At 47.2% G+C, this 72089-nt stretch overlaps 1 protein-coding gene across 1 annotated transcript; it reads left to right on the top strand.

Moving 5' to 3' along the window:
- Window positions 1-39435: 39435 nt before the first annotated feature.
- On the top strand, window positions 39436-66785 carry GET3 (guided entry of tail-anchored proteins factor 3, ATPase; the record flags this gene model as incomplete). Its single annotated transcript, XM_086950638.1, has 2 exons — window positions 39436-39722; window positions 66638-66785. Coding segments are annotated over exons 1-2 (291 nt in total), but the record flags the coding sequence as incomplete, so codon positions are not given.
- Between the last annotated feature and the right edge of the window lie 5304 nt (window positions 66786-72089).

Here is a 72089-nt window from a genome sequence, read left to right as displayed (position 1 = left end):
AATATAGCCGTGCGGAGCGGCCAAGGGGAGGCCAGATCTGCCTCAACTGCAAGATGTGGCTGAAAGGGTGTTGGGTGTAGCCAGAAGTGTAGGGAGCTGGCCTGAGCGCAGTAGGCATATAGTTTGAGATTAGGGGCCCCCAGTCCGCCGTGCGAGAAGAGTAATGTCAGAGTATCGTAAGCTATTCAGGGCTGCCGACCTGCCCAAGTGAGCGTAATCAATTTGAGTGTAGCCTCTTGAAAAATTGGATTGTGAGGGGGAGCTGGATGTTTAAAAACAAATATAAAAATGTTGTCAGAACTATTATTTTGGCTATTGTGATACGCCCCCTATGTAAAGGGAGAGTTTATTCCAAATCTGTATTTTAGTTTCCAGCCACTCTATTGCCCGCCCGTAATTTGCTTTCCAGATTTCGTCCGTATCCCTGCTAAGCCATATCCCCAGGTATATGGTTGGCTCAGTCTCCCATTTCAGTGGGTATTCTGTCGGAAAGGGAAGAGTTGCATCAGTAAGGGGGAATAGGATGGACTTACTCCAGTTAATGTGTACATCCGAGTATCCGCCAAAGCGTATGACCTCTCTGGCCATGGGTGCTAGATTTATGTGTGACTCACGAATATATAGAGCAAAGTCATCTGCATACATAAAGGTCATTAAACCGCGGGCAGAGAAACCAATGCTGCACTTTGTATGGTGTTGGCGGAGTCATGCAACAAGCGGTTCCATAGTGATAGCAAAGAATAGGGGCGAAAACAGGCATCCCTGTCATGTGCCTATGGTGATTGCTATAGGTTTGGTTATCTGACTTTAATTTTGATGTGTGCCGTGGGTACGGCATAGAGAAGCTTAATATAAAGTCCAGACCAAGGCCCAATCGAGCTAGGAGTGAGAAAAGAAATGTCCACTCTAGGGAGTCAAATGCCTTAGTGGCATCCAGCAGCGAAGGGTTAATTTTATGCATTACGGAAAAAATTATCCTGAGATTGTGTGATGTGGAGCATCCTGGTATAAAGCCAGATTGGTCTGGGCGTATTATTAAAGACATGAGCGGGAGGTGTTGGTTTGCTAATATTTTCGTGTATATTTTATTGTCAGTATTTATTAACGAGAGGGGGCGGTATGAGTCGCAAGATGTTGGTGGCTTGTCAGGCTTTAATATAAGTGTAATGAGCGCCTCGCACAGGGATGGGGGAGATGACCGACAGTAATAGATTCATTGTACATGTCTACAAGATGGGGGATTAAAATAGGGGCATATTCTTTGAAAAAAGCTGGGGTGAGGCTGTCTTTTCCCGGAGCCTTATCATCCGAAAGGCTAGAAATGACTTGTGTGATTTCCTCTGTCGTGAATGGGGCGTCAAGGTATTCACGTTGTCCGGGGTCAAGCCATATGAGCTCGATAGAGTCAAAATACTGTTGTAGAGAATCAGGATCGTGTTCTGTCCCCGCCGTGTAGAGTTGGGAGTAAAAGGAGGGTATAATCGCAAATATTGCATCGGGGGAGATGACCCTGTCACCAGCATCATTCAGCATTTCCGTCATATACGAGGATGCATGAGGTTTCCTTAGCAGATATCCTAATGTTTTACCGGGCCAATCTACCGCTCCATATCTACGGGCCTGCGACTCCCGGCTGAGGTAACTTACTTCTCACTCAGCTTCTGTATGGTAATCAGAAAGTTTGGCCCTGATGTCAGCTAACATGGCGGGGGTGGGGTTGATGCTGTATGTCTGATCTAGGGTTTTGATTTCGGCTTCTAGACGTTCGAGTGTGCCAAGTATAGACCAAAGCACTCCCAATTGCTTGGCAATACACAGCCTCAGAATGACAACCTTAAAGGTTTCCCAAAGGGCTGAGGGGGATTCTACAGAGCCAGTGTTTATTTAAAAAAACCTCAGTAATAGAATCACGCAGTTCTTCTTTGAATGCAGTTTTGCATAGCGCATAGGGGGTAGGCGCCACGAGAACATGTGTTGTCGAGTTTGCAGAAGCTGCAGGGTCAGGCGTAAAGGGCAGGCCATTTTTAGCAGAATAGCAATGACTCATGCGTAATTAGAGAAGACCAAGGAGCAGGATTCACCCCAATGGCACGCACGTAGTCTGGCTGTGTCAGTGGTAGAGAGGTGTGTCTCCTATAAGGAAGCTGTGAGGGGTTGCCGAACATGCTGTGCCAGATGTCGGGACCTACGCGCACATGTTGGCACAAAGGCTTACCTGTCAGGATGGCTGCAACGCAGTTCCAACGCGGAAGGACGCTGTTATCCACAATAACTCCTCCCCCATGCCATCTGCCCGTACAGTGTCAGGACCCCTACACCGCCAAAGAGGAAGGAGCCGGGGCTAACCCAGGAAGCAGTCCCTTGCAGGAACTGAAACCGACAAGGGGCTCGAAGGAGCCGGAAGGAAGGTCTAACGCCGAGTGGACCGGGAACGGGAAGGAGAAGTCACTGAAGAACGGGAAGAAGAGGACGATAAGTGGTGCGAGGACTGGTGGGCCCCACAGGAGGTGGCTGAAGAGCGGCCGCAACTCAGGAGAGTTGCGGCCGAGCCGGTGAGTGTTCGGAACCAGGGGAAAAAGGTAGCAGGGTAGCGGGATTAGTGAGGGTGTATAGGAGGGTGGTGGGAGGTTCCTGATAAAAGGAGGGGTTCTTTTTCCATTGTATATTTTCTTGTATGATTGGTGCCCAGTGTTTTCCCCCTTTTACTGTTGTGTCTTTTGGAGAACGAGATCTAGACATGTTTATAAGAGGGTGACCCATCTGAGGGCTAGAGACCCCAATACTGAGACTATACTGTACCGTTTTCGTTCATACCCTTTTTATTTCCCCTATTTTCATGTGCACTGTACAAACCCAGATAGGCCTTTCACTACCTTCCCTCACAAGACCCGACCCCCTTTATTCATAAACACCAACCAGGTGTGGTGACGGTGTCAATATTGTCTGAAAAGGGGAAACCTAGAAATAACTGACCGCTCCCTGTTCTTCTTTTCTCTTCTGACCCTCCCGGGGTAGGACCATCCAGCTCGTAGACGTCCCACTTGATACCAGAGGAAATTTGGAACCACCAGAGAAGAGAACCCAGACCAGTAGTCGTGGAACCCTGAGACAAAAACAGCCCAACTGGCACGCTATATACAGCCTCCTCGTCTGTTTGTCCGGCCTGCACTCCCACAAGTGGTGTCAGAAGTGGGATTTGCCGGAGACATGGAGGCTGCACTAGCACGAATGGCTGAGAACCAGGAGAGCCTAGGGAAAGCCATGGAGAAATTCCTCAAAGTCATAGAGGAGGACCAGGGAACGTTGTAACAGTTAATCACGGAACAAGGCCAGTCCCACGATACCGCAATGGGAAAACTTGTAGATGCCATGGGACACCAAAGAGGCCCCCGTACCTTACCCTCAGTGATCTTACACAAATATGTAGAGGGGGAAGATCCTGAGAATTTTTCTAACAATTTCGAAAGATTGGCACGAGCTGCAGCATGGCAAGTTGACAAATGGGGCCAATACCTGGGACCTTTGTTGTCCAGAGAACTGCAGGCATCATACCAGGCTGCCAACATCCTTGGTGTAACTCCCTACGCCGACATAAAACAATGCATAATGGAACGCTAGGAGTCGACGATGAAACCTATAGGATGCGACTTAGACAGATTAAGGAGGGACCCCAAGAAACCCCCAGACCTTTATATTTCAGAGTGAAAGACATGGCGGATCGGTGGCTAAAACCCACCACCGCCACAAAGGAAGACATAATGGCCAAAGTGTACTTAGAACAGTATTTGTCATCGCGCCATCCACCTATTCAGAAGTGGGTTAGACAACATGCACATCTCACGCTAGAGACAGCCGTGGAAATGGCTAGCGCCTATAGCAGAGCACAAGAAATACATAAGGGATGCGAAGAAACCCCGGGAAAAATGAGTATGAGCGGGAGACAACACCCGTCTCGGCCGCTGCCATTGAGAAAACCTGACCAGTCGACAGTCGTCCCTGGACCCACAGTGTTCAGAGCACTCAGACCAACAGTGTCAAGAACCCCTACCCCTGGACCACAATGTTATAGCTGTGGGGGTATGGGACACATTGCCCGTTTCTGATCCCAAAAAGAGGAACAAATGGAGATAGGTCTTACAAGGAACTATTGTTGTCTCACCCAGTCTACACGACAACCTGCTTATTGCTGTGACGTGTCGATAAATGGCCATCCCATGGCCGCTCTAGCTGACACAGGCTGCAAGCAAAGTGTGATGAGACCCCAGGACTTGGGACCTGAACATGGCACCATTGACGGTTCCATGAATATCTGATGTGCCCAAGGGGATACAAAAACGTACCCCACCACTCATGTTTGCATACAACATGCCACGGATCCAAGGTCTGAGTTAAAGGTTGGCCTCATTCCCCGATTACCTGAACAAGTCATCTTAGTGAGTGATTACTCTCATTTGCCGAAACTGCTTATGGAAACAACCCCAAGGGAGGAGGAATGGCGGGGCAGTGCTCCCTTTGCTCAAGAGGAGGACCCGGAATGGCCCCCCTCTAAGCCAAGAAAAGCAAAAACCCAAAGACGGAAAGAAAAAGGACAAACCCCAGGTGTTTACCCTGCTGTACCTGTAGAAAATTCTTGGGAGAGCGACAGACACTTCCATACAGCCCAGAGGGAGGACCCGGTTCTAAAGGAAGCCTGGAATCAAGCCCTAAGCCAAGAAGATCCATTACACGTATGTCCCTATTTTTTTATCAAGAGCGGGATATTGTACAGAAAATCTGAGCACAATAACCCCCCTCAGTTGTTGGTTCCTGCCCCGTTTCAGGACAAAGTACTATATTTGCCCCATAGTCACTTGTTAGGTGGACATTTTGGGGAGGAAAAGACAGAGCAACTCATAACAAAGCAGTTCTATTGGCCTGGTATTCATAGACGGATAAGGACATATTGTCGTGAGTGTCCCATTTACCAAAGAAACAGTAGGTACAAACCCCCTAGAGTCCCCTTACATCCGCTTCCCATCATTGAGGAGCCATTTTGTCGGATCGGGGTGGATATCATAGGCCCCCTATTGCATTCACGTAGTGGGTGCCAGTAAGTGTTGGTCCTTGTGGATTACGCTACTTGTTTTCCAGAAGCAATTGCTTTGTGCCATCCCGATGCGTCTAGCATTGCTAATGCTATGATAGCGGTGTTTTCCCGGGTGGGATTTCCAAAAGAGATCCTAACGGATCAGGGGACCCCATTCATATCAAAACTGATGAAACAAGTGTGCTCACAGCTAGGTATCAAACAGATATGAACGGAAGCCTATCATCCCCAAACTGATGGTCTTGTCGCTACAATGCGACTTTAAAGTTTACCTTAAAAAAACTTCTGGCCCTTGAGTCGAAACGATGGGAAGACATGTTACCCTTAGTGTTATATGCAATCAGATGTCAGACCCAGAAGAGTACAGGGTACTACTTTTGAATTGCTTTATGGCCACCAACCTCCTTCCCTGCTGGACATGCTCTGTGAGACCTGGGAAACTGCACCCCATAGTACTACACCATTGATAGAGTACGTCAGCAACTTAAAAACCCATCTGGGACAGATACGGACAATAGTCAGGAATAACTTGGAAAAAGCACAGGAGTGACAGAAAGCTCAATATGATAAAAATGCCAAAGACAGGTCCTTCTCAGTAGGAGACGCTGTACTTTTGATGATGGCATCATCAGACCATAAGTTACTGGGGCAATGGCAGGGTCCTTACATTGTGCTGGAAAAGGTGAGGCCTGTCACATATAGATTAGAGCTTGATAAAAAGCGAGGCAGTTCCCAAATCTATCACATCAATCTTTTAAAGAAATGGGAGGGACCACTCCCCTCTTTAGTTGGGAATGTCAGGAGCCACCAACCCTTATACTGTCAATGTAGCGATAGCGATTACCCTCCCATTCGAAAGACAATCTAGTTGATATCCTACTACCTTTGCAAGACGTGTTTACCCTGACTCCGGGAAAAACCACGTTGGTAGAGCATTCCAATTAAACCATCCCAGGGAAAAAAGGTACGTCTTCGACCATATTGTGTACCAGTAGCTCTCAGAACAAACATCCGAGAGGAAGTCCAAAAGATGTTACAAATGGGGATTATAGAACCCTCTAGAGTGAATGGAATTCACCCAAGTTCTCGTACCAAAGCCATATGTCTCGGTACGTTTTTGCATTGACTTCCGGGAGGTCAATAAAGTATCAGAGTTTGACACATATCCCCTTCCCCGGGTGGACGAAATGATAGAGAGGATTGGGAGGGCTAAGTATATCAGTACCCTTGACTTATGTAAAGGGTACTGGCAGATTCCCCTGAGAATACAGGACAGAGAGAAAACAGCGTTTTCTACCCCTGACGGTCTATTTCAGTTTGTAATGTTGCCCTTCGGGTTACATGGCTTGCGCGCCACATTTCAAAGGGCCAGTTAGAAAATGCAGGAAGGAATACAACCTAGCAAGATGCCAACGGAAGTAGGAAATTAAAGATCAAGCATGGCAAAACCTATTAAGGGCCTCACAGTGTAGAGATTCCAAATCATTCTGGCAGGCAGTAAGTGCACCCCTTTTCACTGAAAAGGATGCTGCAAGAATCGAAATAGCCATAGAAGAAAAAACTTGGATAAATTTCTTCTCTAATGTGTACAAGAACACACGAGGGCTTATTACGAATGAGAACGAGGAAAAAGGGCACTCCCCAATAGAGCGTGACCATCTCCTGATAGATATGGAGATTTCCCTTGAGGAAGTACAACTAGCAATAAATGACAGTAAAAATAACAAAGCCCTGGGACCCGACGGGATCCCTAATGACATATATAAAATGAATGTTGACCTTTGGGCGCCACTTTGCACGCGGGTCCTCGAAGCCTGCTGTGCAAAAGGTTTCATAAATATATGGTCCGAATCGGTCATAATACTGATATACAAAAAAGGGGATAGGGAGAGGCCATCTAACTATAGACCTATATCTCTACTAGACTCCCTCATGAAAATCGCTGGTAGAGTGATTCTAAACAAAATGCAAACTTGGGCTGAGGAGCAAGGCATATTAAGCCCTGTACAGTACGGGTTTCGAGAAGGGATGGGCACCGTGGAACAGGTCCTAAACTTTGTAATGCTACAAGGGAAATACACCCAGGCCAAGGATGGATGTCTCTACGCAATCTTTGTCGACCTTTCGGCCGCCTTTGATTGCGTGGAACATGCAAAGCTGTGGCAAATACTGGAGGAAATGAAAGTTGAGCCCGCCATCGTGCTTTTTCTCCGGCAGCTCTATTCAGGGGCAACAGCCAAAGTGAGACACGGCCTGAGGGGGGAGTGTACGGGGTCTTTCTGCATAGAGTAGGGTGTAAGACAAGGTTGCGTGCTGGCCCCCTTCCTTTTCCCCCTATATACGAACAACCTGGAGACGGAACTGGGGGCCAGCACAATTGACTCCCCGAGGTATGGTAACAAACAGATTGTCTCCCTTCTTTATGCGGACGACGCAGTACTGATGGCCAGAACGAAGGTTGGTGCCCAGAAGGCCCTTATGAAGTATATAGAATTTATGGAAGCTAGGGGCCTTAAAATCAATGCTAAAAAATCATTTGTGATGCTTTGTGGCAAAGGTCGCGCTTCTTGCAAACACCGTAAAGTGGCAGGTCTAAAAATCGAACATACCAAAACCTTGCAATACCTGGGGGTACTAATTGATGGCTCGGGCACATGGGGACCTGAGGTTAAGAACAGGACCCTATCTTTTAAACGATCCATAGCGGCGCTGATTAATTTTTCTACCAAACTAGGCAAAAGATCGCCCGAAATTTTGCAAAAGATTTATGTGGCCAAATGCAGAAGTATTGCACTGTACGGGGCAGGGATTTGGGGGTACCAGGATACATCTTCCTTGCAAATTGTAGAAAATAACTTCTTCAGATATTTGTTAGCTCTCCTGCAGGGCACGTCTGTCTTTAACAGTCACGCAGAACTAGGCATGGACCATATAACAAACCTGATCAGACTGCAACCGATCTTGCTCTGGCGGAGAGTATGGGCCACTAAAGCACTTGGCTTAAACCAGGGTATCATTAGGGACGTAATGAGCCTGGATAATGCGAAGCGCATTGCCTTGCTCGAGTATGTCAGGTAAACGCTAACTGACCTACAAAGGCCAGAGCTATTTAGTAACCCGGATCTGATCTGTGGGGTACCAAAGAAAGTACTAAAAAAGCTATGCATGAACCATTTTGACCTATTAAGATGCTCAGGGGAGATTACAAAGAAAACAGTAATTCAACACCAACTGTCTTTGATCTGTTATACAATACAACCTTACCTAACTTTAAGCACAATGGGCTTTGACCATTTCATTTTGACCAGGTTTAGGTTTAACTTATTTCACCGGCTGGTCACATTTCCAACTAAAAATGACTGGACCATGCCCATGCGATAATATGTCGTTGCAATCTACCTTTCACGTGGTGCTGTTCTGCAAACTGTATGAGGGGGACCATAGTATATGGATCAAACAATACCTGAGACAGGGAGCCTGACGGCAATGCAGGCCCGCGTACCTTAGTCTGCAAAAGCTGGGAAACGTTAAATGTACCATGGTTATGACAGGTTTTTTAAAAAGTGTTTTAAGGAAACGTAATTTAATGATTAGTAAATTTTGATATATGACAGATTATGTATACCACTGATTTAATACCTTTTTAAACCTAAATGTTATTTATTAATACATGAAATGTTAAGATGTATATATATATATATATGTACTGCTGCTTTTATGATTTTATGCTATGAAAATCGAATAAAGTTAATCTGAATCTGAATCTACTACCTTTGCAAGACGTGTTTACCCTGACTCCGGGAAAAACCACGTTGGTAGAGCATTCCATTAAAACCATCCCAGGGAAAAAAGGTACGTCTTCGACCATATTGTGTACCAGTAGCTCGCAGAAGAAACATCCGAGAGGAAGTCCAAAAGATGTTACAAATGGGGATAATAGAACCCTCTAGAGTGAATGGAATTCACCCATTGTTCTCGTACCAAAGCCAGATGTCTCGGTACGTTTTTGCATTGACTTCTGGGAGGTCAATAAAGTATCAGAGTTTAACACATATCCCCTTCCCCGGGTGGACGAAATGATAGAGAGGATTGGGAGGGCTAAGTATATCAGTACCCTTGACTTATGTAAAGGGTACTGGCAGATTCCCCTGAGAATACAGGACAGAGAGAAAACAGCGTTTTCTACCCCTGGTGGTCTATTTCAGTTTGTAATGTTGCCCTTCTGGTTACATGGCGTGCGCGCCACATTTCAAAGGGCCATGAATATCATACTACGACCCCATGAGAGATACGCAGGGGCGTATATAGACAACTTAGTCATTTACAGTGAGTCTTGGGATCAACATCTGATCCACCTGTCTAAGGTGATTCAGGATTTGGGTAATCATGGTCTCAAGATAAACCCAACTAAGAGCCTCTTAGCTGCCCAAAACGTGAAATATCTCGGGTACCTGTTGGGAGAGGGGGTGATACGTCCCCAAAGCAACAAACTGACCACTATATCACAAATACCCTTTCCCCTGGCAGCCAAAGCTCTCCGAGCATTTTTGGGGTTGCTCGGATATCACAGAAGATTTATACCTCAGTTTTCACAACTCGCAGCCCCTCTCACAAATCTCTTACAAAAAAGTGTAAAACTGAGGCTAGATTGAGGGACCCTAGCCCTGAAGTCATCCAAGCATTTGAAACACTGAAGGCCTCCCTAACATTTGACACCGTATTAGCCAGCCTTGATTACACCCTACCCTTCATCTTACAAACGGACGCCTCCGATCAGGGGTTGGAGGCTGTCCTGTCCCAGAGAAACCAACAAGGCGAGGAAAGACCCATACTGTATATAAGTCGGAAACTGTTCCCAAGAGAACGAAACTATGCAGTAATTGAAAAAGAAGTCCTGGCCATAAAATGGGCCATTGACTCTTTGAAATATTATCTGGAGGGTCGGGAATTCACACTCTACACCGACCATGCCCCCCTAGAATGGCTAGCGTGCAACAAAGGAAACAACAAAAGGGTGTTACGTTGGTTTCTATCATTGCAACCATATAGATTCCATACCAGACATCGTAAAGGGACAGAACAGGTGAATTCAGATTTCCTTTCTAGATATAACTGTGAACCCCCCCCCCTACGGGAAGGACAGCAAGGGAAAGGGGATGTGAGGGGTTGCCGAACATGCCGTGCCGGATGTCGGGACCTACGCGCACATGTTGGCACAAAGGCTTATGTGTCAGGATGGCTGCAACGCAGTTCAAACACAGAAGGACACTGTTATCCACAATAACTCCTCCGCCATGTCATCTGCCCGTACAGTGACAGAACCCCTACACCGTCGAAGAGGAAGAAGGCGGAGCTAACCCAGGAAGCAGTCCCTTGCAGGAACTGAAAAGGGCTGGAGAAACCAACAAGGGGCGCGAAGGAGCTGGAAGGAAGGTGGAACGCCGAGTGGACCGGGATCGGGAAGGAAAAGTCACGGAAGGACGGGAAGAAGAGGATGAGACGTGGTGCGAGGACTGGTGGTCCCCACAGGAGGAGGCTGACTAGCGGCTGCAACTCAGAAGAGTTGCAGCAGAGCCGGTGAGTGTTCGTAACCAGGGGAAAAAGGTAGCTGGGTAGCGGGAGGAGTCAGGGTGTATAGGAGGGTGGTGGAAGGGTTCCTGAAAAAAGGAGGGGTTCTTTTTCCATTGTATATTTTCTTGTATGATTGGTGCCCAGTGTTTTCCCCCTTTTACTGTTGTGTCTTTTGTAGAACGAGATCTTGACAGGTTTATAAGAGGGTGACCCATCTGAGGGTAGAGACCCTAATCCTGAGACTATCCTGTACCGTTTTCGTTCATACCCTTTTTATGTCCCATGTTTTCCTGTGCACAGTACAAACCCAGATAGGTCTTTCACTACCTTCCCACACAAGACCCGACCCCCTATATTCAAAAACACCAACCGGGTGTGGTGACGGTGTCAATATTGTCTGAAAAGGGGAAACCTAGATACAACTGGCGGCTCCCTCTTCTTCTTTTCTCTTCTGAGCCTCCTGGGGAAGGACCATCCAGCTCGTAGACATCCCACTTGAAACCGGAGGAAATTTGGAACCACTAGAGCAGAGAACCCATACCAGTAGTCGTGGAACCCCGAGACAATATCCAAATAATCATTAACTTTAAGGTGTTAAATAAAAACAGTCCAACTGGCATGCTAAATACAGCCTCCTCGTCTGTTTGCCCGGCCCGCACTCCCACAGAAGCATACGTCAGTTATGTGCTTGGCCAGGTAGGTATGTATGAGTCGTGATTTGCTGTGGTCATTTATGCCTCTGACGTTCCAGGTTACGAACGTTACCTCAGTCATGGTTACAGTCTATGGGGTGTACAATGTCTGATATTGTCATGCTGGGACTGGAGCTAGCACTGATTGTGTTGTTGATTGTTGTGTAGCAGCTGTTTGATGTAATAAGCGTTGTGTGCAAGAGCATGCATTTATACAGATTAAACCAAACCCACGGGTGTGGGACTAGTTCCTGGCATCCATTTGTAACTTTACCTCCCGCCTCCAACTTAGAATCAACCCCCCCACGTTACCCCAAAATGGAGTGAAAAGGAGACACATGGGAATCATCCCATTAGGGAGCGTGGGCTAAGCTGGACACACCCCCTGCCATAAGGCAGGGCGACCGAAAGGAAGTGTACATGATAGAAAGTAAGGCCTGATAGTTATGTTGGTGACAGCCTGTCCTGGAAAGTTGAATGCTACTCCAAGACTCAAGTGCAGCCAAGTGAACGGTGCAATGCACAACTGACAGGGTTTGACGGCAAAGGAATTTAGTCATTGACACTTATTCGGCCGTTCTCGGCCTCAGCAGGTGAGCCTTGCGATTGGGAATTGTGCAGTTGTTCCTCATATGCCTTAGCCACTTTAGACCTCGTAAAAAAGTGAGGATTTCCATCTTATTAATCCGCAATTTAGCAGGGTATCAAAGAGCACATGAAATGTTCAAATGTTGAAGCATCAGCTTAGCAGGTAGGAAGTCTCTTCTGGCAGTCTGGACCGCCATGATAAAGTCTGGATAAAATGAGAGGGCGTTACCTTGGTGCCTGATTTCACTAATTTCTCTGGCTTTCCGCAAGATAGTATTGAGGTCACAGTAGTTAAGATGCGTGCTATGATTGGTCGCGCCGGGTCCACAGGAGGTGGTCGCGGCCCCAAGGATCGATGTGCGCGTTCCACGATGAAGAATTCGGAAAGGTCTATTCCGAATAGCTCACGCAGTAGTAATTCCAGGTAGTCCCCCATTTTGCTGTGGATCCGTGACCCCGTGATGCGGAGGTTATTCCTGCGAGAGCGTAATTCAAAGTCTGCATTCTTGGCACAGATGAGCTCCAGGATCTTATCCATTTTTAGCAGGCATTGTTGATTCTCTGCAATGGTGTAATCTGTGTCTGATACTCTGGCCTCCAGGTGGGTAATCCGGTTATTGTGTGAATCCATGCGTTGTTTGACCTTGTTCAACCGCACGCAAGATGTTCTATTTTGCAGTTGATTGTTTTCAAACTGGATTTAACTTCAAGGAGTAATGTCCAAATGTCTTCATCTTGCACCACAGGTGACTCGGTTTGCGTGGCCTGGTCTCCTGTGTCTTGCTGTGTGTCACCACATCTACTGGTGTGGTGGCCCTCGAAAGTCAGCTTGGGCTGTTTGTTGTTGGTTTTGCTCATTTCAGCTGAGGTATAGGTGCCAGCAGTGAGAATATTGGTTTTGGTTGAATCAGTTATAGCGCCGTGTGTTGGTGTGATGAGTCGGTCAGCTCAGCTGTGGTTGGTGTTGTGCTTTCACATCGCAGGCCGCCGGATACATGTGGGATGACAAGTTCAGCTCACAGCGGTCAATAGCACCCAAAGATTGCACCTGTGCGTAGGGTGAGATCCAGAGGATTATTGCCTCAGCTCCCTAGCAATGAGGCCGCAGCGGCAAGGTCTGTAGATAACAGATGGGCACCAAGCACATGCTCTGCCCGGGTGCACAGTGCTGCTGCTGAGCCCGCCTTAGTGCACCATGTCAGCCGGCAGGAATGCGTGAATGATAAGGGCCTGGGCCGTCGCTGATCTCTGCGCCGCCCAGGTCTTAGGTGGCTACTGGTCGCAAAAAGTCTGGAATGCAGGCACAGCCTGGTCTGGCCCGGTGCAGGCTCTAATGTCTGGTTGATGGGTATTAAGCGGAGCACAATCCAACAAGGCACTCCAACTGCACCCCCCAAAGAGCGGACCAATGCAATAGGTAGCAATTTATCATTAAGAGTCGTCTGATGGAAACAAGCATTCTATTGGAGGGGGCATTGTCGTGGTCGCTGCGGGGTGAGGGCATACAGTTTTCCGTCCGCCGCGTTCTGCCGACCCACGCCTCTCAGTTCGGCTGTGATCTCTCACACTGCCTCGCCACTCTCCCGGTGCAGTCAGAAAGTTATGGCACACTTGTCCCTCCGGCGCCCAAGCCTACGCTGATCGGCTATGCTGCTGTCTGGGATATTTAGCACTTCAGGCTTGAAGTTTGTGGATTGTGATGGTTTATTCGCTCGGTCTGCAGAGCTCACTCAGGGAGTGGCCATCTTGCCACCTGTGAGACCATGCCCCCTCCCGCTCCATCTGGGTTAGCCTTAACTTGTGGTACAAAAGGAGGTGGTGATGGACGGAGCATCTGAATCAATCAAACACTCACACCCAGTCCAAAGATCTGGGTTTAATCAATCACCGTTCTTTAGCCCACTCTGCCACCCCAGTTCAAACATTGCTATATGCAAATCAGTCTGACCCTGTGCCTCATGGGAACAGTCCAGCCCGAACTGCCAAGCCATGCCTTCCCTGGACAGGAAACAAGCTTCCGAGGACCGGTTTCTGGCATTCCAGCCGTCTTCAGCCCGGCTTGCTTGAATCCAGTGGCAAAGTGAGCAAGGGACTCACGTCTGAGCATACCCTGCCACACTTATGGCGGCCAAAAGCGGTACAAAAGGGGGTGGTGATGGTGGTACCGGTCCTCGGAAGCTTGTTTCCGGTCCAGGGAAGACATGGCTTGCCACTTCGAGCTGGACTGTTCCCATGAGGCACAGGGTCAGACTGATTTGCATATAGCCATGTCTGAACTGGGGTGGCAGAGTGGGCTAAAGAACGGTGATGGATTAAACCCAGATCCTTTGACTGGGTGTGAGTGTTTGATTGATTCAGATGCTCCGTCCATCACCACCCCCTTTAGCCTTAACTTGTGACTTTCATTGTTACTTGCACAACCAGATAATCCTGAGTGGTGATTTGTGTTTTTAGGCACTATACTTACCTTAAATCTTTGAAATTGCATATCTTCAGTTCAGCTGATTGGATTTGTGTTGTATTGGTGTCAAATAACATTAAATTCTACTCTATTGTTCTAAATTGGTATGTGATTTTTCTTGTGTTGTTTTTAGGTCTCGCCTGTCGATGCGCATGCGCATCGAGCAAGCGAGACTATGGGGGCTTATCCACTCTTTATCCACTGCAAGGAATCGTGGCGATTCCTTGCAGTGCCCGTGACTTTTAAGCTCAATGCGCATGCGCATTGAGCTTAAAAGCGCGTGCACGTCCGTCTTGTTTTACCCGCTCCGCCCCTCCCCTTCCCGCCGTGTCGCATTTCTCCTCCCCCTCCCCTCTCTTCCCTCCGTCTTGTTTATTTTACCCGCTCCGCCCCCTCCCCTTCCCGCCGTGTCGCATTTCTCCTCCCCCCTCCCCTCTCTTCCCTCCGTCTTGTTTATTTTACCCGCTCCGCCCCCTCCCCTTCCCGCCGTGTCGCATTTCTCCTCCCCCCTCCCCTCTCTTCCCTCCGTCTACACGTTTATTCAGCATATGAGGAGGAGCGCAAGTAACAGGTCATCACTTCAAGGAGTTCACTTTCGACTGTCACTACATACTTGCATAGTGGAACTAGGACTATATCCCAGTCAGAGTCCATGACTTTGTTACTAGGTATCTCCAAACACCCCCACCCCACCACCACAGTTTTATATAAAGCAAACTCAACCCGAAAGTATTGGAGGGCTGTAAATGACCACATTACACAATGGCACGTTCATGTATAGGTCCGGGGAATTTAAGATATTTGCGCAGCACCAGGGTGTTCAGCCGAGACTCGAACTTGAGTTCCCCTTCCCCGCTCTCCATTTCTTATCCTGGACGACGAGCAGCATCTTTCTAACCAGCCAGACACTAAACAGGTAGTCGCCGCCCGGGCCCATGATGATAACTCACCTCAGGCTAGAGACGAGACTCCGACCGACTAACTAAACATCGTTCCCTATCAGATGGGCGTTACTCTGTGAGACAGTAAGAGGCTGAAACGAACAAACGCAATTCTCCAAAGCCAATCAGCACTTCCGAATTTGAAAGCCGCACTAGGATTGGTTAAAGTATCTCCAATAAACCAATCCCATTTCAACTCAAATGTTATACCGCGCACTCCCGGGCTATGTTAAACCGTCCGATTAGACGTTTTGCGACCCGGAAGTACTACAAGTACGCACAAATTAAACCAGTTAAAAGATCAACTGCAGACGATGGACACAAGACTAGAGTCACCGGCAGTCCGCGTAAGTAGCGGGCAGGTGTTTACCATACCATCTCTTTCGATTGGAGAGCACTTACCACATTACCGCCCTCCCCCAACTGGTCTCCTTATCTCTTTTCGTTAGGGACTGTCATAACCATTCTGGTCCCGCCATCATTACTGATAAGGCACCATATATACTACGTTCCTTCTATACCTTCTAAGTTTTCAGACTGCTCATTTGCGGCATTTGAATGCTTTCATCGTACGTATGTGTGCACTTGATAGAGAAATTTGTCTAGAGCCCATGCTCTAGAATCGGCAAGAAAAACCGACTGATAACTTTGTAGTACCTGCGTGGGGGTGAAATACACACATACCCTTCAAATGTCATATATTCACTTACTTAAACTACTGGAAATGAGGCATCATGTTACAAGGGTACATACATTTTTTGGTAGGGGGAGATTAAATGATTTGCCCAGAATCACAGGCTGTTAAGCCAACACTTAACACCAAGACTGGAACTTGGTTCCCTATGGCCAAAGTGGGTAGCTCTGACTGTTATACCACATCCTCCTTTTGAAATGACTTGTAGCTTAGGCGCAAGAGCTGTCTACTTGGGAATGGGAAAGGCTCAAATTGTCAAGCTTGCAGGCTCTGAACCCTCTCACCCTCACACCCCCTCACCCTCACACACCCTCACCCTCACTCACCCTCAACCTCACCCTCACTCACCCTCACTCACCCTCAACCCCTCACCCACCCTCACCCTCACTCACCCTGACCATCACTCACCCTCAACCCCTCACTCACCCTCAACCCCTCATTCACCCTCACTCTCACTCATCCTCACTCACCCTCAACCCCTCACCCTCACTCACCCTCAACCCCTCACCCTCACTCACCCTCACCCTCACCCCCTCACCCTCAACCCCTCACCCTCAACCCCTCACTCACCCTCAACCCCTCACCCTCACTCACCCTCACCCTCACTCACCCTCAACCCCTCACCCTCACTCACTCACCCTCAACCCCTCACCATCAACCCCTCACTCACCCTCACTCTCACTCACCCTCACTCAGCCTCAACTACTCCCCCTCACCCTCACTCACCCAAAACCCCTCACCCTCACTCACCCTCACCCTCACTCACCCTCAACACCTCACTCACCCTCACCCTCACTCACCTTCACTCACCCTCAACACCTCACCCTCAACCTCAACCCCTCACCCTCACTCACCCTCAACACCTCACCCTCACTCACCCTCACCCTCACTCACCCTCACCCTCACACAGTGCAATAGTTCTCAGACCATTTCAGTTAGAGCTTTTAGAAATGTTTATGGCTTTTTTTATTTGTAATACTTTAGCATTGGCTACAGGAAACAAAAATGCTAAACATTTACAAAAAAAACCCATAAACAATTCTAAAAGCACTAACTCTAATGGTGCGAGACCTATTGCATTTCCAATGCTTGTTTCACGTTATTACTATTTGTGCTGCATAAAAACTTAACACGCTGCCTCTAAGTTAAAAGTGATTGTTTTTAGTCAAAGCTACCAGCGGGTTAAGCATAGAGTAATTTAGTGGCTTTTTGTAGTTCACCCTGACAGGGATTGTAGCTGTTGGTTGAGAAGGGTGCACAGCCTCCTCAACCAACAACACTATTCCTCACATTGGTGCTCAGTGGTGGAATTCAGTACTTGTGTTTGCGCAGTACCATACAGGGATTACTGTAAAACTTAAATCCCATATAGGTAATTTGATACATGGTTCAACCGCTTTTTAAATTCTATTTTTTCCCTCAATCGGTCTGTAAGGAGGTCCAACCTGGTCCCCGATATGTACCTGCAATCCAGGAATTGAGTCCGCCTTCCAAGGACCGGAACCCGGACCCATCCTGGAAAGAAAACAAATCACGCATTACTCCTCTGTACGTAACGCCCCCTTGTCATGTGTTACTACAGGAGGATAGGGACTGGATGAACTGAAATCCGGAAGGTGGGCTAACCCCGGAAGGAATCCAGCAGAGAGAAAAGAAGGACAAAAGCGAGAAGAGTGGGGGTCACAGAGGAGATCCAGGAGGAGCATACCCGTGAGCAGAATGAATCCACACTAACCCTGGAGAGGAATTTCGAGAGGACGGCGAAGCGGAAGACGAGTCGGAGAAGTGGAGTGAGGAGTGGTGAAGGCCTCCGGAGGATGCGGAAGTGCGGGAGCAACTCTGGAGAGTTGCGACAGAGCGGGTAAGTCCAGACTGGACGGGTGGGTAAAATATAGGGAAGAAAGAGGAGTAAACACATGTTGGTGGAGGGAGCACGTATGGAGAGTCTGTCTATATGATTCCCTGTCCCTCACCCAGCCACGTCCAAAGATCACCTTGTCACTAAAAACAGCACTTTTATTATGCAGAACCGGTGTTTGGGAAACACCTGAATAATGTACAGGCTATTTTATTTTGTTGTGGTCTCTGTGTGGTGAGGAAACCTACAGGTCCCTCCGCCGCAAGGGAAGGTCGGATCAAGGTTTTATTTTTGGGCACCTTTGCCTTCCTCCAGATGTTTTTACTACACCAACACACAAAACGGGTGTGATGAAGGGTAGACGTCATCCCTGGGAGTAGGGAGATCACAATTCTTACCGATCCATTCTTGTCTCCTCTTCCGAGCATCCAGGAGGTGCCAAAGATGAGAAGACAGTCAGAAGGAGGAAAGGGAAAGAAAAGAAGAAAGAAGAATACAGTGAAAGCCAGAGAAGTTCCTTTTTGTTAACCCGACATACAATAAAATCCACAACAATTCAGAAGTATATACAGCCTCTACGTCTGTTTATCCAGCCTGCCCTCCCACATGGTCATTTTGTCCATTTTCATTCCTTAATTACCTTTCTGCACTTGGGAATCTTTGTTGCAGTATCTGTGATACCTTGCCAGAATAGAAATGGATCCCAATTGACTGTCATTCTATAATACAATGGAGCTAAAGGTGTTCAGAAAGTAGAGGGGGCTGATCATGAAGAAGGGATTAACTAAGGAGGACCTCTGGACGCCCTGTATGATTTTGAGACAGTACACTGGTGGAAAGCTCCAACAGAGTACCATGAGGGTGATGACTCTAAGAATAATGATAAATGAAGGAAATGAATGGGCAATGGCTGCAGAAGAGAGAGGAGGGACCACAGAGATTGTATCTTCTGCTGGAAGCAGTACTTTTTCTCACAGCCTGTCTCCTGAAGAATTGAAGGACAAACAGACTGAGAGGGACCAGAAGTTGCAGCTAGCCAGACTGGCTGCAGACAAGAGAAAAGGTGAGGAAGAAAAAGCCTTAGCGAAGGAAAGAAAGGCTGGCCCATGCAGTGTTGACCAACTTGCCCCAAAGATTGTACGACAATCCAAAATAAAATCACTTTTGGTCCCATGGGATGTGTGTGTAAATAATGTTTAAACATGATGGGCCAGATGTGGAGAAGTGTGGCTCAGGGGTTAGAGGCGGCAGACCCGGAAGCTGAGATCGGTCCTGGACCAGGGTTCAATTCCCCGCCTCGGCGGCTCTTGGGCTAAAAATTCCACAGACTCGATAATTCTCGCTCCAGTGCCTTCTCGACTCACGGGTTCACACTCTGCGACTCTGGGCAATAGCTTGCTTAATCTCCACAACGGCCCCTCGCGGCGGGATGCTTGACTTTCACCTTGTGGATACCCGCTGGGGCTATCACACAGGGGAATATCAGGACGGGTTCCCTAAGCAAGCGCCGGGACACCCACTGCGGGTAGCTGTGCGCTATATAAGCTCAACTACATTTACATGTAGGTAAATTCAGTTTTCCGACTCTTAAATACCGACTCATACCGACTCAGTATTTCAGAATCGGAAAACGGGATGTAGGAAAAAAATCTGAAAAAATTACCGATTTGGTAACACATGGAATATGTAATCAGTATCGGTAAATACCGAATCGGTAATACACATTCATTCCAATGGTCATCCTGGCCCATAGGAATGAATGGGATTTACCGATTCGGTATTTACAGAATCGGTATTTTCCAAATAGGTAAATACCGAATCGGTACTTATAAAAATAACCCATGTGAGCCTATGAACCAATCAGGAACACCCACCACACCCCACAATAAAGCTATAGAGGAACCAACCAATCAGATGCAACCACCCCTCCCCAGTACCTGGGAGTGGCCACACCCATGCAGGTGCAGAGCAACTGAACTGTTTGGAGAGCAGGAGGAAATACAGAGGAGCAGGCTTCCCTGAGCATACCTGAGTAGCAGAATGGAGACCCAGGATGGCCAGAAGGATGCAGCTGAGCGCAGGAGGAAAATCAAATTCAGCCCAGCAGAACTGCAGGTGCTGGTTGAGGTGGTGGTTAAACCCCACACCCACATTTTTGGAAAACATTCACTGCATGTTGCAGAGTCTGTGAAACGTACCACCTGGCTTGACATCCAGTCCAAGGTCAATGCCATTGGGGTCATCCATGACCTCAAAAAAGATGGTACTGAAGGACTGGGTTCTGTAAGACCCAGCGGTGCCAGGGCACAACACCTGAAACCTTCGTGGGTAACCTGCTCCGGCGTACAAGTCACAGAGACACGGGACACTTCCTTCGGCGTCAAAGATTCAAGGTTTATTTGCTGCAGGGAACACAGAGATCACGACAAGTACACAGCGTGCAACTTGGGGAGACTGCTTCAAATTGGTTCTGTGAATCGCTCCTTTTATACAGTTTTTACCCATAGGATAACATGGTACACAAAAGTTTACAACCCGGTTCTCACAGTTATCCCCCAGAGGGGTCGCTTTTGGTCACTTTGAAACACAACATAAGTGCGGAAACATTTGGCGGTTCCCAACTGTAAAAACCCATCTTCCCACCATTAGCAAATTCCAATCAGTAATAAAACAGATCGAATTAGGAACAAGGACAGGTGTAGAGGAAGACGGAGACAGTGGGGAGATCGGAAAGGGTGTAAAAGGGGAGGTAACGGGAAACACGAGATGCAGGCATCAAAGGGACGTGCCTAATGGGATGCACGGCTGAGACAATAAGCCCGTGCGGCAAGATGAGCCTTGTGCGGCGCCATCCGCCTTACAGTAGCATCCCCCTCGTCATAAAGACACTTACAAAGAACATGTGTCTTCCGCAAATATCTTGGGAGTCCCAGGGTCGCGAAGCGGACAACGTCCGTTCGCTGGCTACTTGAGGGCAAGAGACAAAATGGATGCCGTATCTAAGATGGAACCCGTGGGTACAGATGAAAAACCCACATAACAAACGAACGGTTTAAGTTAGCATAGCGAAACTGCGCACACTTACTAAACTCGTCATTTGCGGTTCTTAGATACCAGACTCGACCTTATTCGTGCGAGTCGAAAGCACCACTTACAATTGTCACGGAACCTCAGACGCTCCTTTTGCCCTCATGTAGGCAAGCACTAGTCGGAATCATATTCGATATTCATCAGACCATCGAGATGTTGCTGTAGCATCGCTCTGTCCAACTGAGTCCCTTTGGTAACAAATGGTTGTCTCATACACGTTGTAGCACAGAGGCCACATAAGGCAGGACCACACTGCACACAAAGGCAACACGTGAACAGGAACACTACCACAACTCCGATGATCATCAGAATCTTCCAACCCCAAGTCGACATCATGCCCCAAAACCATCCTAGCAACGTCCAATCCCCTACATCCACGTGTATGGATTCGGAGATCTTATGCAACCTCGAGATGGCTTGATAAACAGTTGGAGCATTATCTGGAATAAAAATGCAGCAGCTCGAATGGATCACCTTACATACCCCACCGCGATCTGCTAAAATGACATCTAAAACCATTCGGTTTTGCAACGTCATAAGTCTCTCCGCCTGAAGTTCTGTGGTGATATTACCAAGGGCACTGGCAGTAATATTAGCTGTCGATTCTACCACTCGAGTCAACTGTCTCAGGTTCCTACTGTTAACCATAGGTCCCCAAAACGGGAGGAAACCCTTGAAAAAGTCTCCTGCCTCTTGACCGGCGGTATCTTCTTCGCTAATTACGCCTCTCACAACTCTAGTCTTGTGATAATCGGCATCTACAGTGAACGTCGGAGGCAACAGATTTGCAATAAAGCATGAGCCCATGAAGTCAGCGGGCAACCATGCATATGCACGATCATAACAGATAAAGTATGTACCCTTGGCAGCCAGAAACACAGGGGACGAGGACATCGGCAAAATGTAATTTTCAGTGCAAGCACTTGCTCCAAGTCGGGCTTGCGATCTTCGGCCACGACCCATAAGACAAAAATTACCAGTGTGGGGTACGACCCATATTGGAGGCGAGCTTTTAAGCTGCTTTTCGCTAGTGAACACACTATATTCGCCTCTACTTAGGACCCTATAAGCTTGTACCTCTTCTTCAGGGATAAGCGAAGGATCATAGATATCGCTATCTAAATCCTCTATGGCTATCGACAAAGGCTTCTGATACGAGGTAGGACCAGAGTAGGGGGAACGTGGTTCTCGAATGGGGTGGAAACCCAGTGCGCTTCGAAACATTGTTTGGAATGCTCGAGCTGACCCTTGGGAACTATACGGTAACACCAGATATGGAATTCCCTTATCCGTAGTATGTGGCATCAACCCACACACCCAACAATTAGTAGTGTTAACCACTAACTGATGCTGGTGAAGGAGCTGAATAAAGGAATTGTTGCGGAATTCTACACGTCTAGCCTGTTCGTGTTCCGGTAACATGTGAAAGGAATGTGGAGAAGCAGTAGAAGTAAGATTAGGGTAGGGAGTAGGAGTAGGTGTAGCAGGTAAGAAGTAAGACATCGTATAGTACACCCCACCCGCCAATAATGCAGAAGCAGTCAAAAACAATACAAACAATTGAAATATAAAACATTTGGTACGACTGAGTTGCTGCAGCTTGAATCGATGAACCTGAGCTCCTTCCAAATCAGTCAGCTTCGAGAATGCCATTCCCTACGACCGTCCGCAACGTTTCTTGACGCACTTCGTTCTGTGTAGCAATAGTCAATCCCTAGGAGTTCCCAGGAACCGACGGCCTTTAACCTAGCGTCAAGACCTACTATCCAGAAGGAAGTACGCGCGCGGCCCTACGGCCTTCAATACACAATATGTATGTACAAGCACAATGTCTCTCAACTGTGGAAGTAAAAAGATACAAGGAGGAAGCTCAATATGTACAAAAATTTCAATAATACGAATATTCAAACTGATCACGGGAAATCGGGGATAATGCAGTTTTCAATTTCAGCAAAGCAAAAAAATATTTTATTTGTCCTTAACGCGAGACCGCAAAGAATATCGATGTTTCCCAGGACGTGTCTGCTCGTCGAACAAAGGATCCGTTGAGGAGACAGCGTCCTGCTGATCAGTCGATTGTTCTGGGCTTGAGTTTTTTTCTGACAATCGTTCAACAGTGTCTTTCCGCTGCGCTGAGGATTCTCCAACAAGCTGTGCGTCGCTAAAAGGCACAAACGCCGGCAATGTTTCTGTTTCTGTTGACGCAATGCCTTTCCTTACCCACGGGTCTGCCGGCAAAGGGATAGGGACTCGCTTGGTGTGCGTAGCGTGCACCCAATTCTTGCGCCCCTCAAGACGAACGGCAGTCCTCGTGGCCAGGAGCACCTGGTAAGGTCCGGTAAACCTGGGGTCCAGATTGTTCTTTCGTGAAAAGTTGCGTGTTACCACCCAGTCTCCGGGCTGGAGCTGGTGGCCTGGACCCTCTGTCTGCGTCGGCAATGCGTCGTAAACCTGTTGGCGAATTAACCTCAGTTTAGCAGTCAAGTCATGTAAATAGTCAATCAACATTGGATACTCAAGATCAGAGAATATTCCTGGCCTAGGAACCCCCCACACATTCGCAGGACGGCCGAACACTATTTCGTAGGGACTAAGCCCTATTCGGGAGTGTACAGTCGCCCTAGTTGACAGTAATGCTAAGGGCAAAGCGTCAGGCCACGAAAGACCAGTCGTAGCCTGAATCTTCGCTAGCTTTAGTTTAAGGGTGCCGTTGTACCCTTCAACCAATCCAGCTGACTGGGGATGATTGGCGCTGTGGAATTTTTGATTTATTCCAAGGCCCTTACACACACTTTTCATCACACTCCCAACAAACTCACTTCCGTTATCTGACCACACGACTCTAGGCATTCCATACCGAGGAAAATATTCCTTCAGTAGGATTTTCGCAGTAGACAAAGCAGTATTATCTTTGAGGGGATAGGCCTCGATCCATCGAGAGAATGCGCAAACCACAACTAAAACGTATTTCAGGTTATTGCATCGCTCCATATGGATGAAGTCCAATTGAACCACCTCAAAGGGATACGAAGGGGGAGCAAAACTGCCAGGAGGAGTTGGGGTTCCTTTGCCAGGATTGTACATCATACACACCATACAATTCTTCACCAATCGTTCAGCACATTTCGTAATGCCATCATTCTTCCACACATGCGACAACAACTTACAAATACCTTTCGCGCTAATATGTGCTAACCCATGTGCCATTGTCACAACGGCCAGTACATACGCGTCAGGCAACAACCATCTTTTCTGATCTGACAAATCAATCCAACAACCACTCGCATCCAACTTTCCCATACTTTCTTTCCACTTCGCCTTTTCAGTCTCGGTGGCCTCATTCTGAATATTTTTCACGCTGTCAAGGGTGTCTTCACACATACTCGATTCCGTAGGCCACCTAACCGAACTCGTCACATACATTCGAGTGCTAAGGTTCCGGGCAGTCTCCTTAGCAACCTCGTCTGCAAACGCATTACCACGACCAACATCATCCGTGACTTTACGATGCGCACTACATTTAACAATCGCAACTTGCGTAGGCAAAGTCAATGCATCCAAAAGATCATTCACCAACTGGCCATGCTGAATCTTCGTACCGTGCGACGTCAGAAAACCTCTCTCTCGCCACAATCGTCCAAAACTATGCGCTACACCAAAAGCGTACTGGCTATCGGTGTACACATTCACACGTTTACCTTTTGCTAACACGCATGCTCTAGTGAGAGCAATCAATTCCGCGGCTTGGGCAGAATTCTGATTCAATCTTGCAGTTTCAACAACAGTATTCAACGTTACAACAGCATAAGCGGTAGTCACATCACCATTCGGCAACTTAAAACATGACCCATCCACATACAGAGTGCCATCCGGATCTTCCAATGGGGTGTTTTTAAGGTCCACTCGACCTTTCGTTTCTTCTTCAGTCCTCAAGTAGCAGTCGTGTTCTGCTACTTCATCCGACTCTGCGCTAATTGGTAACAAAGTTGCCGGATTTAGGACATTACAACGTTTTATCTGAATATGGCTTGCCAAGAGCGTTAATTCATACCCAGACAACCTCGCACTCGTCAAGTGCTGAGTCTTCGTACGATTCAACAGAGTATCGACTGCATGCGGAACCATCACCGTAAGCATATTATCCATGACCAATCCTGCTGATTGTCGGATGGAGACCGCAGCTGCCGCTGTTGCTCGTAAACAACTCGGCAATGCTCTAGCTACTGGGTCCAAGGTCGAGGAAAAATATGCGCATGGACGCTGCTTACCACCAAAAGGTTGCGTTAAAACACTCAAAGCACAACCTTCCCTCTCGTGAACATATAACGTGAACGGCTTACTGTAATCAGGAGTACCTAACACCGGAGCCGAACACAATGAGTCACGCAATTCAGAAAAACTTTTCTGACATTCTTCCGTCCATGGTAAAGGAGTCGAAACATCCTTGCACGTAAGAGCCACCAATGGTTTCGCTAGCAATGAAAAATTAGGAATCCATTGTCTGCAGTACGACGTGATACCTAGAAAGGCACGCACATCTCTTTGGGTTTTTGGCACCGCCATTCGCGCAATCGCTGCAATTCTTTCTGGGGTCAACCTCCTTCCCTCCTTTGACAATAAGTGACCTAGATAGGTTACTTCTTGGCAACAATATTGGAGTTTAGTAGGTGACACCTTGTGATTCAACTCACAAAGATGTTGCAGCAACGACACCGTAGCAATTTTGCAAATGTCCTGAGTATCGGCAGCCACCAATAAGTCATCGACATATTGGATCAAAGCCGCACCAACCGGCAACCGAAACGCATCCAGTTGACCCTTCAAGGCTTGACTGTAAATCGATGGACTTTCACAGTAGCCCTGAGGAGCGCGTTTGAACCGGAAGCTACGTCCACCGAGAGAGAAACCGAAAAGGTCCCTGCTCTCTTCGGCAATCGGGATGCTGAAAAACGCATTTTTCAAATCAATCACCGAAAACCATGATGCAGTGGCTGGAATCAGAGTCAGTAGCGCCGTAATGTCAGGCACAACAGGGAATTGAGGAACCACAATTTTATTCACCTCCCGTAAATCGATAACAAAACGATAAACAGGCGGTTTCATAGGATCTGTGCGTTTAAGAATGGGCAACACAGGACTATTGCACACGTTTCCCCGAGTCTCCTCAATAACATCTTTCTCGATCAAATCATAAATGATCGCTAACAAAGCTCGTTCACCATCAAGGGAGATACGATACTGGGGAATACGTGGCAATCGCACATTAGATTTCAACTGAACAACATAAGGGGAGATAGCAAGTAGGCCCACGTCATTTGGACCCGTCGCCCACAAAGACGCAGGAAGAGAACTCAATTCCGGTGGGAGCTTGTCGAGAGACAAGTACATGGGAGAGACAACCCTCTCTCCTAACGTAAGCTTTACACCCGCAGGAGAACAGTACAAAGTTGCATACAGACGTTTAAGCAAATCCAGGCCCAATAGATTTTCACCACAACCCGTGGTTAAAATCAGCGGAGCTTCTAGCTCACGAGGCCCAATTTGAAGGGGCAAAGGGCGTGAAACTGGATTGCTAACGGGGGCGCCAGAAAATCCAACGGAAACATTTGTTAAGCCAGACAAAGGTGCGCCAGGGAGTTTCGAATGCATGATAGAACTTTTCGCTGCACCAGTGTCCAACAGAAAAGGCTCAACGACGCCCGATGTAGCAACTGCGACGTAAGGCCCTCTCTGATCAACCGGAACTGATACCACTCCCTCTCCTCGTCTTTGGCTGTCCTAGTAATTACTGTCGTCAGTTCCCTGATCGACGTAATAATCGTCCACATTGTACTGCGCAGATCGTCCTTGCGATGATCCACGTTGATCGAAACAGTTGTTAGAATTAGATGAGTTATCTGAGCGATCATTCTGAGCACCACGACCTCTACCACGTGACGCCTGCTGTGAACCACCACGGCCTCCTTTTGACGAATTACCACTAGTACGTTCATTTAGAACAGGGCAGTTAAATTTAATGTGTCCTTCCTGTCTACAATAAGCACATTGATTGTACCCTAACGATGATCTTTGGAAGGAGGAATCATTACGTGGCTGTGACCGATTCGATTGCAACTGCGATCTATTTTGTTGTGGGTTATTCTGATTGGACCGAGGAGGATACGCTTGTTGCAGCAACACTTTAGTTTTAAGCTCTTTCGTCTTTTTGTCAGCACGGTCATTTTCTTCTTTCTCTCTATTCTCATAATATTGTGCCGTAGCCAATATCTGAGCTGAGGTAGAAACGGCCCATGCACTTTCCGAATTCTTCAATTTATTGCTCAAATCGGGCAATAAGTTCGATACAAATTTATCCACAAACAACCTCTGTCCACCCTCAGTACCCATATCCTGTCCACTGTGGTCAATGAATGCTTCTTCAAACCTCGTAAAGAAATCCGAAACACTCTCATCTTTCTTTTGTTTGCAGGCTGACAATTTGTCCCAATTTACCCTCATAGCTGGCATAAGAGTCTTCATCAATGTTATTATACGCTGGGGAAGAGCAGTAATCAATTGGTCGGGTTTAGTAGCAGCCACTTGTCCAGCATCTGCCGCTGTGATGGCGGCCCAATCACCGCCTAATTCATTTGCGTGATCTTGGTGACGAATTTTAGCCCATACCGGTTGCGGTACAACGTTGCCAAACAACATATCGATATCGGCAAGATTCATTACCGTAGCATCTACTAGCTGCGATAATTCCTTATAATACCCAGTAGGATTTTTACGAGGATCGGGCAAAGATTGCTTCACCTGAAGCACTTCCGATCGTTTCCATGGGAGGTGTATCCACACTCTCTCAAAGTGCGCCAGTACCGGAGGATTAGCATTAGCATCAGCTGGTATCCAAACCGGTGGAACTTCACGCATAGGATATTGGCCAGATTCGTCTGGTTGATTTTCGATATCCTCAACAAACAACGCATGAGGTATGGGGGCAGGACGAAGAGACAATAACCGCTCAATAGCACGTCGGACATTGGTATCTACTATCAGTCCAGTTGCGAACTGAAGCCGAAGCTCAGACAGGGCGGTCAGCACCTCGTCAGGTGCATTGGCCGCTATCTGATCATGTAGGAACTTGCACATTTCATCAAACACGTACCTTTGGGTTGGTATGTTGAATTGATTAAACGTTTCGAGGACAACACGGGGCGGATTTCTAAGGGGGTTTACCATCCAACCCATCGCCATATTATATAGCGCAACGCGTTCTCTGTTTCCAGGAAGCTGACTACGTCTCTGAGGACCATCGGAGCTAGCAGACCCATGAACAGGCCCAAGCGACTGAAAGAAACTGGCTGCAAGAGGGGAATTACGTCTACGAGTAGAGGGAGAGAGATACGACACAGGGCTAACAAGAGAAGGAGTAGAAACAGTAGCAGCAACAGGGGTTAACAAAACAGGAGCAGTAGCGGGAGCAGGAGTATGTGGAAGCGGAGGAGCAGTAGGGATAGAAGCAGGCAAAGGAGCAGGAACAGTCGGAAGAACAGGTGCAGGTTGAGGAACAGGTGGAGGAGGAATAGGTGGAAAGACAGGTACGGCAGGGACCACAGGAGCTGCGGTACCCTGTACGTACGGAGGTGGCGACTTCATAAGATAGGACATTAAAGGATCCTCAACTGCCTCTTCCTTCTTATCCGACTCCGTAGGTAAAGCAGGATAACATTTATCTATGGTCATACGCTGTAGTCTCTCAAACACTTCCTTATCCTTAACCTCCTTATCACGCTGAAACTGCTCAGCTTTCTTCACTATGGTAGCAACATTATCTCGCTGACTACGTTTATTTTGTCTGATTTCTTTCTGTCGGGCTTCTTTGCGCCACAACCGAAAGGCATCAAACATGGCCGGCCTTGATTTACGTTCAAACAACTTCATTTCTAGATTATCCAAGATCGACGCCTCGAAGCTACCGTGAGGTGGCCAACGAAGGTCGCCGTCTTTCTTCGTATATTTAATCCAATAATCATTAAAGGTAATCGGGCCTAGCCCATGTTTGCTATATAGATCATAAGTAGGAGTTCCAACCGGAGGTATCGGACACGAGTCCTCCAGCAGGGAATCCGCACCACAAGGTCTGAAACAACTAAACAAAGTACTGCGACCAGGCATCTTGCACACTAGCCGAGTTTCACAAACTTCAAGGGTTACGGGATTTACCAAGTCCCAGCAAAGAACAAAACCCTCGGTCTTTGGCGGCTGCAGTCGTCAAACAACACAACAAAGTACGCCAGCAAAGTGTCACCGACAAAAACACTTACACAGCGTGTACAACAAAAACACTCGCTAAAGTGTCAACAACCAAGAACCATGGGAGCGACCCACAAATACTTAACTCAAAAATCGATGGCGTCACCAGGAAGGCCCGTCAATCGTCTCGCTATACCAAGGTCTACGCCAGGCGCCAAAACAGGTCTACAGTCAGGGCAGCAGTCCGTCGCAGCCGTCCGGAGGCGGGAATCTTCGCGGGAAAAGTCTTCGGGCCACTTATTTCGACAACAGGATCGATGAAGCGGAGTGCACCTTCCCTCGGAGATTTCACACGAAGTTCCTCACGATCGTCGGGCTTGGACCGGTACCACTGATGCAGCCCCACGTTGGGCGCCAACTGAAGGACTGGGTTCTGTAAGACCCAGCGGTGCCAGGGCACAACACCTGAAACCTTCGTGGGTAACCTGCTCCGGCGTACAAGTCACAGAGACACGGGACACTTCCTTCGGCGTCAAAGATTCAAGGTTTATTTGCTGCAGGGAACACAGAGATCACGACAAGTACACAGCGTGCAACTTGGGGAGACTGCTTCAAATTGGTTCTGTGAATCGCTCCTTTTATACAGTTTTTACCCATAGGATAACATGGTACACAAAAGTTTACAACCCGGTTCTCACAGTTATCCCCCAGAGGGGTCGCTTTTGGTCACTTTGAAACACAACATAAGTGCGGAAACATTTGGCGGTTCCCAACTGTAAAAACCCATCTTCCCACCATTAGCAAATTCCAATCAGTAATAAAACAGATCGAATTAGGAACAAGGACAGGTGTAGAGGAAGACGGAGACAGTGGGGAGATCGGAAAGGGTGTAAAAGGGGAGGTAACGGGAAACACGAGATGCAGGCATCAAAGGGACGTGCCTAATGGGATGCACGGCTGAGACAATAAGCCCGTGCGGCAAGATGAGCCTTGTGCGGCGCCATCCGCCTTACAGTAGCATCCCCCTCGTCATAAAGACACTTACAAAGAACATGTGTCTTCCGCAAATATCTTGGGAGTCCCAGGGTCGCGAAGCGGACAACGTCCGTTCGCTGGCTACTTGAGGGCAAGAGACAAAATGGATGCCGTATCTAAGATGGAACCCGTGGGTACAGATGAAAAACCCACATAACAAACGAACGGTTTAAGTTAGCATAGCGAAACTGCGCACACTTACTAAACTCGTCATTTGCGGTTCTTAGATACCAGACTCGACCTTATTCGTGCGAGTCGAAAGCACCACTTACAATTGTCACGGAACCTCAGTACGATCTGCGGATCATCACAAAGAAAAACTTACAGCACAGAGAGAAGAAGCTGGACCCACAGGTGGAGGGAAAAACAGAGCACCAAGACTGACAGACCTTGAGGAGCTGGTTGAATCCACCCTGGCGCCGGAAAGTATCCATGGGATTGGGGACGCTGACAGCTCTGCCAGAGCTGCAAGGAAACAAGGTAAGGGATGCATGGACATTAATCTCCACCCATTTCCCTGTACCCCTTCCCCACTGTGTGTGTCTGCATCACACTCAAGAACATGTTTTACTTATGTCCAGCAATGCATTATGGGAGATGTCGTCATAGGTACATACATCAATGCAGTCACCATAGAATTCAGCAAGGCATGCCACACACTACTTCCAGAAGCTGATGAAGACTAGTCAATTGTGTGATAGGAATGTGATTGAATTATGACACACAGGTGAACTACACCACTGACCCAATGTCCATATCTGTCCACAGGAGAGTCATCGCACAGTACAGCACAGGAGAGGGAGGAGAGGGCACCGCCAACTGAGAGGAGGGAGAAGACAAAAGAAAGAGCAGGTCATAGCGCTGTTCATCAAGACAAAACCACAGCGCAGGCAGCCACGACACCTGAGCGACCCACCACACCACAGTCTCAGTCACCTCTGTTGTTTGGGACACAAGAGTCGGAACCAGCAGCACTTTCCCCCACACCAACATCACAGTCATCTGTGCAGGGAAGGGCAAGGAGGCTTGATGTGCCCCCTCTCAGGATTCTGGAAACGTCAGATGAGGAAGATGAGGAGGGTTTAATGCCAAGTAATCCACCTGTGTCTGACAACGCTGGGCAGCAGACTACTTCAGGAGCTGAACGGGCCAGTGTCTGAGGCTGAAGGGCACGGGAGAGAGGCGAAGGCCAGGATGGTGAGGGGGTCTTCTGCGGTCTTGAAGCCACCATGGTAAAAGTCCAGCGCCTGCAGGCAAAGGCAATTTTAGCCATTCACAGGCAGGTTCGCAGTATAAATTGCAAGATGTCAAACATAGACCAGGGTATTGGCAACATCACAGAGAGCATGCAGTCCATGGCAAAGGGGATGACGGACATGACCCAGTGCATGAGTGCTCTCTGCGACAAATTAGATAGAGACCACTCAGAGAGGCGCAGGGATCATCAGTGTATGCGGCAACAGACAAAAGCAATGAACCGCTTTGCTACTGCAAACTCCCTGCTGTGCCGCAGTTATGTCGCCATGCAGGATGCAATTGTGCACTGTTGCACGGATTTGTCAAGGGGGATGGGGAGAGTCACCTCTGCCATGGAGCTGATGCTCACACAACAGGCAGCCGCTGCTGGAGACACAGGTGTCGGGGAAACAGAAGACTCCACCAGCAGGAGTGGCTCTTGCACTCCTGTCCCTGAAATGCGTAGGAGCAGCAGGCTCCAAACTTCTGACCCAGTTACCACTGAAAGCATTGAGACCCAGCCTCGAGCATCCCGCACTGTAGTGTGTGGACGTTAACGTTGAAAATGCCCTCAAACCACAGGACAGGTCAAGATGAGGTTAACTGTGACCACCCAGTCATAAAAATAGACATTGTAGTACCATGGTGTGGTATTATTTAAATGCCATAGTGACAATTAAACTACCTACTTCAAATACTAAGCCTGTCTGTGTCTCCTTACTTACTTAGAAATATCAGCGTGTGATCTCTGCCCGTCTCAGTCTCCCATCTGTTGCTGGTGCTGCTCCTGTTGCATTGGGCTCTGCCTGTTCTGTGTCATCATCAACGTCCTCATCATGTGTGATCTCCACCTCTGTGCCTTCCTTATTGGCAAGATTGTGCAACATGACACAGGTCGCTATAATTTTACAGCACAGGATTGGAGTATACTGGCGTGCACCTCCGCTCTTGTGGAGGCCAGATGTGCGTTCAACAACGTTGCGAGTCGATCTGTGAGCCACATTGTAACGTCTCTCACTCCTGGTAGATGGATTGAGGTAGGGGGTGAGCACAAAGGACCGCAGGGCATATGCGCTATCGCCTAGGTGGAAAAGAGAGTGCCATTAGTTACATACTCATGATACATTCATCTGCTATGACTATAAGGGTGTGTCACTGTCATTTACCTAGCAGGTATCCGTCCCCAAACTCTCCAGCAACAAGGCGTGTGTAAATCCCACTGTTCTGGAATATGTACGAGTCGTGGGTACTCCCAGGGAATTTAGCCACAATGTCTGTAATGATGTTGCCAGCGTTGCATATCACCTGCACATTGATGGAGTGCGTTGACTTCCGGTTCCTGTATATGTGTTCTGTGGCTGCAGGTGGGCAGAGTGGGGTGTGGGTGCCATTTATGCAGCCTACCACGTGAGGGAAGTTTGCCAGTTGATAGAAATCTGTTTTGGTTTTTGCAAGTTCCGCAGGTGTGTCAGGGAACCTAATATAATGATGCATTCTCTGCATCATGGCCTCAAGGAACTTCCTGAAGAAATAGGACAGGCAGCTCTGGGACACACCACCTACTGCAGCAATCACACTCTGGCAACTACCAGAGACAAGCAGGTGTAGGCTACACAGTAAATGGGGTGGGATGGCGTGCGCCCTTGGTGTTGGGTGCTCCAGGAGTGGGTTCTGGTCCCTGATCAGGTCCAGGATGGTGTCGGGGTGTAGCCTGTACCTTTGCAGTATCTCTGTCTCAGTCAGTTGGAAGAGCGTTATCCTCTGCATGTACACTTGCTCCTCCCTTCTCCATTCTTGGTTTCCTACATCTCTATAGACATTTTTTACCATTTCTTATTTACCCATTCGGTAGATAAGAATTCAGTAACTAAGGATTCGGTAAATTCCGATTCGGAAAAATACCGATTTAAAATTTCCGAATCAGTAGATTTTTGACTCCTACATCTCATTTTCAAAATACTGGTTGGTAACGGCCGAAATTACCGAATTTCAACCGTTACCGACTGGTATTAGGCTACCTACATCTGGCCCATTATGTTTTATTAATGAATGTGACTCCCAAATTTCTTGGTTCAGCTGTTGCAGGTAAATGAGATTGCAAGAATCTAGAGTTCTTATGTTTCCTGCCCATGAGTACTGTAACCTCACCCATTCCAGGCATTTTGCTTTGCAGTATGTGACTTGTAGGCATATGTGTCCCATTATACAATTGGGGCTATAAGTCTCAAAAAGGAAGGATTATGCTTGGCAAAAGATTTATTTAGCTGGGTTGTCAAAATGGCAGTTTTAAAACTGCACACAGGCTGCAACGGCAGACTCAAGACATGTTTAAAGAGGCTACTGAAGAAGGTGCCACAACAAGTAGTGCAGGCCCACGAGTAGCATTTAACTTACAGGCCCTAAGTAGTACCAGTTTACTGGGGACTTACCAGTTAATCATATGTGCCAAATTGGGTGTAAGTCAATTATACCATTTTTATTTATTGCATTTATAGAGCTCTGACTTTTTTCAATATAGGGTTGGTCATCATTGATTTTTTAATATAGGGTTGGTCATCATTGATGGTGTCAATATGTCGCTGAGAAACCTCACAAACTGTAAGACCAGCAACATTGTATATCTACTACTGTGCCCATGTAATCCAGGGTACACAGGGGAAACCAACAGTAACATGGCGACGAGACTGACAGAACATTGGCCTGCTATCTGGACCAAGAAATGCAGTGCACCCCTAGTAAAACACAACATTGAGGCACAACACACCACGAATTACATACAATGGCTTATTCTGGAGAAAATCCACACCAATGTGGGAAGACTCAGCATACAGATCAGAAAACGTAGAGAGTACTACTGGATTTTTTCTCTAGACACTTATAAAACAAGCATTTGCAATGCAATAGGTCTCGCATTTGCGATAATTTGAGTCATTGGAATTTACAATGCCATTAGTTCAAACTCTCGCAAAGGCGAGACCTATTGCATTGCAAATATATTTTTTTGTCAAAGTGCCCCATGCTGCACTTTCACTTTAATGGAGGCCACGCCCCTTTCTTTAAACAAGCCGCGTCTAAAGAAAGAGGAGTGGCCTACATTAAAGTGAAACCCCTGCATGTGGGCTTTGACAAAACAAAGCATTTGTTTGTCAAGTGGATAAACAATTTTTTTTTTAATAAAAGCGCCCCATGCCACGCTTTCACTTTAATAGCAGCCACACACCTTACTTCATACTCGGCTTGTCCAAAGAAAGGGGAAAGGGGCGCAGCCTCCATTACTGTGAAAGTACAGCATGGGCACTAGTCAACAAAAATCAATAAATAAGCGGGCTGCTATACTTAAAGCAGAGCGCGCTGCTAAAATAAATAAATAAAGAATTGCAGTTAAAGTGGGCCACCATTAGTAATTAAAATAAAACTGGGCGGCATGCTGCGATGTAGTGGGTGGAATAGGGGCAAACCATTGAACAACATAGTGCTCATAGCCACGATAAGGCAGACATGTAAAATGTCCAGTTGTTACGGGAGGTTACAAATGCAGAAAAGGCGGTACCAATGAGGGACTAACAAGCATATTCAGGAATGAAAAGCAACGATTTCGCAAGGACGGTAACAGGAGCCAGTTGAAAAGATAGGTGGGATATGGGTGGAGCTTCAAGTCCCTACCTCACTAAGCATGCAGAGCAGAACAGCCCATGCGCGGTCCAGGCTTGACCTACAAAGGAGTAGAGTTTGGGAAACAATTGAGGGTGAAATACATAGGCATAGAGCAGGTGGGAAGAGAGAAGGGCAGGGAGAAAGAGGGAGGAGAGAATATGGTTTACGGACCAGAGCTGCGTTCAGGAGAAAGAGTGTGTAGGATTTGAAGATCGGAGTGCACATAGGGAATTAAGCAAGAGTACAATATGGGACCAAAGGAGGAAAGGGGAGACAGAAGGATGGTGTACTTGGACTAGAAGACACCTGGAGAGGAAGGCAGAAGGGTGATAACAGAGCTCATGAGGAAGGTGGTAGGAGCAGTGCATGAACACCAGAGGCCACATGGGGTGGACAGGAGCGTAGGGTACGTGGAGAAGTGACACAGAACTAAAGGAACATAGGCTCTAAGTAGCCAAGGGCACTTGGGGACGAAATAGGACTATAGGGACACGAGTGCCTCATTCTTAATGCCCCTATGGCAATAGAAAGTCCACCCCAGAACAGAAAGCACATACCAGATGTTCAATATTTCGCTATTATCTGTCTGAGGGCATGGCCTCTCTCTTCCACATGCTAACGGAAGACATGCTTCTTATCATTTTCTTGACTGCCCAATTTGTCTTTCCATGATCCTTTGTACCAACATTCCCAAGAATCCTCTGATAGGAGATTCGGGTTGGGAACCTAAAGGGTGCTACAGACTGGAGATTTCTGTTAACAATATTTTGCATTCTGGAACTTGTAGTCCTGGTGCACCTCTACTCAAGCAAGTGGTGTCAATAAAGTGCTAGTGATCCTTGCTAGCTTTTAATATATGCGTTTTCTTTATCCTTCTTTAGAGTTTTCTTATCGAATAAGCACACTCCACGCTGAGCACTTTCTGCCCCAGCTCTGCAGGTAAGTAGATATCCGGGTAGCATGTGCACTCTTTCAGGCGTCTTGTACCATCTAGCCGGTCTATATGCATTGATCTAACAGATCATATATCTGTTCCTTTCTGAAGGTTACTAGAGGGAGATGGTGACGCTATTCCCTGCCTATCTCCATTCTGAAAACCATGCATAAACAAGGTAACCCTTGTTATGACCCCCTGCCACCACAGGAGCTCTAAGGCAGCTAATTATAGTTTTTTTCAACCGCTTTAGTATATTATGTTTACTTAGCAGAGGCTCCTCTCTTGTGCACATCTTTCCCTTTCGCTTTTCTTTCACTTTCAACATTTGCATTGTGTTCACCACCGTTCTTGTAATGTAATGTAAGGTAAGGTAAACTTATATAGCGCAGCTGTCACCCCACGGGTATCCTGGCACTGAGACTTAACCTGTTGTCAGTGTACATGTAGATGACCTGATTTTCTGGGTATTTCTCCCTCTTCTTGGTGAGGTTGCTTGTGATCCTTGAGGTCACCCTGTGTTTTATCCTTAATTCTTGTAAACTAAAATACTTCAGTCACCGGGTTGCCCTGACCATGCACCTTATTGGGTCTATTTTATCTGGGTGCTATCCTAATCTATATTTCCCAGTACAAGCCTTTTCCATTTAAAGTATTTATCTTTTTCTTATTAGCTAGATCGCTCCTTGTGACACTCTGACTAACATGTCCATCTAATTATATTATATAGGGCACCGACATTCTAACCCAGATCATTTTCTACATATGTCTTCTAGGTTGTATTAATTGTGGCTTCCAGACGAAGGCTGCATAGCCGAAACACGCGTAGGACACTACCGGTCACAATCTATAAGCCATGTTGTATTTGCACATGTTTCAATCCAACAAGCCGAGTAGTACATGAAAATTCAATCTCCATCGATCTCACCTCATTCTTGTAAGCCACAAGGAATTAGAATGTTCAGCCTTTAAAGAAATTGTGATTCATGATGAAATAAATGTGATTCCATGTAGGCTACACAAATACATTTCATCATAATTGAAATCTGTATTCATAATTGTTTACATAGATATAGAAGAACGTATATGAATATGCATATTCAATAGGCCTGTTTTTTCATACAAACCATTGAATTAACATGATTTCATAATAGAAGGATGAGTGTTGAAGTGTGACTGAATATTTAGGCTTGTTCCATTACTTTTCAGATGGAAGAATACATCGTTTTTAAAAATATTTAAAATAATGAAAATATCTTTTTGGATCATGTAATTATTTAATGTATATTAATTATGCCTTTGCATTTCCAGTTTTTTTATACTAATAAATTGTTTCCAATATAGATTTTGATCTGGGTTTCTGTTTTTATATTTGTTTGCCCATATTTTCATCAATTGCCTAAGTGGTTATATATACAATTGGTGGGGGGTGCCAGGACCATGGTTTGGGCATTTCTGGAACCCCTATTTGCTCCAGATTTTCAGTTTATCACTTAAATAGGAGGGTGAAGAGAAGTGCAGCACTTTGTGGGTAATGCAGGCGGTTTTGAATTGGGCCCAAAATTCAATGGGAAGCCCTTGGAGGATTAGCACGAAGCGCGCTGCTGCATTTAGAGTTGCTCTCAGTGGGCCTAGATTAACTTTGGGAATGCCTGAGAGAAGGGAAATTCCGTAATCTAGTCTAGAGAGGACGAGAGACTGTGCCACTGTTTTGAGGTTTTGTTCTGGGGTTAGTTGTCTGATGCCCCACAGCTATTTGAGTTGGTGTTGTGCACTTTTGACCTAAGCTGTATTGTGGCTGTAGAGATATAAATGATTGTCATGGGTGATACCAAAGGATCTGGCACTCTGGACAATGGAAGGGCAGCCATCCAGGACGGGTAAGGTGGCCATCCATTCCTGCACTGTGGTTTTTTGCTTTTGGAGGTGAGATAAAAAATAAATTCAGTTTTAGCTGGGTTGAGTTTTAGATGATGGTTAGACATCCCGTTTTGAATCTTAAGAAGTGTGATTGAAAGGAGGGCAAGGTCTTCAGAGAAAGTGATTTTCATGTATATTTGACTATTGTCAGTGTAGAGGGGGAAGAGAATCCCAGCGTTTCTGAGAATCACACATAGTGGTTCTTGGTACAGATTAAAGGGGGTTGGGGAGGGATCGAGCACTGAGGGACCCCTTGATGTGCATTGACTGGTCATGAGAATGCATTGCCGATGCGCTGTTTAAGAGTGCGAAAGAGGTGTGGATGGTTGACAGTGTCAAATGCAGCAGAGAAGTCCAGTAGGAGTAGGAGGCAAGAGTTCCTGGAGTCGAGGGTTCTAAGGGAGTCATAGACTATTTGTAGGATTGTAGTTTTGGTACTGTGGCCCTGCCGGAAAACTGATTGGAGAGAGTATGGTGGGTTGTTTGTTCGAATGTGTGAAGTAAGCTGGGAAGAAACGCAACTTTCAATGACTTTGCTTAAAAATGGAAGTGTGGAGACTGGACAGTAGTTGTTCATGTTCTCTGGGTCAAGATATTGGTGTTTCAAGAGAGGAGAGACATGACACAAATTTAGTCATTGTGGAAATAGGCCCTGTTGAAGAGAGGAGTTGACAAGTTTAAGAAGAGAGAAAAAAATGGGATATTTACGACAAAGACTTAAGTCTTAGTTTCATTATGTTAATCACTGCATATTAATAAGTAATGCATCTTCATTAAAACCACTATTACATTAAAGTTCAACGAAATGGTATAAATCCTAAAATGCTGACTTTGTCTAACATTTATATTTGTGGCATGTCCCAGAATAGTCCTTCTAAGGCAGTAAGTGCATTCATTATTGGTAGCTTTACGCAGCGGTTCTCGCTAAATTTATCTGCATTTATCAGCAGGCGTCCTGGTTTTCGGAGGCTTGGTGCAGAACAGAGGAAGGCAAGTTTCTGTGTATTTTGGTGCAGAATCAATTATTAACCCTTATCAGAAAACAAAGTAAACACACATAACACTGTGTATTAAAGTTGCATTTTATTCCCTCTTGTGCCATACTGTCCATCTTTCCTATGTTGCTCAGCGCTGTTAATGAAGTCATTCTGTGCCCCTCGATGCAGCACTCTAACACTACTTCTCTTTTCGCGTCCTATCCCAGTGTTTATAAAATTTGGTCACCCTGACCTATATAGACAGCCAAGATGTATCGCACACCACTAGCCTCTCCTCCGGGTCGCCATAGACAGCCATCCATTTCCGCATAACTTCTTGCGAACCAATCATAACATGCTCTGATAAGCCTCGCCCACAGTTACAACCTCGCTCCACGTGATTGGTCGGAACCAGCTCCACAAAGCCAGATTGGTTGCTAATATGGCCGCCGCTGTTTACTTTGCGGCTTCGACCGAATCCGCTAATCCACGGTGCACCTTTTCACCAAATGGCCGTATTTAACCCATGAGTGACTCCTCAGTGGCTCGTCATGATCACGTGTGCCCCTCTCAAGATGGCAGTGTAGTCACGTGAGCCACTCCCAAGATGGCAGCCCCGCTGGAGGATGAGTTCGAAGATGCCCCTGACGTGGAGCCCCTGGAGCCCACACTGAGTAACATCATTGACCAACGTTCCCTAAAATGGATTTTTGTGGGTGGCAAAGGTGGTGTAGGCAAAACCACCTGCAGGTGAGAGAGATGCAACGGCGACTGATAGAGAATGTATCCCGAACAGCAAACGGAAGCATCATAGCATACATGCTCATAGCCCCGCGTCAGGCGGGCAGCTCCCGGTTTTTAAGCCCCAAATGGCTTTATTTTGCTTATCTTTAGCCTGAAATTGTCTCTCCTTCAATAGAAATCAACGGGGAAAATACATTCTCCTAGACTTTTTTTAAATCTCTTCCCAAATTTTGACATGTATGCCATAGGTCCATATGTTTGGTAGGATATAACTGCCTCTAAGTTTGACAGAGACCACTGGAAGAAAACAGGCAGCAAAAGAAGTAGAGATTAGTTTAGGGGGAGGAGGAGACAGGCGTGCGAGCCGGTGAGGGACACATCTACAGTATGGTGACCAACTGGCATGGGTGCAAATTCAGAATGGTGAGCATGAAAATTCAGGACTAAGGGTTAAAATTCATGACAAAAATTCAGGACAAATATTCGGGACAAAAGGTATGTTTTACAGACACATCAGAGGAGGTCATGCCATAATATATAAGTACGTAAATAGACAACCAACATAAGTACAAGACCAAATACGTTTAAATTAGTTTGTGACAAACATGGACTTAACAGTTTTTTGGTGTGCATGCAGCTTTGAGCAACTGCGCAGGTATTTTTGTCAATCAATCAATCATTGCATTTCTAAAGCGCGCTACATACCCGTGAAGGTCTCAAGGCGCTGGTGGGAGGGGGGCGCTACTGATCGAAGAGCCAGGTCTTGAGGAGTTTTCTGAAGGCCAGCAGGTCCTGAGTCTGTCGTAGGCTGGTAGGGAGGGCGTTCAAGGTCTTGGCGGCGAGGTAGGAGAAGGATCTTCCACCGGCGGTGACTTTTCGGATACGAGTAACTGAGGCGAGTGCGAGGTTGGCTGAGTGGAGGCTTCGGGTGGGAATGTGGAAGCTGAGTCGGTTGTTGAGGTATGTGGGTCCGATGTTGTGTAGTGCTTTGTGTGCGTGGATGAGGAGTTTGAAGGTGATCCCCTTGTTGACGGGGAGCCAGTGGAGGCTTCTCAGGTGGGGTGTGATGTGGCTGCGTCGAGGGGCGTTGAGGATCAGTCGTGCCGAGGCGTTCTGGATTCTTTGTAATCGTTTCAGGAGCTTGGTTGTTGTTCCTGAGTAGAGGGCGTTTCCCTAGTTGAGTCTGCTGGTGACGAGGGCTTGGGTGATGGTTTTTCTCGTGTCAGGAGGGATCCACTTGAAGATCCTGTGGAGCATTCGGAGGGTGTTGATGCAGGATGCGGAGACGGCGTTGACTTGCCTGGTCATGGAGAGGGTGGAGTAGAGGATGACCCCCAGGTTGCGTGCGTGGTCTGTGGGTTCCGGGGCTGAGCCTAGCGATGTGGGCCACCAGGAGTCGTCCCAGGCTGATGGGGCGGTCCGAGGATGAGGAACTCCGTCTTGTCTGAATTCAGCTTCAGTCTGCTGTCCTTCATCCAGTCGGCTACGGCCTTCATTCCTCTGTGGAGGTTGGCTTTGGCGGTGTGGGGGTCTTGCTGGGTGTCGTTGGCGTAGGAGATGATGTTGAGGTTATGTTGTCATGCGACGTGGGCGAGCGGCGCCATGTATATATTGAACAGCGTCGGGCTGAGGGAGGACCCCTGTGCGACGCCGCAGATGATCTCTGCGGTTTTTGATTGGAAGGGTGGGAGGCGGACGCTCTGGGTTCTGCCGGAGAGGAAGGATGTGGTCCAGGCCAGGGCCTTCTCTTGAATTCCGGCGTCAAGGAGGCGTGCTGCTAGGGTGCAGTGGCAGACTGTGTCAAAGGCTACTGATAGGTCCAGGAGGATGAGGGCGGCTGTTTCTCCTTTGTCCATCAGGATCCTGACGTCTTCAGTGGCAGCGATGAGGGCGGTCTCGGTGCTGTGGTTGCTGTGAAACCCGGATTGGGAGGGATCCAAGATGTTGTTGTCTTCGAGGTAGCAGGTTAGCTGTTTGTTGACGATCTTCTCTGTCACTTTTGCCGGGAATGGGAGCAGGGAGATGGGCCCGAAGTTATTGAGGTCTTTGGGGTCCGCCTTGGGCTTCTTTAAAAGGGCGTTGATCTCGGCGTGCTTCCAGCTTTCCGGGAAGGTTGCTGTATCGAAGGAGTTGTTGATTGTTTTCTGGAGGTGGGGCGCAATGGTTGTGCTGGCTCCGTGGAAGACTTGGTGAGGGCAGGGGTCGGAAGGGGATCTGGAGTGGATGGAGTTCATGGTTTTGATGGTGTCTTCATCGCTGACGTGGGACCAGGCGGTTGGTGGGTTCAGGGGTGGTGGACTCGGTGGTTGGTGCGGTGGTGTCGGTTTTGAAGCTGTAGTGGATGTCGGCGATCTTGCGATGAAAGAAGGTGGCCAGGGAGTCGCACAGGTCTTGTGATGGTGGGATGTCGTTGGTGTTGGCGCTGGGGTTGGAGAGTTCTGTCACGATGTTGAAGAGCTCTTTGGTGTTGTGTTCGTTGTCTAGGCAGTTGTTGAAGGCGGTCCTCTTGGTGGTTCTGATGAGTTGGTGGTGTCTGCGGGTGGCGCTCTTGTGGGCTGTGTGGCTGTCTGGTGTTCGGTCGTGGAGCCATTTCTTATCCAGCTTCCGACAGGTGCGCTTGGAGATCCGGAGGTCTTCGGTGAACCAGGCGGCTTTCTTGTTGGTGTGGTTGGTTGTGGAGGTCTTGAGAGGGGCGAGGGTGTTGGCGCAGTCGTTGATCCATTGTTTGAGGTTGGCATTTCATATCTTCATAATTTATTTTTATGGTTACTGCACTGGGTTGTCCCATCTTAAAGATGAGAGCCAAGCAGGGCAAATACTGTCTGTGATTATTGAAAATTGTTTTGAGAGGTCAGTCTTTGGCTCACAGTCAGAGACTGACTCCTCTAAAAGATTCTGATTGGTGTTCCAAGAAAATAAAGCAGTAAATACTGACTGCATGCTGGAGTCATGTGGAGTGAACTTACTAGTAAAAAGAGGTCACCCTATGACTGCACTGAGAGGCCCATTATCATTCTGTTTGTGAAAATTAGGCCAACATACAGAATGATAATGGGCCAATAGCATCAGTGCCAGTTTGGGGAGGGGCTGTTGCAAGCCATTGATCACAGCAGGAGCACGAGCGGGCCCCTGCAGTGAGTTACAGAACTCTCCGGCTGCTTTCAGGGGGACTGTGCAGAATTACGGACAAATGGCATCCGTGAAAGAAATCTACAACATCATGATGTCCAAATAACGAGCGGTCTGTGAAATTTACGGAGGGTTGGTTAACCTAATCTACAGATCTGGCGAATGCTACCAGAACATTAAGGTGGAAATAAGTTTGGTGGCGTGGAAGGGGGCACATTATACAGCCGTAGCTGAGTGCAGCACCACCAGCAAACCGATGAGGAGACAGGTGTGGAATGGGAGTCCGAGACAGCCTGCTGGTGTGGAAGAGCTCACCTGCAAGGGAGGAGGTGACCAACCTGGGAAATACAGTGATATAGCCCTTAAGAAGATAAGACAATACCTCTGGTTGAGGGTGTTTCCTGAAGGTACTATATGATCAGTTCCACTGGAATTATGCAACAAGGGAGGACCAAATTATGTGGCAGGGTTTACTAAAATATACGTCAAGTAAAGGTAGCTGAGTTACTGCACACTGTGAAACCTCATAAAACTTGTTAAGATAGCACATCTTTATGGTTTAACTTTTAATCCCACTCCACTAGCCATCCTAAAAGATTAAACTTGCTTAGAGTTGAGCCTATCGAGTGTGATTACTTTTTCTTCTGTATTTTAGTTCTAATTCCTTTACCACCTACTGGTGTATGGCTTGAGTGCTCACTATTGCATCTTTTGAGACAAGTTTAGAAAATGAACAATACTGGTATCCAAACTGTAGGACATAGTCTTAAGCTTTGAATCACTAACAGTAAATTTCAGTATCTGCCACACATCTTACATTGTCCAGTAACCAGCAAATGACACAGTGCTCTAGGGGTACGTTTCAGCTATGGAAGTATCCTACACTTGCCACTTTATCTAAATGCACTGAAAATATACAATGTGGGCCACTTGTTCAAAGCATTTTCATTAGCGCAAATTGTCTGAATCGCAAAATCTCTCCATTTGCGACTGCAAAAAAGGTTTTTCCTGATGTACAAAAACCCATTGCAGTTTGCGTGTTGAAATTGCCATTTGGAAGGGGCATTTTTAGGGTGTCCATTCCAAATAGTGATTTCCAGTGTAATGTATAAAGGTTTTGTGACCGAAATGCGGATGCAAAACCTTGATATTTGACCACCAAGTCAAAGTTGGTGTTAAGGCTTTTTGCATACTGGACGGGCCCCCATTGAACCCCTTCCCTTTTGTGAATGTTGGAAAAACATTTTTTATTGTTTAAATGCATCTCGTTTTCCTTTAAGGAAAACAAAAAAAACTTAATTCAAAGGCAATCATAGCCCACTTCGCCCATCGGCAAGACCTCAACATCCTCTCCTACGCCGATGACACCCAGCTGATACTCTCCCGTACAAAGGACCCCCACACCGCCAAAACCAACCTTCACGAAGGAATGAAGGCCGTTGCTGAATGGATGTGGAACAGCCGACTGAAGCTGAAATCTGACAAGATGGAGGTCCTCATCCTCGGATCCAGCCCTTTGGCCTGGGACGACTCATGGTGGCCGACCGCACTGGGAACCGCTCCAACACCCACCGACCACGCACGCAACCTAGGGGTCATCCTCGACTCCACCCTCTCCATGACTAAACAGGTCAAGGTTGTCTCCTCCTCCTCCTGCTTCAACACCCTCTGCATGCTCCGTAGGATCTACAAGTGGATCCCCACTGAAACAAGAAGAACAGTCACCCAGGCCCTTGTCAGCAGTAGGTTGGACTATGGAAACACCCTCTACACAGGAGCCTCGGCCAAACTCATGAGATGGCTCCAATGCATCCAGAACGCCTCTGCAAGCCTGATCCTCAACATCCCTCGCAGCAGCCACATCACACCCCACCTGAGACCTGCACTGGCTCCCGGTCAACAAGAGGATAACCTTCAAGCTCCTCACCCACGCACACAAGCCACTCCACAACACTGGACCCAACGTACATCAACAGACGACTCAGCTTCTACACCCCCACCTGCCAGCTCCGCTCCGCCAACCTCGCCCTCGCTACAGTCCCCTGCTTCCGAAGAGCGACCTCAGGCTGCAGATCGTTCTCCCACCTTGCCGCAAAGACCTGGAACATCCTCCCCATCCACCTACGGCAGACTCAAGTCCTGCTGATCTTCAGAAAACCCCTCAAGACCTGGCTTTTCGAGCAGTAGCAGCATTCCACACCCCAGCGTCTTGAGACCCTCACGGGTGAGTAGTGCGCTTTACAAATGATATGATTGATTGATTGATTCATTGCTGACCTCAGCTGGCCACCATCACTGTGATGACAGACATTCCTATTGGGTCTCAAACTGTGATCTACCTCATTAATATTCATGTGATAGGTCGATTTGCGACCCACTAGGAATTGCAAGTATGAAACAAATAGTTTCATAAATAAGCACTAGAGGTTTCCAAATAGCGATTTGGATAAAATCGTTATTTGGAAATCGCTATTCCTATTCTTTGTGCATCTGGCCCTGTATTCTGAAGTGGGACAGGGTTCACAACACAAGGATTTCTCTCTGGGAAGAGCAGCCACTTGACCGTGCCATCGGAATCACTGCTATCTAAGGTTGAAGACTATTTGGAAACGCGGACCCCGGAGATTTTTTTTTTCTTTTTAAATCCCATCCTTCCATTTGACCAAATTGCCAATGACAGCGCTTGGTTTTGATGACCATTGTGGGTACCTATTTTCCAGAGGCCCTCAACCTTTTCTATAACTCCCTCCTTGTCTAGCTTTCTTAGGTTTTCCTCTACTTGCAGGCAACTGTGCAATAGGTTGTGCTGCAATGTCGGACCCACCAGCCAAATAGTGAGGTTGTTGTGAAGGTCTATTGGCTGGCTCCGAAAGTAGCCTACACCTGTGATTGTGTATCTGAATTCTTGCCTAGTCTTGTATCTCACACATTCTTACACTTAGCTCAAATTGTAACACCTTGCCATGCTGAGCCTGACTACTATGTGTGCATTGTCCCCTTACCAGTCGGTCACACAGAATGTTGCCTTTATCTTGTGTTTCTAATGCTAAATTTCTCTTTGATATGTGCCACCCACCAGTAATTGTTCCTGGCCTCCACAGGTGTAAAGTTGAGTCTTCATCTTTGTCCACTGTGATCACTTGATGAACTTTAGATGTTATGTTTTGTCTACTATGTTCACAGACGCTTCTATTTATTAGGGCAGTGACATTGCAAAGATGGATCATAATTTGGCATTTGGGTGGAGATTTTTTGGATCTTTCAATGCGATCAGTGAAATATATCAAGAAATACTGTCCTTCCTTTTTTTTTTTTTTACCACTGTTATTGACCAGGAGAGAATTTGTGGTTGATTTGTGGCCCTCGTATGCTGTTCACGGTAACATCCAATTTACAAAACTGACACCCCAACTTAACTCTTATTGTCCGAGACTGGCAATATAATCAAAATAAGATAAAAGAAAACCATGTACCAATTTAAGTCAACCATATACCCTGGTGCACTTTGCTGATAAAAATCAAAACACTACCCATCTCCCCCCCCCCCCTCCCCCATGGGGACAGGTGTTTGATTTTAACTTTGATTTGTTCCGGTTCCCAAAGTTACAGTGTTTACCCTTCTTTTCGTAATTGGTACTTTGCAACAAGACTACACAGTGAATATAGAAAATAATCTTTTTTCGTTTTCTCGTCCATTTAATCAACATTTATTTATATATTAAGTGAACGAGATGTATATACCGGGCTCGAAAAATCATAAAAATTTTACTAGACCTGCCGGTCTAGTAACTTTAATAATCTACTCAACCTAACTGTAATGTACTTGACCAGTGAACTGGTCTGAAATTGTGTGATCGTAGGCAAATATTTTATCTTGTGGAGCTGCCATTTTCCTTATTATCACATAAGCGAGCACCTTCAAATATGCACTCTTTCTGCTGTTCAAAAAACCTCTTTTTATTTACTAGACTAAATGTTTGCTCCATATATAACAAGAATCAAGTCCATCTATAGGTTACACATGATCCCTGGCTTGCCTCTTATCTCACTAATAGCGTTGTCATCTGGGTAGAAGCTGTAATAATTCACAGTTCAGGTTTAAAAACTCACTTTTCATAAATATATTACTAAAGCATAATGTAGTAGTGCACTGTCATTTACAGATTAGCTCATAAACAATGTTTGGTAATTGGGTTTCAGCAAAAATATTTAACATTTGCACAAGTAATGGGTTCGAATTTGTTTTTATCTTATACAAATATTTTTTTCACCACAGAATTGCAACAAACCATGGCAATGCACTAGGTCTCGCATTTGTTGGAGTTGGAGCTACTTGCATAGTTAGTGGCAATGTTTTTTATTTGTTTTTTTGTTTGCAGTGGAGTGATTAATTAAAGAAAGAAAGTGCACACAAGAACATAAGCTTTTATAGCAACTGAACAGTAAAACTATGGTTATGTTAACTTGCAAACTTCAGGAAAGTGGCTGGCAGCAAGCGAGGCGACTGGCACATCGGGGTTTATGTTTCATTACATACACGTGCAAATGCACCATGACATGGTGTGTATTTTGTTTTAATTTACCATTTAGGCGTAATGCCGATGACACACTTGGACAAATTAACAATAAATGCCTGGCTCTTAATGTTGCTCTTAGACTGATTCAGATAACTATACAGTTAGGGTGATGAAAGAATGAGTTGAGAGTGGTCATGTACGTGTCTCCAACAGTAGCTAAACGACTAATCTACAGAAGGGCAGCATATATCGCACATATCAGGTCTGTCTATCTGTTTTGCCCACATGCAAATACGGTGGCCCATTCCTTATTATAGAAGCAGTACAAATGCAGCTCATGTGATGTGTGAATGCTGATTGGGTGCTTCTGGGAAAGACCTATAACTGACCCCTCAGCCATTGTGTGTTAACAGTCTTATAGATGTGCACAACGCAAGTGGGCGCGCTATTAGATAAGTGTGAATACTCATTCCACGCAGTACTACTGAAGCAACATTTGGTCTTTTGAACAATACAGGAGCATGGGTTATATGTTTGCAATCTTTCATGTTTTAAACTGAAGAATGCGCTGTGTCTAGTTACTTTTCTAGAAGGAAATTAGGACATTTTTCAACAGAAAGGGAATGCCAAATCAATATGATTGATCAATGAAATCTTTCTAGATGTGGAAAAAAAACTGATTCCGTTGCACACTAGGCAAAGAGTAGAAAAGCTAATGCACATTTTAACCTTGAAAGGAATCCAGACTACACTTCATATTTTAATAGCAAAAGTCTCCTGAAGCAAAGTATTTTTGATAACTTACTTCCAACGAAAATTGAGCTAAAGGCTACTGATCTCATGACAAACTCTCCAACAATTCCTTGCTTGCAAGATTGCAAGTCAGATTTATTCTCTGCAATCTGGCATAATCATTCTTGCTCAACATGGTTTGAGTGGCTTCTCATCACCCATGAAAAATAAACCGTTTAAGGTCCAGAATTCCCTGAAAAAAAGTTACATTGGCCTCGAGGTGCATTCTATTTTGGAAGGATTGTAAAGAAATGTGATGCGATGCTCGGCCAGAGTTCGACACTATGGTTCCTTGAAGAGGGCTGATTCTTGACAGGACCTCGGTTGGGGCTTCGTCCACCAGGTCTAGTTGGCCGGTCACTGGGATGATGGTTCCTCGGAGGTATGGGAAGGAGAGAAAGAGAAAGGGCTGTTAGTCCGACTGGTTTAAGATGCGTTGGTACCGAATACCTTCACCAGGGGTGCGGGGTATGAACAGACCGTGAGGAAGCTAGGGGACGGGTCAAGAGGGGGAAAGAGGAAGAATAGGAGGGGAGATGGGTGATGGAGTGGTGAACAAGTGCGGGGAGTTTTTACAGTTGTGTCCGTGACGGAGAACAGGTACTATACAATATATACAGTGTTAGGTGCAAAAGTGAGGACGTGACTGTTTACGCTACTGCTATTTACACTTGTGATATAGAAAGGGGTCGTTACTCACGTGCCCCGCCGCAACTCTCCCGCGAGTTGCGGCCGCTCTCCAGCGTCCTCCACCGGACTCCACCAGTCCTCGGTCCAGACTTCCTCGTCTTCTTCCTCGTCACCGTCCTTCTTCTCAGGATCACCGCAAGCTGTCTCCTGCCATGATTCCAACTCGTTGAACGAACTGCCGTCTTCGTTTCCGGCTTTTCCGTGTTCCGCCTCCAAGTAGGGGGAGGGACTTCTGGGGTTACTCGGGAGTCCTTCCGGTTTTCCGTTCGTCGTGATTGAGTCCTGCAAAGAAGGAGAGAAGGGTGGAGTCCGGGTTGCTAGGGATGCCGGAGGATCGGATGGCGAGGCCCTGGACCTTGAGGGAAGTGGTGGTTTAGGCGAGGTAGGGGGCGTGTCCCGTTCACAAGAAAGCAATGCTAACTGGGCAAACAGTCCATCGGAAAACCCATTGATCCGAGGCGGACTGAAATCTTGTGTACTAGGCTGCCCTGCTCACAACAACGATGCCGGCCTAAGTTTCCCGGGGCTGTGGTAAGCCCCCCTCATCCTCCCAACAACTTAATGTAAACTTATTATTCCAAGAGACGGCCCATGCCCTCTGGAGCTGATAAAAGCCCTGACCCCACCTTCCCCCCACTCTGCAAATCGCATGAAACCGGCCCAAAAAAACCAGCGGTTCGTAAGTTCAAGAACTACATGCCAGAGATGATTATCACATGCTCCGGATCCATGTTTGCCAGCACTGGGGATGCCACAAACAATAAACATTCCTGGATGAACTTCCCCGGCTCCTAAGGGCATTGGGCCTCGGCAACTGTCAGAACAGAAACCCACACACTGAATTTGAGAGGGAATGAAGGTGACCACAATAGAGCAGGCAGCACGGACGTGAAAGTGTGGGGGGGGGGGGGGAGTAGTACACTGGTCACCCCCTCCTGCTTGGCCACCATCTTGCCCAGGCACCGCTGCAGCACCACAACAACACTCAAACTTCCAGAAGTCACTTTGAAATGTATCCTGCAGCCTGCGTGAGCTCCTTTACCGGGGCCCTGCAAGGAGCAAAGCTGGAATCTTCCTGGCGGAGGTCTGGTTAAGTGGCAGAGGTGGATACAACGCAGGTTTTTCTGGTGCTCCAAATTTGACAAACACTGTGCATTTGAGTAGTCTGTGGTGCAAGCGTGCGCAAAAAAAGTTGTGCAAATACATAGCATTATCTTCTGATTTTAAAGTAGATTCTGCATAGGAAACGTGTCGCTTGAGTGCGAAAGCTTACCCAAAAGAAATACACACATTCAGTGATGTGGGCATGCTTGAGTCACAAACTGATGCGCTTCACTGTAAAGCAGCAGGAGTGCGTGCCATGAGGTTGCCTCCGTTCTCCAACTGCCCAGATGTTGGAAGGTGGCGAAAACGAAAAGGGGGGACATGGGGTGGGTCAGGAGCAGGGAAACTTTGACAACACGAGGGGAAAAAAACTATTCAGTACATACGCCATATGTTGGGATGAATAAGTGCGGCAGACGTAAAGCACGGAAACACATGAAGAAGAAAAGTAGTCCCCAAACGGATAAATAAACATGTAAAGTGTAATGATGTAGTACTTTGTCGGTGCTGCATGGAGAAAACCAGAAATGAGAAGGAGGGACAAAGACGGATTGCCCATTGGAAAGCAAGTATTTTTAAAGGACGCCAACCAAGACCAACGCAATTGGCAAGGAATGGGTGGAGTTCAACTGTTAAAGCATACACAACAGTTCGCTAAGCGACAGCACAGTGATGTATGCTTGACCTAAAAACGGGTCTTCATAACTAGTGAAATATGTTTGAACAGTTCACTTAGCTATTTCAGTGCTGTATTAGAAAAAAACCTGATATCTTACAGCCTTTCATTTAACATGCTTTGCACAGTTCAATTGTCATACAGTTCATTTTACAAAATCCTCTAACTTCAGTCACAGAAAGAAAAATAAATGTAGGAAGACAAAATTACTTTTGACCTCTGTCTCTGAAAGCTAGCAAATGTGCCAAAATGTAAAGGCATTTTTATTGCTCTTTCTGCTCTGTAGGCGAGTAATAAAGATGCCTTTAAATCTAGTTATATTGTCACATTTGCTCTGCTTTCAGAGGCAGAGGTCAAAAGTCAGTTTATCTTCCTACATTTACTTTTTGTTCTGTGACAGAAGTTAAAGGATTTTCAGCTTGCCCTTTGACCAGTAGTCCCTACAAATAGCTCGTCCTGATTAAATCTTGCTCGACAATGCAAGTGGATTTTTCGAGCCCTGATATAACAAAAAGTTACACTCTTTAAAAAATTATCACGAAGTTTTGGAGTAGCGTGCTACTCGCCAAAAAAGCCCTGCGACGCCTCGTTGGGGGTAGTAAGCGCTATGTAAATGCAATTACGAAACAATAGTTAAAAAATATTTAAAACATTTATTCTAAAAACAAATACCTCCCATCTTCCAAGACCTCTCTTCCGACACCACTACATATTTACATTCAGACTCTAAAAAAATAATAACATTCCTAGGCTCCTATTCCTCCTATTCAGTATTTTAAACCTATATTACATATACATTGGGGCTCATGACTGATGGGATATAAAAATAGTGATTCTCATTTTGGCAACTCACACCTATATTTTAACCACCTTCATTATATTGCTATACTGTATTATGGACCTTCAGGGAGCAAGGACTGCATGGGGGTATAGTTTCAAATCTAAACCGGGTCCCACCATGAGGGTCTATCATTATTTCAAATATTCTTGGGGCTATGCCATAAGAATAATCCCTGCACCACAATCTTGTGTTGAAGCACCTAGTGGCGCGGCATAAGAAAGCCCAGTGTTGTTCGCGGTCCCGATCCAAGGGGAGATCTTGGGCCCTGTCACAGAGCTGATCTTACCGACGTCGTCTTCAAAATGAATTGGAAATAGAAAGTTAACAAGCCAACCATGTAGATCCGGAGATGTCTACCTCTGTCGTTTTTTGACCAACTTTTTAAGATATTGTTGTCAACTTTTTTTGAGTAATTGCTCCCATTGTGCTAGGAACATGTCTCTTAACAAACCTATGGGTTTTAAACCTTGTGGAGAATGTCACAGCTAGATGTCTGTGTCTGATCTCCATTTGGTCTGTCTTTAGTGCCTGGGGTCGGACCATGACTCCAGGGCCTGTGTCGACTTTTGGCTGATGCACTCTAAGACGATCTGCGAGAGAGCATGAAGCTTCTAGCTGCATGGCATAAAAAGGCCCTCCAGCCCTTAGACAAACTCATGGTGTGCGGATCAGAACAGAGATTGCTACCAAGCCTGCAAGGAGTTTTGCAAAGATATATTTGTACTTCCTGTGTTTCCCTACTAATAAGCTAAGAAACAAACTATTATTAAATCAATTGCACTGTAAAGAGAATTAAATTGAAACACCATCATTATATGTTCAGAATGTAGTGGCTGAATTCAACAAAGCTGTCGCTAGAAGTCTTTATTACAGACTAGCACAAAACACAACTAATTGTGACTGTTATTGACACATTATTGCGGTCAATTAGAAGTAGAAAGTTAACAAAATACCTAGAATTTTGTATTGTGCAATGTCAGTTTATATCATGTTATCTTCCATTAATGAGAAGTAGGCCCTAATCCAGTATACAATAACTCTTCTCTTGGCTGGTGGCTGGGAGTGTGTCTCTTTGCCAGATACAAATTCCGTAATTTAGGCATGCCTCCAAACAGACACATCATGCCCTTTCATCAAGTGACCCCTTGGAACTAAACCCTGTTGTTTTCATGCATTGCTACATCTAAGAAGTACACAGTATCTTTCCCACTGCCTAAGCTAGTCTCATGTAAGCCAGTAAACAGGAGGTAGACTCATACCTTTTTTGGAGGTCAGGATGCAAATTATAGCCTTTATTTGCTCACCGTATCACGTTTATGACATAATAAGCAATTAGTGTGTGAACCTTGCAAATTTTCTAAACGGCAGCATGTGAATGATACTTTGGTTGTAGAACGTCCACGAGTACCTTAGACCAGTTTTTTTTGGTTATTACTGCTTATCTGGAAGGAGGTAACTAATGTGAAGGGCCACGTATATGTCGTGTTTGTTGACCTTAAAACTGCACTTGACTCTATAGATCGCACCAAGCTCTGGGTTGCCCTAAGGGATCTCGGTTTTCCTGGGGGAATGCTCCAACTCCTGGCTCGGCTGCACTTTGGAAATTACGCTAAAGTTAGGTGGAAGTTGGAACTCAGATGGTAGGCTGATTAACAGCATCCCTGTTCTGAAGGGGGTGCGCCAGCGTTGCGTCTTAGCACAAACTTTGTTCACATTATGCATGAATGGGCTTATAAAAGATCTTTTATGACAGTGGAGAAGGTCTACCAAAATTTGTGAACAAGAAAATCCCTTGTCTTTTATTTGCAGACGATAGATACGTTGCTCATTTCTAAAACCCCAATGGGCATCCAAAAAGTTTTAACCAAGTTTGCAAATGCCTGTAAAGAACGGGGTTTAGAAATCAACTGTTCAAAAACGAAGTCTATGGTTTTTAATCTATACAAGTCATATAAGGGGAAATTGAGGCTAGATGCACAGTGCCTAGATCAGGTTAAGGCTTTTGACTATTTGGGAGTCTGAATTAGTGAGAATTTTACATGGACTCCCCAAATTCAGAAGCGTCTGCTTTCATTGCAACATGCAGACAGTGCTATAGTAAAGAAAGTTAAAAGTTCTCCTTTTCGCCCAATTACACCAATCTTAGAATTACATCAGGCTAAAAGGAGGGGTGCAGACTTATATGGGGCCGAACTGTGGCGGCTGGAACAATTGAACCTACTAGAAGTAGCAGAAAAGTAATTTCTACATGCAATTTTAAACCTACAAAGGAATATTCCATTAGTACCCCTGCGCCTAGACCTTGCGCGAAGGTCTATTGTCCATTCAGCTGTCTTAAAGATGCTTATGTTTTGGATCAGACTTTGGAAAAACAAGATACAGATCCCTGTAAAGGAGGCAATAGAGGAATTATTTGCGCTCCATAGTCATACAGGGCGCTTGGTCTGGTTTTAACCCCTCCCATGCTCGTGACGGAACGGTTTCGTCACGAGCCTCGGGTCGGCTGTGCTGGTGACGGAACGGTTCCGTCACGGCCCACTCGCCGCACCTGTGCGGCGCAAATTCTCTACCTGCGCTGACGTTCTAAATAGCGGGCGGGGCCGTGAAGGAACCGTTCCTTCACAAGCACAGCTCACCCGCAAGCCTTGACGGAGCGGTTCCGTCACGAGCACGGGACCGCCGCTCAACCCCGCCTCCCCCTTAGTGCTGCGGCAGAATAGCCGCCGCCGCCGCAGCAGCGAAGGGGTTAAAAAAATATGGCAATGGTTCTATAAATTGGGATTGGGATTAGTGTGAGATAATCCGAAATCTATTACTAAAAGAATGGGGTCCCAGTTAAAGAGGTATTGGGAGTTTATTGATTCCACATGCACTCCCATTGAATGCAATGAAATGTAATTGGAAGAATGTGCCTGTAACCTTTCTGTGCCCCTCGTGCAATGCTAGACATGAAACATTAGAGCACTTCATAATCTTTTGTCCGTTTTACGCTAATTTGAGGAAAACCTGAACTATTCCGGCCTGTCAGGTGCTGTCTTTTTCACGCCCCATAGATGCCCAGCATGTTTTTACATCAGATAAAACGAGGTGGCTATACTTGCTTTACGCATGGTGGCGAAGGTCTAAAACCGGAATAAACCCATGTCTTAAGGGTTTGACTGCTACTGGAGAAGCAAGTATCAATGCACCATTGACGGCCGGTAATGCCATCTGATGTCTGTGACTTGACCTGATAGCTCTGGTCTTTTCTCCCCTTTCTTCCTCTTATCTAATTTTAATGTTACATGATTTAAAAAGTATTTTTTTAAGCTTTTATTATATTGCTATATTAGAATAAGTTTAGGGAATATGAAACTGTTGTGTACTCCTTAATTGTATGCTTCAAGCTCAAATTGAATTATGCATGTGAAGGAATATGAAGATGTTGTCTTACTTTTTAATTGATTTTTATGATTTAATATGCATTTGTATGCATTATGAGGATATTTTTATGTATGATCATGCTATTGATGGAAATAAACTACTACTACTAATAGTATTAAATGCACATCTATTTTCGTAGCAAGCCTTTAAAAAAACACGGTATGAACACTATAGACTTTCAAAACCGCACTGTAAAGAGATTACAGGTGTCACCCCGTCTTTGGACAGGCACCTAATGTCAAAGGTTATCTTTATGCAACAAGTTCGATACCCCTCCCTAAAGATGGTGGTAGCAGTAGCATCGGATGGATTCAGGAATGCTTGCATGGTGCAGCAGAAAGGCTCTCCTCGCCGGATTGTGTGTTCTGCCTGGTGGCTAGAAAGGAATTATTCAATTGCCCAAACCATACCTTCAAGAGAGGAGCAACTCTTGTTAGGGGAGCACTTTCGATAAATTGGAGAATGCGATTCAACAACGATTCTGGTGCATCTCTTCCTGGGCTGGCCCCTTTGCAGGTTGTGCCAGCCCCCCTCCTTCTGCCTGCCTTGTGACACTAAAGTCCTGTACGCATTCTGCTCTGCTTTGGACATTTCTCCTTTCCGGATGCAGAACTCTGTGGCAGCAGAGTGGGTGAGAAGCTTGGGTCGGATAGCGTTGTTACTAGTGTTCTATTGGCAGAGCAGGTCTGACAGATTACAAGGATCACAAATTTGCTAGCATTCGCTACAAGAATTTGCAATTCTATTAAGGACACGGAGGCGAGGATTATGCTTCTCAATCTTTACTAGAAGCTCACAGCAGCCAATGAAAATGCTTGCTTTTCATTCAAGTAAAACGTTAAACTGCATATCCCATCATGCTTTACACATAACCACGCCCCCTTAGTCCATAAGAGGCCTCAGCCTACCGCCATCTTCCTCTTTCTTGCGGTGAACAGCTCCAACCGAACTTTGGAAAACTCCAGAACACTTCTAACGGGAAGAAGAACAACCTCAGGCGAACCATCCTGGCAATCTTTGAGGCTCAGTCACTCTTTTTATCAGAACCTGAAAGAAAGGATAAGAGACCGTAACCACCATAACCATCTGGGTGGGCAAGCATTTATAACTTCATATACAATGCCGGGTGGGATAATCCTCGCCTCCGTGTCCTTAATAGAATTGCAAATTCTTGTCGCGAATGCTAGCAAATTTGTGATTCTATGGCAGGACCGGAGGCTTCTGATTATGCACGTTTAACGCTTATTGAAAACAACAGAGGTAATATCCCCCACCGACTTATAATAAAACGTTTTGAAGGTCGATTCTGACGACCAATCTGCACAATGCATAATATCATGAATGCTGGAGCCCAACATGAACGATTTCGATGCCATAGCACCCCTGACAGAATGCGCACCAACATGGTGATATCAATGCCCGCTTCTTCCATCACAAAACGAAGCCATCTGGCAATGGTGGCCGCAGCCACTGCTTTGAATGGCTTTTGTAAGGCTATCAAAAGCTGCGAACAGCCCTGAGGCCTAACTGCCGCAGTACATTCCTCACAAGTCTTTAGACATTGAACGACACATAACTTTTCATTCTCCTGAAATGCATTATAAGACACATGTGTAGACAATGTTTTAGTACGCCTAAAAATCTGAAAAGAAACTCCTTCCGGAGTAAATACTCTACCTGTTATGTCCAGCGCGCGCACGTCCGATGACCTCCTGCACGCCGAAAGGCAAAGCAACATGGCCAGCTTGGCTGACAGCTGTTTTCTGGAAAGGGACGGGTTAGCTGGCCATTTGTCAAATAGGTCTAAAACTCGCTTAACATCCCACAAACCAGAATATTTAGGTTTAGGGGGATTTTCTACCCTAATACCCTTCAACAATTTGCACACGACAGGGTGCATACCAATTGGCCTACCATCCAGCTGAACATGGCCCGCTGAGATGGCAGATCTGAAATTGTTGACCGACCGATAGGCCAGGCCCTGCGACGCCTTATCCGTCAGGAAGTTTAGCACATGGGGTAAGCCGGCCCCCACGGGATCCAAATGTCGTTCCACGCACCAATCCACCCAACCTTTCCAGGCCGAGGAGTATCGCTTCCTCGTGGAAGGAGCCCAGGCCTGCTTGATGAAATCTGCAGCCCTGCTCGAAATTCCTGGCACTTGCCACTGTTGCCTGAAAGCCTCCAGGCCATCAACCGAAGCCTGCCCTCCATTATCAAGGGATGCCTCTCCTGATGAGGGCCCAGCAACAGCATTGTCGACTCCGGGAGGAGTCTGGGTAGGTCGCAGCTCCACTGCATCAGCTTGGGGAACCAAGATTGGGACGTCCACCAAGGTGTCACCATGACCACTTCCGCGTTCTGTCTGATTACCTGTGACATCGCTCTGGGGATCAGCAGGAAGGGGGGAAACGCATAGTGAACCCCCACTGACCAGTCCTGGAGAAAAGCGTCCGTCGCCTGAGCCAACGGATCCGGTCTCCAACTGAAAAATCGAGGGATCTGGTAGGTCAGCCTCGACGCAAATAAGTCCGTCTCGAACGGACCCCAAATGCTCTCCAGCCACTCGAACATCCTCGGGAGCAACTTCCAGTCGCTGAAGTCCCTGAGGTACCTCGAGTTCCAGTCCGCTACCTGATTGGACTGACCCGGGAGATATTCCGCAATGACCGAGATCTGGTTGCGGAGGCAGTAATGCCAAAAATCTTTGGCTATTTGCACAAGCATGGACGACCTTGTGCCTCCCAACTTGTTGATGTACCTCACCGCCGAAATATTGTCCAGACGCAGGAGGATACAGCAGGATGTCTGCTGTGGGGATAACGTTCTCACCGCGAACGACCCCGCCAGCAGTTCCAGACAATTGATATGAAGAGAAAGCTCCTCCGGGGACCATCGTCCTCCTGTGGAGATGTCTCCACAACGCGCGCCCCAGCCCCATCGGCTGGCGTCGGACTCTATCGTGATTTCCGGGAGGGAACCGAAGATCGCTCGGCCATTCCAAGCGTCGACGTGTCCCAACCACCATTGCAACTCTGTCCTCACCTCTTGCGTGAGGGGAATGCTGTCTGAATACGATAGACCCTTCTGAAGATGTCTGATCTTCAACTGTTGCAGGGCCCTGTAATGAAGCGGGCCCGGGAAAATCGCCTGGACTGAAGACGCTAGAATTCCGACCATTCTCGCCAGTGCTCTCAGGGAGACAGACTGGCTGCTTAGCAGTTTCCGGATCTCTTTCTTCAGATCCCGAAGTTTGTCCTTCGGAAGGCACAACTGGGCTATCACCGAATTCACCGTGAAACCTAGAAAATCTATAACTTGTGAGGGAACCATGACCGACTTCCTGGTGTTTATAACAAAACCCAGATCCTGCAAAATAGTCGTGGTCAGCTGGAGGTGCCGCAAGAGAGTCTGCTGACACTGGTCCACTATCAGTATGTCGTCGAGGTATATGATCAGACGAATACAACGCTCTCGGAGATACGCTACTACCGGCTTCATCACCTTGGTGAAGCACCAAGGAGCCGAGGAGAGCCCGAAAGGCAGAATCAAATATTCGTACCATCGGTCTCTCCATTTGAACTGAAGAAACCTGCGATGCGGGGAAAAATCGGAATAGAGAGATACGCATCTTTCAGGTCCAGCCGGACCATCCAATCTCCCACCTGCAGCAGGTCCGTTAAAAGATGGATGCCCTCCATCTTGAAATGGTTGTACGTCAGGAATTGATTGAAGTCCCTGAGATTTAAAACTAGTCTGTTTCCACCCCCTTTTTTCTGAATAACAAAAATGTTGCTGCAGAAACCGTGAGGGCTGCGAATACTTGGTGCAATCGCGCGCTTCTGCAGCAAGGCCGCAATCTCTTCGTCTATAAAACTGGCCTCTAGTTGGGAAAAATTGAGAATTGGGGGTACGCTTGCCTGAACAGGACGTGAGTAAAACTCCAAGTGAAAACCCTGAACTGTCTGTAAGACCCAAGCGTCCTGTATAAGGTCCTCCCACCGCCCCAGGCAGTGCCGGGTCCGACCCCCCAGAGGAAGAAGGGAAGTATCTGAAAGTCTCACCTGAACTCTGTTGGTGCTTGAACTTCCCCCGGCCATCTCCAGTTTAGTATCTGTTTTATGCTGAACCTCCTACGGGAGGGGTAGAAGGTCCCTCCTCGTGTTGAGTCAAAGTCATTTCTGCCCTTTCCGAAGTCGCCTCTGTGGGGGCCAGGAGGACCTCCTCGGCCTGACGAGCGACCCCCGCCTCGTCCGGCCCTGTGAAAAACACCCTGGTTGAGAGCGCGTTTGATGCCCGACTGGGCCTTGTCCAATGCCGTAAAGGTACCTACATATTTGGAGACGTCCTTGACGAACTTGTCACCAAAAAGACCTTCTGCAAGGGGTCCCTGCTCTGCGTCAGCGAGCTCTGTTAAATTCGAGTCCATCTTCATGAGCAAAGATTTTCTTCTCTCTGCCGAGACGGCGCAGTTTGCGTTGCCCAAAAAACATATGGCTCTCTGGGCCCATCCAGCTAGCACGTCAGGATTTATGATGACCGAGGTCTCCTTGGCTACAAAGGCCATCTCTAGGATCTTTGCCAAGGGGCCGATGGCATCCAGCATTTTGTCCTGACACCCCTTCCAGGCCCTGTCCAAACCCCTCTTCGGGTCCTTAGTGAACTTCTTTAGAAAGGTGAGAAGGTTGGGGTCTATCTCCGGCGTTTCCGCCACCTGATTTGGGATTTCTGGTCTAGGGCACTCTGACCGCAAACGATTTCTCACATCCCTAGGGAAGCCCTTACGTAAATTATCATGAATATAAGCCGTGACCGCCGAAGGCGGCATCCAGTCTTGCGATCTGGGGTGTACTATTTCCAATGGGTCAAAGGTGAAAGGTGTATGTTCCGGCGCGAGGCTCTTGGGCTGCGCCACCTTTGCCTTCTTTGGAGGGTTGCGATCTTCTGAGGTGTCGGTGTCCGTATCTGTGTTTGTACCAGTGTCCGTGTCCGTATCCGTATCATGGACCCTACGCTTAGCTGTGGCCTTGCCCCCTGCGTAAGAATGGTCCGCCGTGTCCGGCAAGGTAGCTAAGGCCTGCGTGTGAGGCCAAGTGGCAGTGTCCCCTGAAGGAGGACCCGAGGTGGACGCCTCGCTCTTCTTCTTCTGAGGTTTGATAAAGCCATGTCTCTTGGCAAAACCTTCTAGTTGTCGTCGTATAGGACGAAGGGCTGAGGCCAGTGCCTGTTGCACTGTCTGTGGGACAGTAGTCTCCATCGCCCTGTTAACTGAGGACTGGACCGAAGCGTCCAAAGCACTAACAAGGTTGTCCTCCAAGGCAGCCGTCTGCCTGGTCCCAAATTCCTCCTCCTCATAGTACCCCTCATTAAACTGCTCTTCAGACATTCTGATGTACTAGGAATTTTACTCTAGACTGTGGTCACACAAACCAGGTACAAGGAGGGTCAGGGGGGGGGGGGGGGTCAGCCCACTCAGCACACTAAACTTTCACCACCTTCAACCCCCTCAGCAAAGCTGTAGTCAAGGCGGGCCAGAGACCCAGGCCACTGCAATACCTTGAGCGTGTGCGCGCTCTAAATCGGCCTTTTCCAGTATTTTACAACCTCACCAGGCGATCACTAAGGCAGAGGGACCCTTCCTAACACTCCGGTCGCAAAAGCGCAATTGAAACTAAAAACGCGGTTCGCGCCCGACGTGCAGCCCAAGCGCGACTGAATCCTACCAGAAACTAGCCCAATTCAGCGCGCTTTGGGCGCCCGTCGCGGCCGAGAGCCACCCGGCCTGTATGAGCGTCAGCGGCGATCAGGGAAGCCGTCTGCGCATGCGCTAGACGCGCGAACACTATGGGGAAACACCGGGATCAAGCAGGCTCAATGCGCAAGTTAAAGGCGTCCGTCTGCCTCCGGTCAACGACCGACGCTACCCTCGCGCCTATGAAGCGCGCTCTTGCCACAAGACGAATCGATCCACAGAACGACGGGCACAGAGGTGCTCCGCCGAAGCACCGCTACTCCCCCTGAAGAGGTAACAACCTCAGCATACCATATGTATAACAGTGCCAATTAGATAACAACCATACATAAACCAGGGTGACCAACCGTCCGTAAATTTCACGGACAGTCCGTAATTTCGGCCGTCTGTCCGTTGTCCGTGAAGGATTCTTTAACGGACGCCATTTGTCCGTAATTTTAACCCTAGGCACCGGTCGCACTACCCTACAGCCAGCCGGCACAGCTTTCACCCACCTCCCTTATTGACTCTGTTTCAAAGCTCAGAAACTAGCATTATTCGAGAGGCACAGCGGGATGGCAACCCTCACACCTTCAGCCCTTGATGACCCATTAAGAGGTGCTTGAAGGTGACTGAGAGGGAGGGGCTGCAGCTTCAGGAGCAGGGGCATCTATTCAGATGCAAACAGCCCTGAATGCGTCATGTCTCTGCCAATTAGGGGGGCTTCACACATTTCCTTTCAGCCCAGGGCCCCAAACACCCTAGAACCGGCCCTGATTACGCGCAGCACTGGTTCTCTTCACAGAGCTTAAATATTGTCACTACATTGTGAACAAACCTCCGTTCTTCAAACATGCAGTCTTAATTTAATAAAATAAAGAAATGGCACAATCGCACCCACACAGATTAACAAAGTATGGAGGACAATCAGTCTCCTGGAGTACCTCCTGTAAGTACTGTACATCACAGTGAGGGATGGCAAAACTAACATTTTGGAAAGAGCCTGATTTCTCGTTGTCTTGACCAGGAGGCAGTGAGGAGCCCTACCCCACCCTGAAAGAGACCAAGATTATACTAGAATACTGCATGCCCACCCCTGTGCCCACCCTGGTGGATCCTGTTCCCCCTCCTGTGATGGCTCCTTCCCCGCCCCAGTGATGGCTCTTCCCCCCCCCCCCGCCGCCTGTGATGGCTCCTGTCCCCCCCCCCCCCCCCCCCCCCCCCCCGGTGGTGGATCCTGTCTCTGCCCTGGGTGGCTTCTGTCCCAGTCCTGGAATGGCTCATACAGCGCAGGTGGAGTTCTTGATGGGCCTCTTGTCAAAAAGGCTCAGCTCAAAATTAATATGAAAAGGTGGGCGAGTGAGTAAGTGAAGGGATGGGTGGATGGCTGGATGAATTAGTGAAAGGGTGAATGGATGAATGAAAGATTGAATAGATGGATAATGAGAGAGGATGGATGGATTGATGAGTGAGTGGAAGGATGGAAGAGAGAAAAGGGAAATAGCTGGATGTATAGGTGGAAGGGTAGCTGGATGGGTGAAAGGGTGGATGGGTGAGTGAAAGCATGGATGAGTGAAAAATTGGATGATGAGTGAGTGAGTGGGTGGATGGATGAGTGACATGATGGATGGGTTGATGAATTGATAAATGCAAGGATGAACGGATGGACGAATGAGTGAAAGGGTGGATGCAAGGATGGATGAGTGAGTGAAAGGGAGGGTAGATGGACAAAAGGATAAATAGATGAATGAAGGAGTGAAAGGATAAATGGATGAGAGAAAGGATGGGTGAGTCATAGGGTGAATGGATGGATTCATGAGTGGATTAGTAGATGGATGAGTGGGTGGATGGATGGAAGGAAGGATGGCTAAGTGAAAGGGTTGATGGAGAGAGAAAGGGAGGATGGATGGATGACTAAAAGGGTGAATTGGTGAAGGGTGATTGGATGGATGAGTAAGTGAAAGGATGGCTGGATGGGTGAAAGGGTAAATGGCTGGATGGATGAGTGAATGGATGGATGGGTGGAAGAGTGGATGGATGAGTGTACAGATGGATAAGGTGAAAGCGTGGATGGATGGATAATGGATGGATGAGTGAAAGGGTGGATGGCGGGATGGATGAGTGAAATGATAGATGGAAGGATGCATGGTGGATAGGTTTGCAAATTGTTGAATATGTTTGGATATGGCTGGGCTTACTTATATACTATTGCGCGACCTCTGATGTGTCTGTAAAACGTATCCAATTGTCCTGAAGTTTGTCCTGAATTTTGACCTCCTGTCCTGAATTCCTGAATTTGTGTCCTGAATTTCGACCCTTTGTCCTGAATTTTTACACTCACCGTCCTGAATTTGCACCCATGCCAGTTGGTCACCCTAACATAAACATGTGCAACTCAGCAGATATAAACACAGAGGGAGTAAACAAGGTGCACTTAGCTCTGTGAGCAGCAAAGAAAGAGGAAGATGGCGGCAGGCTGAGGCCTCTTATGGACTAAGGGGGCGTGGTTATGTGTAAAGCATGATGGGATATGCAGTTTAACGTTTTACTTGAATGAAAAGCAAGCATTTTCATTGGCTGCTGTGAGCTTCTAGTAAAGATTGAGAAGCATAATCAGAAGCCTCCGGTCCTGCCATAGAATCGGGCACACTGGAACAGTGAGGGGCTGAATTATTAGTTACAGATGTAGCACTCATGCACGCAGTCTCCCTTTCTTTTGCTCACATAGCCTGCCTGTCTGCAAAGGTATGTGAGCACGAGTGGCACCTTGCATCACATACTCAAACGATGAGCAATGACAGTGAAGAAGATAAAATCTGCAAAAGAAGGGGAGAAATGTCAAATTCCTCCACATCTTCTGTCTCTACATTGTACAAACATTCTCTGTTTAGGCACCACAGTAGGCCTTCGTAATATTTGTGTGTGCACTCAGTTCGTACCATTACAATGCTTTTGATGGACAGTGCATACTTCACAAATTTGTGACATGCATGCATTTAGAGTAAGTGTAGAAGTCTCAGTGGCGTTGGTAGCCACTTGGCCGCCTGTGGTGGCCCCTGCCTTTGCTTCCCTGTGGCCATTTTGAAGATGGGAGGGGGGGTGATGCTGGCGATTCCTGCGTTTGCCGCATGTAAGGAGGGGCGCCGCAGGGGAGGACCGCCCCCCCCTTGCTAGCCACTGAGTGGTCTAGTAAGGAAGGGTAGTTGAAGTAATAAATGCTAGAAACATAGAGGAGTTCAAACGTGGGTTTATTCAGTAACAGAGATTCCCAACAACCGTGTCCGACTTCCTCAGGCAAAGACAGTCATCAACATTTTAAAGCGCACTCCCTGAGGTTCTAGGGGGGAACCAAATTTCCATGAACTCAGGGATAGCAGCACATAACATTGGACATACGCAGAAGAGTATTTGGGGAAAATACACCAGAGGAGAAAGGTTATAACACATCTCCCTTACCAAACAATTGAGCAGCGGAAAAACAAAGGGGAAACAACATATTGAGCAACAGTGCAAAAAAGCAATACAAAAAAAAACGAAGAGTGGAAAATGGATTACCAATATCCTTGTACAGAAAAGAACAAAAAAGACCAAATGATTTCAATTCAAAGTCTTTGTGCCTCTTGGGAGAACATATTTTCCTTTTGCTTGGTCTGACCTCACCCATGGTGGGCTGAACATAAACATTGTGATCACTCTTGTAGTGATATTTTGTTCAAAAAGTGGAACCAATCTATCTATGCTCCACAAGCGTCCATCTGCCATTGTAACCACATTTTTTCCAACTTCTTTTATTCTTTCAGGACCATAGTATTTATTGTATTTGTTCTAGTTTGTGTTAGGTTTTTTTATTGGGATCCATTGTCCCACCTTCCATTGACTTTTTTGACACCCCATTTGTCATCATAGTCTTGCTTATACTTCTTTTAATGAGCCCACATTTTCTCTCTGGCCTCTTGCCTATTCCATTCAAATGAGTTGTTTTCAAACAACCAATTGGGAGTTAATTTTGAACCTGGTTTGCGGCCTCTCATTAAACAAAATGGAGAATAGCCTGTCACACTGTTCGGTATGATGTGATAAGACCACAACATATCTTTAATAGTTTGAATTATTGGCTTAGAAGAAACCATGGCCAATTGTAAATTATCATTGATCATTCAGTTAAAACGCTCCACTAACCCATTTGCACGAGGGCAATAAAGAGGAGTAGAGATGTTCTTAATAGCCAGACTGACTAGAAACTTCTTCATTTCTTCTGACTTTATTTGGACACCATTGTCTGTGATAAGGGTGTGAGAAATTCCTTCATTGGTAAATACTTGGGAAAGAACTCCTATGATTGTTTTAGTGTCCACCTTATTGACAAATGTTACAGTAATCCATTTAGAAAAGTAATCAACCAACACTAAAATGAATCTCGTATGCAAACCTGATATTTGTGCGGGCCCAATTATATAAAAACCTATTTTATCCCAGGCTTTAATGGGAATTTCCACTAGTTCCAATGGCGTTTTCCTCATGCTTTTTGACTTGTCGCCGAGACCACAAGCATGACATTCGTTCACTAACTCTTCTACCACAGTATCCATGTAGGGGAACAAATATACAGACCGAAGTTTGCTTTTAGTAAGGTTCCTACCTAAATGGCCCTCATGAGGGGAATACCTTTGTCTGATTTCAGAATGTTATTACCATCTATGGACAGCTCTTCATTGACATTACAGTATGGTTGTATCTCCACAGGAGGTCTCCACATCTCCTGGGCCACCCCTTATAAATATTTTCACTGACCAGCTTTAAGGTAGCATCATATGACTTTCCCAACCCCCTTTTAAAATGGCGGGAATAACAACTTACAAAACATCAATCTTGTTCAAAATCCTCCTTCTTTTGATCAATGGAAAGACGAAAAAGCAAGTCTGCTACATGATTTTTGATGCCTGGTACATACTCTACCTTAACCTCATGCGCGCTAGCGTTATTTTGCTCGCATGCTGAACTATTGGGAATCGCACTTTACATGACAAGCTGGGCTCGTCATCAGCGTGCGAGGAGGCTACGCCATGACGAGCCCAGCTCGTCATGAGCGTGGAAGGGGTTAAAATTAAAACATTGAAAAGATATCAGCCATTACTTATTCTGGGTGTGGTTTTCTCTGTCTTTTATAGAAAAAATTGGTACAAGAGATTTGTGATCTGTTCTTAAAACAAAATGTAATCCCCACTAAAAAATATTTTAAATGATTGGTAGCCCAAAAGGGGGTGAGCTGAATGGACTGGCAATGTTGACAGGGGTGGGAATCTCAGCTGCTCCCTGCGCAGCAGTCCTCAATCGTCGCCAATTGTAGTCATAAATGCCAGAAGCGTAGAGAAGTTCAAACGTGGGTTTATTCAGTAACCGAGATTGCCAACAGCAGTGCCCGACTTCCTCAGCCAAAGAACGTCATCAAAATTCTAAAGCACACTCCCTGAGGTTCTAGGGAGGAACCAAAGTTCCATGAACTCAGGGAGAGAGGCACATACCATTAGACATAAGCAGAGGAATATTTGGGGAAAATACTCCAGAGGAGAAAGGTTATAACCGTAGTCCTCCTGGAGAGTCATCATATGTCATGTGCTTGTTCCTTGAACATAACCACCTAATAAAGAAGAAACCTTTTGGACTTAAGAACGTGTTTTTTTTAGAAGAAATAACATTTTTGCATTCATGAGGCGCCTGCTTCTGTTGCGTGACTTCCAATTTCTTTTCCCCATTTCAGCCCATGACGTACCCAATATCTGTGTTGTTCATATGCCTGTCTCTACCCCTCATGTGCTAGCCCTGTCTCTTGTCTCTGTCTCTTAACCCCTATAGCCAGTTCTTTCACCTTTGCCCTATTGACACCCACAGTCTACCCTTCAAGTTCCAAGTTTGTATTGTCTGCTCTCCTATCTTGCTTCCCGATGTCTTTGTTCTGATCCTTCCATGCCCACCTTTGTATTTTCTACTCTTAACATGCCCACCTCTTTTTGTTCACAGTTGCAGCTTGGCTGTCCAGCTGTCCAAGGTACGGGAGAGTGTGCTTATTATTTCCACTGATCCAGCCCATAACATCTCTGATGCCTTCGATCAGAAGTTTTCCAAGGTGCCCACCAAAGTGAAAGGCTATGACAACCTCTTTGCAATGGTGAGTATGCCATGGTCTTATCTTCTTGTCCACATGCAAACGTGGCTGAATGCATAGGTGCTTCTCTTCGTGCTCTCCTAAATGCCTGTGGGGAGCACAGGAGTGTTCTGCTGTTTGCCTATGATTTTTATTGGTGCCCGAGCAACATGCCCCAGGAACCTGCCTCATGTGTGCCATTTTGGCATATTTCTGGCTGCTCTGTGGTACATCTGATTGATTTCTGACTGATCAGATCTCTGATTCCTGTAATGACTGCAACAGCTGGAGAATTTTGAGTTGCTTTCCCTTAGAACGATTAAAAGATATGAGTGGACTCTTTCATTATGCCCTGTTTTTAGGTCTTGGCCTGAGAAAGAATGTGCACATGTGCAGTCGAGCTGTCGAAATGTAATGATATAGAGTGAGTTTCACTAGCAAGGTTAAGCCCCGTCCCTCTTTTCCATTGGCTGGCGTCACCGTTCATGCTAAACGGTGGCCAGCCATTGAAGAAGAGGTCCTAGTGACGTTCTTCTTTCTCTTTAAGCCCCGTCCTTTTCATACTGAGCTCTTTGACTTACTGCTGGCGTAAAAGGTTTCTTATCTTCTTTATGGGTCCAGGTGGCCCCATAAAGGAGATAAGAAACCTTTTAAGTCAGCAGGAAGTCTGGCCGAGCCCATCCGAGTGGGACGTGGCTAAAAGAGAAAAGGCTGTGTCATTGTGAGCGCTTGTTGCGTTTCTCGGCAGTTCGTTGTGCCCTCCCGGCAGAGGGGGGAAAGTTTGCGTTCCGTTCGAATCCCCTCTGTGCCCGGGCATCAAGCTGCCCTTTCTCCCCGCCCCGAGGAGCCTGGAGAATCCTCTTTCAAGCTTATTGTGGTAACATGTCCCTCTGATCCTCTTCAAAGATGTACTCTACGCTCTCTGACGAAAGGGAAACTTTAAAAAGTCGGGAAAAGAACAAAGCACCGGTCGGCACATACTGCAGTGAAAACGAACACTCGATAAGGCTCCGAAATTGAGAATCAGCAGTACGGGTCAGAAGCGGTGAAAAAGCTGGCAACCCTAAGATGGCAGCGACCTGTGAATGCCACGACCGGAATGGATACTGCAGGACTGGAGGGGGCCCAAGTAACGGAAGTAGCATACCTGCTGGCACCCGCTGAAGAATACCGTGAGTGGAGATCACAGCGGTGGGCAGGCTACTTGCGCGCTCCTACGCTACGCTGATTGCATTTCATTTAAAATTGCACAACCCAGCTGATTGATAGCTGTGTTGCGCACCCGGTGTATTTTAAATGTCTCTTTGCTGATTAAAAGCTTCGCGCTCTTGCGTGTTTTAAAATGTTGCACTACGATTAAAAACCCCCGCGCACCTTGTGTGATTTTTAAACTGTCTCCATGCTGACTGATAGCATCGCACCTGTATTCTCATTTTGTATTTTGGCAACCCACCTCCATCTTCCTCTCTCTTGACCCTGGTCCGCCCCGGCTGTGTGCCGTTTGAGCGGAGGGTCAGCCCACGAGCGACACTTCCTGCCTGGTCCTGCTCCAGTTCCGCCCTGCCTCTCCACCATGCAGGTCAGCGGTCTAGTGGCTCACGGCAACCAGATATAAATGGCGACCTGGAGCAAGCGCAGCGGACGAGCGTAGCGGGAGGGCCGACTTCGCGCATAAGTCAAGCCCGTCTGCGCCCGTCCGCGGCCGACCGGGGCTAGGGGCAAATCACTCTGCCCATTTTTCCACCTACTCGCCGGCAGAACTTCAGTCTCCAGGGCCCTTGGCCTTTAGCTGCCACCACCTGTTCCCGTATCTCCTCCCTCGGCTTGTCTCCCGCTCACGTTTCCCCCCCCCCCAGCCACATTCCCCCCACCCCGCACATTACATTCCCACTAATTGTTCTGGGGGTACTGTCAATCCTAGACCCACTAAAACCCTCTCAGCCTACTATTTCAATACCCGGTCCGCCGTAGCCCATTCGCATGAGCTATCGGTGCTGCTGGACCTCCATGCTCCAGATATGTTGTTTCTCACAGAAACCTGGTTTTGCGACGACTCCCTCCCCGCCCTATTGGCCACTCTACCAGCTCCATACTACGCCTTACGCTCAGATCGCCTTAATGGCAGGGCCGGGGGAGGTGTAGCGCTCATTGCCCGAGCCGACTTGCCTTTTCAAATTCTCTCTCTGCCTGATATTGCCACCACGGAGTACCTGGCCATCCGCACCACCTCCATTACCCCTCCCCTTACTTGCTTACTAATCTACCGCCCTCCTCAATCGCCCCTACTGTTTCTCCCTACCTTTCTGGAAGTACTAGCCACGATCACGATCAACAACTCTTCCATTCTGCTTTTGGGTGACTTTAACTTCTGGCCGTCCGACCCCGCAGAATGCCCTTCCTCTAAGGAATTTTCAGAAACCCTCCGATCTCTTAATTTCATACCCCATATCCACTCCCCCACCCACGCTAAGGGACACGTTCTAGACCAGATCTGGTCCTTGAACTGCCCTGTAAAATCTGCGTCTATCTCACCCTGCACCTGGTCGGACCATCACCTGATCTCATTTGCCCTCCCCATTTACCCCCCGGTCAAGCCCCCACTTCCCAAAAACGTTTGGGTCCAGGCCTGGGGACGAGTAGACCCAGACAATCTATCTGACCTACTCACCGCTTCCTACCCTTTATTACAAGGTACATCCCTTCTCTCCCAAGTCGCGTTCCTCAATCAGTTGCTCACCTCTGGTTGCGACTCCATTACCCCCCTTAAGCGGGTTACTTCAAAGCGGGAGAAGGATGCCAACCTATGGTTTAATGAGGACCTCAAGACTACTAAACTAGCGGTACGCAGAGCGGAGCGTGCCTGGAGGAGAAATTACTGCCCCCTACTACGATTGGAGTTCATTAACATCCTGTCCCAATATAAGCAGGCCATCCTGGCGGCGAAAACAGCTTATTTCTCCTCCAAAGTCCTCGCCGCAGAGAACCAATCGAGGGAAATTTTCTCGATTGTGCACAACTTGGCATTCTCTGACAGAACCACCTTGAAACCCACTCCTTCTCCAGAACTCTGCCACTCTCTTAACAATTTCTTTATCCCAAAAATTGCCACCATCAAGGCCAATATCCCTCCCCCTTCTCCTACGTTTGTGGATCCTCAGTGCCCCCTCCCCAAGGGACAACTTGATGCCCTCCCTCTCCTGACTAAGGAAACCCTGACTTCGATAATTCCCTTAGTCAAATCTGGTTCCCCCCTAGACCCTTGCCCCTCCCACATTCTCCGTCACATTTTTTCTTCCTGTTCCGATTCCCCCCCTTCACCTTCTTAACAGTTCACTTTCTCAGGGCGTGGTACCCGCCCCACTGAAAACAGCAATCATCGTCCCCATTCTTAAGAAACCGGGCGCGGACCCCTCGGCCCCGCCAACTATCGCCCCATCTCCCTCTTGCCATTTCTGGCAAAAGTGCTCGAGCGCCACGTCACCCGCACTTTGAGCCCTTTTGTGGAGACGCATGGGGTCTTAGCCCCCCGCGAGGCCGGTTTCCGCCCCGCACACTCCACGGAGTCCGTAGTACTCTCGGTCCTTGACAACCTCAGGGAGGGAATGGATACCAACAAGACCCAGGCCCTGGTCCTTCTTGATCCCTCAGCCGCCTTTGACACGGTTGATCATACCATCTTACTCTCCCGTGTCAAGGCGGCGGGGATCGGAGGTACCGCACTGGTATGGTTATCCTCCTTCCTGAGGGACCGCACCCAGGCAGTTCGCCTGGGTAACTTTACTGCGGACTTCCGGAAAGTTCAGTGCGGGGTCCCCCAAGGTTCCTCCCTTTCACCCCTTTTGTTTAACCTTTACATCGCCCCACTTATTTTTTCTCTACAGCAGATGGAGGTCACAGTATACAACTATGCTGATGACCTCCAACTTGTTTTTAACCTGTCCTCTTCCCCGTCTTCTACCTCCAACTTCCAATCTACCATGATTCACATCCGAGACTGGATGAACCACAACCATTTAAAACTCAACCCAGACAAGACCGAGCTGGTGTTGACGGGAGGTTCATCCAGTCCCTGGTCTCCTCTGTTTTGGCCCCCTTCCCTTGGTTCCCCACCTGTCCCCTCTTCCTCAGTAAAAACTCTAGGCATCAAGCTCAACCCCCAGCTCACTCTTCACTCACAGGTTAGTGTGGTGTCCTCTTCCTTTCTTTCACTGCGTACTATACGCAAGGTGTCCCGTTTTTTTTTCTTTTCACGCTTTGAAATTGATCACCTTGGCAATGGTCATCTCCCGCCTGGATTACGGCAACGCCCTATATGCTAGTATACCTGCATATAGCCTTAGGCGGTTGCAGCAGATTCAGAACCAGGCGGTGCGCCTGGTGTTCAAATTACCAAAATCCCACCATGTCACCCCCCTTCTTAATTCTTTGCATTGGCTCCCAGTTCGTGAACGTGTCCAGTTCAAGCTGGCCTCCATCACCTTTCAAGCGAGACTGGGCACGGCACCGGCTTTTATCTCTTCTGAGATTATTCCCTATGTCCCCTACCAGAGAACTTCGTTCATCTACCCAATCCCTCCTCACTGTCCCGCGATTCCGGAGGAAGAAATGGGGAGGTTCGAAATTTGCGACCCTTGCTCCACTCCTCTGGAACTCCCTGCCTCCTGAGCTCAGAGCCTTGACTCTATATCCCCAGTTCAGAAAACAACTCAAAACTTACTTGTTTACCAAAGCCTTCAACTAACTGTCCTCCTGTAGCTTGAATTTCTTTAATTTACATTTGCCTTTCTGCCTTGTTTTCTGCAAGTTGTAGCGCATGAAGCCGCTGGCTAACGAGCGCTTTATAAATAATTTTAAATTCAAATTCAAATTCAGGTGAACCGCACATCCTGAACGGTGAGGGGTGTGAAACTTCTCCGCAAAATGGCAGGCACACGCCGGCGAGAGACCCCCCTACCAGACGCTGTAGAGCACGGCACCCATGAAAGGTAGAGATCAACTGCAGCCCTTAACGCCACATCACGAACCATCGTGAACTCCTAGGTAGGGAGCAACATCCTAAAATATACTATGGCGGCAAAGGCGGGCGAGGCTGTACTCAGCAGTTAGTGGCACATTGAGGGGAATCAAAAAGGGAATTAACAGGCAGCCAGTGTACCTGATATGCTACATATTAATGCGCACCATTAGGATAGCGCTGGTGTGGCGTGATCTCGCTGAATAACTGCGTGCTGCTAAAAATGAACCTGACACTGAGTTAAAGGAGTGGAGGGTGGTGTGTAATGAAGATCACCAGAGGGGGTCCTGCAGTGAGACAGACGGATTGATATA

This window comes from Lissotriton vulgaris, unplaced genomic scaffold (assembly GCF_964263255.1).
Source record: "Lissotriton vulgaris unplaced genomic scaffold, aLisVul1.2 SCAFFOLD_562, whole genome shotgun sequence".
In the NCBI taxonomy this organism is placed as follows: Eukaryota; Metazoa; Chordata; class Amphibia; order Caudata; family Salamandridae; genus Lissotriton; species Lissotriton vulgaris.
Note: the sequence above shows the minus strand (reverse complement) of the source record. Positions and strands in the feature narration are given on the sequence as shown.